The 72089-nt window shown below is 41.3% G+C and overlaps 1 protein-coding gene across 3 annotated transcripts; it reads right to left on the reverse strand.

Annotated features, from left to right (window-relative positions):
- Positions 1 to 8065: 8065 nt before the first annotated feature.
- Positions 8066 to 36058, reverse strand: CEP97 (centrosomal protein 97). 3 transcript variants are annotated; one of them, XM_079766398.1, is made up of 11 exons: positions 35960 to 36058; positions 33773 to 33915; positions 32743 to 32901; positions 31388 to 31489; positions 29764 to 29877; positions 29059 to 29225; positions 23628 to 23792; positions 22344 to 22468; positions 20957 to 21548; positions 15307 to 15382; positions 8066 to 13897 (listed from the first exon to the last, which is right to left on the reverse strand). In XM_079766398.1, the coding sequence occupies exons 1-11, from the start codon at positions 36000 to 36002 to the stop codon at positions 13193 to 13195; spliced, it is 2391 nt and encodes a 796-aa protein (XP_079622524.1). In that variant the 5' UTR covers positions 36003 to 36058; the 3' UTR covers positions 8066 to 13192. The 3 variants fall into 3 exon arrangements, with proteins under 3 accessions (XP_079622524.1, XP_079622522.1, XP_079622523.1); XM_079766396.1 differs by having other exon boundaries at positions 20957 to 21725; XM_079766397.1 differs by lacking the exon at positions 32743 to 32901 and having other exon boundaries at positions 20957 to 21725.
- Between the last annotated feature and the right edge of the window lie 36031 nt (positions 36059 to 72089).

The raw sequence follows: 72089 nt of genomic DNA on the forward strand, positions 1-72089 counted from the left end.
AAGACTATGGCAGCCACATCTCCTTATTGAGTAGAACAGCCCAAGTGGCAAACCTCTTGAGATAGGGAACCAAGCCACCTGTTGAGGTGGCATGAAAGGAATCTGGACCTCAAAATCATTTCGGTTAAATCCACTAGGCCCAATAAGTGAAAAATAAACTTTTACTATATAAAGTCATGGTACTGGCTTTACTGAGGTAGCCTGGAACTGAACCCATACTATCTTTGCGGTATGTCTGTCTACATACTGCAGAGAGGTGATTTTAAAAACTGATCAACTTGTACACTTAAGATTGCTGTTTTCACTACATTTTAATTTATATTGATGCAAAAACATACAGGCAGAAATGGAGAATCATTCAGTAGTCATGGAGATAAGAATGTTTTATTTAAAAATATTTCCCCCCTCTCAACCATGTCACTGATGACCAATCAGGATTGTGATGGCTGGCTCGTTCCAGGTGGAAGGTGTGTCATGGGGTCTGTTATGGCCAAGGGCTCCATCCCTGTTGGATGGTCCATGGAGGCACTGCGGTCCTCTGTAGAGCCGGGCTTTGGGCCCATCCTTGGGAAGCTGGGTGAGGAGGCGGTGCAGCTGCTGCCCCATGGCTCGAGTCCACGCTTCCTGGTCCATGTCCTCCAGTGGGAGATATTGGCCTTTTCACCTGTCTTCGCTTCTTGGTGGATCTCGTATTTATAGTTAGGCTTGTTCTGTCTGTTCGGAGTCGACTTTATGTAAGACGTGAAGCGCAGCCGGCAGAAGCCCTGGCCGCACAGGTTGAGGGGAAATGCCAGCTCATTGACCAGTTGAGCGCAGCTGAAGAGGAGTGCACGGAGATCCAGTCATCCTTAGAGGATGGCAGGAGTGAGAAACAGGCATTAAGTATACCCAGCCTTGCCGACGCTTGCAGAGAGGTCATCATGACCTACAGGAAGCGGAAGCAGGGGGTTACATCCCTGGCTCACGAACTGAAGGGTGAGAGATCCAAATGCTCCAGGCAAGAGGCGGAGATGGCGGAAATGCTAAAGATGCTGAGGTCCCTGGAAGAGGTCGTGAAAATCTCCACTTCACAAGCTGCTTTTCCAAACCTGCCCAGGATGCCAGGAGCCACGCCCTGATGGTCCCCTCCTCAGGAGTGCACCCGAGTCTTAAAGGAGCGCTGTTCCTCATCTCCACGTGGCCTCTCCAGCTGCCAGCTGTGCCGCCCACCTGGGCTTCCACCTGAGACCAGTGGATACCTCCCTAGGCTGGACTCTTCCTCCTCCACATGCTGTACACAGCGGTCAGCTCCTGCATGGATGATCCCTCCCAGTGTAAAGAACATAAGATTTGCTGCAACACACCAAGAAATGGGAGCTTCTCCATAGTCACAGAATGTTTGGATTCTCTCTTAGCAGCAATGATAGAAATGTACTTAAGAGATGCATCTTTGACTCAAACCAAATCTTCACCAAACTACATTTTTCAGATTTTTGTGATTGTTATATATATATATACTAGAGGCCCAGTACATGAAAATTCATGCACTGGAAGGGGGGTCCTTCAGCCCGGCCTGCCCCCTCTCACAGTCTGGGAGGGGAAGGCGACGCCCCCATCACACCTCTGCTGCTGCCATGCTGGCAGTGCAAGCCTCGGCCAGCCCTGGTTACCTGAGTCTCGGGTGGTCCTGGGCAGCTGGGCAGCCTCCATCTGAGGCTTGCCTGTGCCTTGGGCCGGCCCTGGGTGGCTGAGGGACTGTGGGGACTGGGGGACTCCAGAGCCAGGTGCGCAGCAGGGGCAGGTCCAGCCTTGCCATGTGCCTGCTGCCCCGGCAGGGCTGAGGGGACTGGGCGCCGCCATCTTGTGGCTGTGGGCACCGTCATCTTTGAGGGCGTGGCAGTTAATTAGCATATTCCCTTCTTATTAGCTGTGGGCACCGCCACCTTTGAGGGTGGAGCAGTCAATTAGCATATTCCCTCCTTATTGGCTGTGGGCACCACCATCTTTGTGACAGTGTGAGGGTCAATTTGCATATTCCCTCTTTATTAGGTAGGATATAGTAATCTTCTAAGTCTTAAATTAATTAACTGCACACCTGGCAAGTGCATTTGGCACTTAGCATAAAACATTATATTTTATTCTCAAATTAAATATTCTATTTTAATTTAAATATTGTAATTTAAAATATATATGCAGCTTTGCAGTAAAGATTTTTAATTGTCCAAAAAGTCACTTAAATTTGGAGGTTTGTACATCATTTAGTATTAATTATCCTATCTATAATAATAAAAGCACAATATGCTAATTAGACCAGACAGCCTAACAACCTTCTGGACAACCTTCCTGATGAAACCGTGGTGGCAGGGGCCAAGGCAGAGGCAGTTAGGGGTGATCAGGCAGGCAGGCGAGTGGCTAGGGGCAATCAGGCAGGCAGGCAAGTGGTTAGGGGCGATCAGGCAGGTGAGTGGTTAGGAGCCAGTGGTCCCAGATTGCGAGGGGTTGCAGGCCAGGCTGAGGGGGACCCCCCCCTGCCCTGTGCACGAATTTTGTGCTATGGGCCTCTAGTATAGTATTTATAAAATGGCATATATAGTATAGTTTTTTACCCCAAACTGAAGGAAATAAATTTTTAGGAAAAGACTACCTGCCCTAAAAAGGAAAGTTTATTTTGATTAAACTAGAGTCCTTTTGTTTATAAGTGTTAATAAATTATAAAACAAATGCATTAAACTCTTATAAAATAAAAATAGAAGAAAAAAAAGAAAGAAGAAAAAAGTGGAAGGCATCTGATTTCAAACTATATTACAAAACTATAGTAATCAAAACAGTATGGTGTTGCCATAACAACAGACACATAGAACATTGACCAATGGAACATAATAAACAGATACTAAATTCATACATATATGGTCAATTAATATTTGACAAGAGGGCCAAGAATACTCAATAGGGAAAGGATAGTCTCTGCATATATGGTATTGGGAAAATTAGATATTCTCATGCCAAAGAATGAAAATGGACCCCTAAATTACACTACTCACAAAAATTAACTCAAAATGGATTAGAGACTTAAACATAAAACCTGAAACTATAAAATCCTTTGAAAGTTGTAAGTCTTAAAAGTTTTTATCTCATACACACAAAATTATTACTATGTGAGGTGATGAATACATGTTAACTAATGTTATCATGGTAGACACTTTATAATAAACTCAATATATCAAGCCATCATGTTGTACACTTTAAACTTACACAATGATATATGTCAATCATTTCTCAATAAAGCTGGACAAAATGTTTTAATAAAATAGGAAAAAACAAAACGCAAATTGTAGCAAACACATACAATGAAATACTACTCAGCAATAAAGAATGAACTATTAGATGAATCTCTAATTATGCTTAGCAAAAGCAACTAGATAAAATAGAAGGGTTATGAAAGAGATGAGGAGCCTTTTGGGGATGGATGAATAAGTTCATTATCTCAACTACTGTGATGATTTTATAAACATGTACAATCATGCACTGCTTAATGAAGGGGATATATTCTGGGAAGTGCATTAAGCAATTTTGTCACTGTGCCAACATCATAGAGTGCACTTACACAATCCCAGATGATATACCTAGGCCAGTGGTCGGCAAACTGTGGCTCACGAGCCACATGCGGCTCTTTGGCCCCTTGAATGTGGCTCTTCCACAAAATACCACAGCCTGGGCGAGTCTATTTTGAAGAAGTGGCGTTAGAAGAAGTTTAAGTTCAAAATATTTGACTCTCAAAAGAAATTTCAATCATTGTACTGTTGATATTTGGCTCTGTTGACTAATGAGTTTGCCGACCACTGACCTAGGCTATATGGAATAGCATATAGCCTATTGCCCTTAGGCTACAAGCCTATACATCATGTTACTGTGCTTAATAATGTAGGCAATTATAACACAACTAGAGGCCCGGTGCATGAAATTCGTGCACGGCGGGGTGTGTCCCTCAGCCCAGCCTCCACCTCTCCAATCTGGGACCCCTCGAGGGATGTCCGACTTCCCGTTTAGGCCCGATCCTGGTAGGATCGGGCCTAAACGGGAAGTCGGACATCCCTCTCACAATCCAGGACTGCTGGCTCCCAACTGCTCGCCTGCCTGCCTGCCTGATTGCCCCTAACCGCTTCTGCCTGCCAGCCTGATTAATGCCTAACTGCTCCCCTGCCAGCCTGTTTGCCCCTAACTGTCCTCCTTTGCAGGCCTGGTCACCCCTAACTGCCCTCCCCTGCAGGCCTGGTCCCCCCCAACGGCCCTTTCCTGCAGGCCCGGTCACCCCCAATTTCCCTCCCCTGCTGGCCATCTTGTGGTGGCCATCTTGTGTCCACATGGGGGCAGCCATCTTGTGTGTTGGTGTGGAGGTCAATTTGCATATTATTCTTTTATTAGATAGGATTAGATAGGATAGAGGCCTGGTGCACAGTGGGGGCCGGCTGGTTTGCTGTGAAGGGTGTCCCGGTTCAGGGTGGGGGTTCCCTTGGGGTGTGGGGCGACCTGGGCGAGGGGCCTGTGGTGGTTTGCAGGCTGGCCACGCCCCCTGGTGACCCAAGCGGAGGCCCTGGTATCTGGGATTTATTTATCTTCTATAATTGAAACTTTGTAGCCTTAAGCGGAGGCCAAGGCAGGCCAGGGCTGCGAAAACTTGGCTTCCTCCATCGCCGGGGGCAACTCAAGCCTCCTGCTCTCTCCAGCTATGTGGCTGCCGCCATTTTTGTTGGGATTTATTTATCTTCTATAATTGAATCTTTGTAGCCTTAAGCGGATGCCAAGGCAGGCCAGGGCAGGCGGAAAGCTTGGCTTCCTCAAATTGTCAGTGAAACCCAAGCCTCCTGCTCTCTCTGTGGCCGCAGCCATCTTGGTTGGGTTAATTTGCATGCTCACTCCTGATTGGCTGGTGGGGGTGGCTTGTGGGTGTAATGGAGGTATGGTCAATTTGCATATTACTTTTTTTTATTAGATAGGATGGTATTTGTGTATCTAAATGTATCAAAACAGAAAAGGTACAGTAAAAAGGTATAAATCAGTGGTTGGCAAACTGCGGCTTGTGAGCCACATGTGGCTCTTTGGCCCCTTGAGTGTGGCTCTTCCACAAAATACCACGGCCTGGGCGAGTCTATGTGGCGTTAGGAGAAGTTTATGTTTAAAAAATTTGGCTCTCAAAAGAAATTTCAATCATTGTACTGTTGATATTTGGCTCTGTTGACTAATGAGTTTGCCGATCACTGGTAAATGATTAAAAATATGGTACAGCTGTAGAGGGCACTTAGCATAAAAGAGCTTTCAGGATCAGAAATTGCTCTGGGTAAAGTAGTGAGTGGTGAGTGAATGTGAATGCCTAGGACATATTGTACACTACTTCAGATTTTATAAAAACTGTAAACTTTGCCTTGCCAGGGTGGCTCAGTGGTTGAGCATTGACCTATGAACCAGGAGGTGGTTCCATTCCCAGTCAGGGCATAGGGGGCCTGCAGGAAGCAACTGATCAATGAGTCTCTCTCATCATTGATGTTTCTATCTCTCTCTCCCTCTCCCTTCCTCTCTGAAATCAATAAAAAAATATTTTAAAAACCTGTACACTTATGCTGCACTAAATTTAAAAAAACACAAAATTAAATCAAGCACAAGAGAATATGATTTGATCAAGTCACATGGTAAACATGAGATATATGAGATGCTGCTAGCATAACACAGCATATTGTTTCACAGCAAAAATTTTATAAGTATTTTTACACTCTAAAATATAATGAAAAGTACAGTAACACATATACCACTACAATTGTTTATCATCAAGTATTATGAACTGTACATAATTGTATGTGCTATTCACTTTTATAGGACTGACAATGCAGTAAGTTTACATGAACATCACCACAAACACATAATGCCTTTACAACAGTTATGTCACTATGCAATAGGAATTTTTCATCTCTATTATAATCTTACTAGAGGCCCAGTGCACGGGACCCCTCGGGGGATGTCTGACTGATGGCTTAGGCCTGCTCCCTGGGGGATTGGGCCTACGCTGGCAGCCAGACATCCCTCTGGTAGCCCAGGAGCCCTCAGGGGGAAGCAGGCCTAAGCCGTAGGTCAGACATCTTTAGCGCTGCACCACTGCTGCTGTGCTGGCCAGCCATGAGCCAGCTTCTGGCTGAGCAGAGCTCCCCCTGTGGAAGCACACTGACCACCAGGGGGCAACTCCTGTGTTGAGCGTCTGCCCCCTGGTGGTCAGTGCGCATCATAGAACTGGTCGTTCCTAGTCGTTCTGCCCAATTTTCATATTACCCTTTTATTATATAGGATGGGACCCCTGTTGTATATGCATGGGGTCCATTGTTGATCAAAATGTCATTATGCAGCAGATGATTGTATGTGTCAGACTTTATCAAACTGTCCACTTCATTTTTAAAAAATATTTTTATTGATTTCAGAGAGGAAGGGAGAGGGAGACACATCAATGGTGAGAATTATTAATTGGCTGCCTCCTGCATGCCCTACACTGGGGATTGAGCTCATAACCCAGGCATGTGACCTGGCCAGGGATAGAACCGTGACCTCCTGGTTCATAGGTGGACACTCAACCACTGAGCCATGCTGGCCAGGCTAAATTGTCACTTTAAGTAAGTGCAGTTCACAATATATCAATTATATTTCATTAAAAATTTTGTTAAAGTTCAAGTTTAGATATGTCATTTTTTTGTGATTTTCTACTCTAACCAATTATTTGATCAACCAACTATATTAGTCTGCTCAGGCTGCCATAACAAAATACCACTGATTGAGTGCTGGAAGCCAAGATCAACAATAATTAATACAAATGTGAGAAGTCCAGGCAGAAGGCTGAATAGGGCTTTGATATTCAGAAGGCTGAATGTCTGCATTGTTATTACCTGCTGCTGACTCAATGGCCGAAGGCAACCCCCCTAACCTGATAATCCTTTTACTGTTTACTAAACATTACCTTTGATATGCCTGTTTGCATTCCTAAAAGGCAATTGTATATTCTAGTAAATAAAAAGAAGATGGGTGAAGAGATTCAGTGGAGCTTAGTTCCTTGAACTAAGTTCATAGCGGGCTTCCCCCATAATTTCCAAGTTTATATTTCTTGTCTTGTGTATTAATTTGCGCGTCAGCCCTTTCTCCAGGCCTTTGAACCCAGGCCACGCGGGCTGTGGCCTCACAATTGAGTGGCTAAAACAGAAATGTATTTTCTCATATTTCTGGAAGCTGGAAGTCCAAGATCAAGGTACCAGCAAGGTTGGTTTCTGGTGAGAACTCTCTTCATGGGCCTGCAGATGAGTGTTTTGTTTTTTTTCCCCCCACTGTATCCTCCAATGGCCTTTCTTTCCTCTGGGTGTGCATGGAGAAAAAAAAATCTCTTGTATCTCTTCCTTTTCTTATAGGAACACCAGAAATATTGGGTTATCGTCCCACCCTTATGACCTCTTTTAACCTTAATTACCTCCTCAAGCCCTTCTCTCCAAATAGTTACATTGGGGTTAGACCTTCAACATATGAATTTGGCAGGGAATACAATCAGTCCATAACAGGAACAAACTACAGGTTCTAACTGTGTAAAATAAGAGGGCTTTTACCCAACTTATTCACTTACCTCTAGTACTTTTAGCATCTACTGTTTCAACAGCATTCTACAGTGTCACCTGTGCTCTTGGAGGGACCGCATCTGCTCTTCTCTACCCAGAGCATTTCAGTAACTATCCTGAAAGTAATTAAATCTATACCAAATGAAAGTAAATGAGCATTCTTTCCATTTCATATCCATTATCCATTTTCTTAAGGGTAGGACTATTTTATAGTAAATTCACTTACACGACAACATTACTCAGAACTTTCTTTGGTAGACTTCTGTCTGGAGTTTGTTCTGATTTTTAATTGCCCATTAATTATAAGCAAAACGAATAACAACCATTACTACTAATTATAATAAACAGATAATCACTCAAACAAATGTACAAACTTTTTATTTAGAATTAGAGACTCAAATACAAATTAAATAAGTACAATATATAAAGCCTTCATAAAAACAGACCAAACCCTTCAAATCATCTACTATTTCTACAACAAAATTAAAACCTAGAGTCCAAAATCAAAGTATTTTTAAATTATTTTCAACATTAAAATTATTACAAAACACTCAAAGAAATTTAATTAGAAAATGAAGATAGCTACTGCAGATACTCCTGCTATTCACTAAAATGAATTAAGAAATTAAAATTTAGTTTGATTTCTATTTACAAATAAAAGCACCTCATTAAAAAAAAAGACAATTATTTGTTTCTCTCCACACTGTGAGGTCTACTTTTCTTGACTTAAAAATATATCTATCTATCATCTATCTATCTATCTATCTATCTATCTATCTATCTATCTATCTATCTACCTACCTACCTATCTATCATCTATCATCTTTTTATTGACTTCAGAGAGGAAGAGAGAGTGAGAGAAACATCAATGATGAGAATCATTGATTGGCTACCTCCTGCATGCCCTATACTGGGGATCAAGCCTGCAACCTGGGCATGTGCCCTGACCAGAACTGTGATCTCCTGGTTCAGAGGTCAATGCTCAACCATTGAGCCATCCCGGCTGGGCTGTTTATTTGTCTTTTAATTTTAATATGGCACAACAGATTTGATCAGCAAAAGCAGTATCACTAAAAATGTTTACAATGTTCCTTAGACTCTTTCTGCTTTACTTCATGAATGAGAGGGGTCATATATTTAAAAGTTAAAACATTACAATATAATAGGTACCTTTTAATAAGGTGCCTGGCAAAATAAAAATATACATTAAACAATAAAATCTTTTATTTCATTTGTGAACAGAAAATTAATCAGACACATTTTATGTCTTCCCTTTTTACTAGGTCTTAATTCTCCAGAAAAAAAGATTGCATATTATTTTTATAAATCCAATTCTAAGAATTTGCATCAAAAACGGCAGCAAGGGAGATAGTATAATTTTTACATCCATATTGATTTTGAATATATTTATAAAAGTGGAACTAAACTTGTCTTAAGGAGAAAACCGAAAAATACACTATTATGGTGTTTGTATATTTAAAATAATCCAAAACAAAAGAAAAATCTACACTCAAAGAAGGAATCCTCATCATTCAAAACTATAATTATTTGCAACTATACAAATAATTATAAGGTTTTCCTAAAACATGAACATCTGAGCTTAAACGTATAAAACCAAATTATATTATACTAGAGGCCCAATGCATGAAATTCATGCAAGAGTAGGCCTTCCTTCCCCTGGCTGCTGGCACGGGCTTCCCTCCGGGACCCAGGCTTCCCTCCCAGCCTTGGCTTCATCCAGAAGGTCGTCCAGAAGGATGTTTGGTCTAATTAGCATATTACACTTTTATTATTACAGATATGGACCAACTATTATAATTGGAGCTTTCTGCACACCAGGAGAGTTAAAACTTTTAGCATCTGTTGTTCTGTAAAACTGAAGATGAAATACAAATTCAACATTTCACTAGAAAATTTCATTATACTTGTCATCAAATAAATGAACTCCAAGATTCAGCTGTTCTTTAAAATGCTTTGTTTCTACTATTGCTCTTTAAAAACCATTTTAATCAAATTAAATTTCTTAGAGAAAAATTCACTCAGCGTTCTGAATGAATTTTTTTTTTTTTTAAATTTTGTCTTGAGGGATAGAGTTCTAGCTCCCAGAAATGTTTGTTCTCTTTCAAAGAGAATGGAAAATATGTGAGATTTTCTGACTCACTAAATATGAAGATTAATAGTGTATAATAAACTTTGGAACACAATAACTTTTAAGTTTATTTACTACTAACTAGCTACAACATTAGGATGAATAATCTCTAAGGTTCCTTCTAATTCTCACATGGTATGAGTTTGTGCTTCTGCAGAAGTATCTACTTAATACATTGACTTTTCCATAAATCAAGAGAATATGAACTAAAATTACACAGCTGAATTAAATTTCTCCTATAAGAAAAAACACAAAGACCGTGTTAAAGGTCAACTTCCCAAACTCTATTAGACCCATTCACTCTCTAGTCAGACCAATGAACAAGACATAGAATTAAAAACCAAATATTTTAGTTAAATAAATAATTTTAAATTACATTGTAAGCCTATTAAATATTTAAAATATATTAACTCTATGCCAGTTTTCCTGCATTCTAATTTACATTATTTTCATTCTATCTACATTCAAGATAATCTGTAAAGTTAATGTAGGGGGCTACTTAATATTCTTGCACTTCAAAACACTAGTAAAGTTAAATCAGTGGTTCCCAACCTTTGTTTGGCCATGCCCCACCTAAGCATCTCTAAAATCCTGATGCCCTCCGTGACACATAATTCTTATTTTTCAAAAAGTGAACTCCTATTCACATGGAGGAAGCCTAAAAGGCTGTTAACTTGGGCTAAACAAGCTTCTAAAGAACATGGTTTCCATGAAAGAGAAAAATAATAGAACAAAAGGACAGTTGAAGTACTGAGGAAGAAATCACTAAGAAATTGTTTAAAAAATAATATGAAGTGATATGAAAAAATAGCAAAGTTTCAAAACATAATAGAGAATTGAAATGCATAAATATGTCATAATATATATTTATATACTGTATATGAGGCACCTAGAACCATGAGAAATGCAAAAAATTTTCACTTTTAATAACTCATTCTTGAATTGCCCCCCTGTGGTTAAATAGAATGAAGAATTAAATAGAATGAAGAGCAGGATATTAATCACATATTCTGTCAATTTTAAATATATTTTTATTGATTTCAGAGAAGAAGGGAGAGGAAGAGAGATAGAAACATCGATGAGAATCATTTGATTCGCTGCCTCCTGAGTACCCCCTTCTAGGGATCGAGCCTGAAACCCAGGCATGTGTCCTGACAGGGAATGGAACAGTGACCTCTTGGTTCATAGGTCCACGCTCAACCACTGAGAACACTGGCTGGGCTATTCTGTCAATTTTAAAATAAAAGTATGCTGAATACTATTTATACGCTAGAAAAACAAAGGAAAGGTACAAAGGAAATCTTACTGACAAATGCTCATGTTCAAATGAATGTAGCTGTGTTTTGCCATTTCTTAAAAAAAGAGAAGAGCAAAGGAAATCTTACTGACAAATGCTCATGTTCAAATGAATGTAGCTGTGTTTTGCCATTTCTTAAAAAAAGAGAAGAGCGACAAGATGTCGGCAGTAACCTACTTAAGCAATACGGAACCAGGACATTTCATGAGCTTTAATGAGAAATTAATGAACCATGAAGCAGCATTTTTGGAATTAGTGCAGTGCAAGTTGATTTTTCTTTGTCTAACAATGGGCAGCAATGAGGCACTTAACTGTAAAATAGAAAAATAGGGACTATTTAAGAAGAAATTAAAAATCATTCATAAAAGATAATTAGCATTATTCAAAAAGCAAAAAATTCTATTTTTATTTAACATGCTTTCAACATTACACAAGCTTCATTAGGAAAAATACTTTTGAACATAAGACTGTTGTTCAGTTTATAAGAGACAGAAAATAATTCCTTTTCAAGAGATTTTGGATTTCTGAGAATGAAATTCAAGTCTTCTTAACCTGAGTGCTACATATTTATAAATCAAGAAAATACATCTTACCTATACTGGAGAAATGTTTCTAACTATTAGAAAAGAATAACATGTGATCCCTGATCTTATTCTTGAAGAATCAGAAGTTTTTATTGTATATAACTTTAAAGAAGGGTACCTACTGACTGTCATAGAATAAATAGGTATTTAGCACCTAAATTTGGAGAATAAGTATTGCCTTCATTTCAAATAGGTGTATGTCCACAGATTGGGGGAAATCAGATATGAATTGTTTAATTGTATTAGAACATTCTCAAAGATTAAAATACCAAGCTTCCAAAAAATTATCCTTGATTTGCGTATACATGTACCTGTAATATTCAAACACAATATTATCATTTCTTCCCAGAGTTACAGATATATATTCTTTTTAACAAGTAAAAATAAGTGAGGTTTATTTCTTCTTATTCACTGTTAAACTGTCTTGCAAATGTGGCACCTTTTTCAGAGATTTAGATAGAAAATTGTTCTTAAAAAAAAAAGTCACCATATTCTACCACTAGTATCATTTTAAATGTTCTTCATTAAGACACAGAGATCAAAAGTGAACTAAATGACACAGATCTTCTGCTGAAATACTTTTCCATAAATCAAGAGAACTAATATGAACTAAAATAACACAGCTGAATTAAATTTCTCCTATAAGAAAAAACATATGCAAATATAAAGCAGTATACAAGATGAACATACATGAATTTCTGGCAATATATTGGCACACGCATACTTATCTGTGAGGTAAAAAAAGGACTAAATGAAAAGATAACAAATGTTTGTCATGACATTATTCCAAATGAATAGAGCCTAGTGTATTTGCTTTCTTCATATCTGAGAGAAATATTCTTATATTGCCTCTTAAAATAAGCTTGATTTTAATTATGGATGGAACATTTGGCTTCATATGTTAAAACTAATACATGATATAAACTAAAGTTTTCCAAGAGATAATTTAATCATCCCTACTGAAAAATTCTATAATCTTACCTTCTTCCCCTATTTGCTTATAAGAAAGTTTTCCTTGTCTCATAAGGGAGGAAAAAAGGCTTAAAACACAAGGTCTTCCCTGAAGGAGGCTGGCAAATTTCAATACTTCACAATCCTCATATATGTTGTTTACCTTTATTTTAACTAATTGCATTCTTAACCACACAATTAATTTCCTTACACAGAGGAGTCATTTCTCTTACTTATATCTTTAAGGTAAATTTTTCTATCTTACTTAAGATATTCTAATTTATTTTTGAAAGCAAATGAATACATACAAAAGCAGAAACACTACTGATGCAATCCAGTTAAGAAATAAAGTGCCTATAGCTTCCAATATAAATATTGCTTGATAAATTACAGCTAAGTAAAAAAGGCTAACCCAATCAATATGAAGATTGACTTCAGTATCTAGAATATGGAAAATATGAGATAAGAATATACATTCTATATAAATAATAACGAAATTGGGGGTATATTCAAATTCCCCTTAAAAAAAAAAAAAGGGCAACTGAAAATATTCCTAAGAAAAATTAAGTGGATTCTGCTTCCGAAGCACCCAGACATGCTACACAGTAATACCAACATGCAATACCTGAAATGTGGAATCACACTCTGACTGCTGCCCTTCAACTTCTGCATTTAATTTACAATCCTCTGGTGTCTGGCTGATTTCATCTTGCAAAGCAGGAGATATGACAGGAGTACCATCTACAGAAGCATTGTCAGACAAGGCATCTAACTTTTCAGGGGAATGAGCTATGTGAAGCGTACTATCTCCTGCCCCTTCAGCAAAATTTGTCCTCTCCTCTGAATCTTCCAGCTGTTGAACTGAAGTTAAATACTGTTCAAGCAGATTATTATCCTGCTCACTGCTTGAGCTTTCCTTACTCCACTCACCATGTTCTTCGCTAACGTCCGCTACACCTGACTTTTCGCAATGCCTGACTGTGTCAGTGGAATTCCCCATTATCAAACTATCAGTGCTTTCTCCGGAACTTTTTTCAAAATCCAAAGAATCCTGCAAACAGTGAACTTCTTCTGTTAGGGAGGAATGAAAACCAGAGTCTGGAAATTCCGGTAAGGATTTCTTTTGAGGAGCTTCATCAGGAGCAACGAACCAATCCAAATTTTGATCAGAAGAGGGCTCCTGGCTTTGGGGGAATAATGGAGGTTCAGATGGCACCAGAGTACTTGACATAGGAGGAGCATCGGTATGCCAGGAACTCAGACGCTGGTCCACAGTCTGTTGCCAAGCTTGCAGAGACCTTACCTATGAACCAAAGGATGTAGTTTTATTATAAAATAAAAGTCATGCCTGTTTTATAATTGTCCTTTGAGCTTTATTCAAAACACACATTAAGTTGGTAAATGGAGGCAGCAAAACTGGAGTTAGAAGCATCCTGACTTCCCTTACCCTTTCCAAAGCACCTCTCGTCTAAACCAGGCTGGCACAATGGTACACGTCCTTGGCCCAAAGCAATTCTCTTGCTTCTACTGGAAAAACAATCAGAAGTACAGCAGCACTTGTCTAGCTGACTAAGGGGTCAATAATGTACTCAATATACACTGAGGTCCATATAATTAGACAGATTAGAGTCTACTAATATAAGTAGGTTCTCTAATATAAGTAGAGTTTCATTTTAGATATCCATTTGGGATAAGAGTTTAAACATTATCTAACAATATCGTATATACAACTAAAAAATACCCCCAAACACCCTGAGTTATTGGTAATATGACCTTTACATTTTTCAAGTACAATGAAGATGTCAGAATTTTACTATAACATCTACAACAAAAAAGCAATATACAGAATTTTTTAGTTTCCCTTTGACTATCCTCCAAGGTAATCATTGACAGTGGTTTGATATTTATCCTTCCAGACCTTTTACTATATATTTTCAAATACAAAGTGAGTTTTTAAAATCAAGTGGAGCATCAAGTTCTGCAATTTGCTGTTTTTCACTGAACAGAGTTATCTTGGAGATCTTTCCATGTCAGTCCAGTTCTTCTTAACTATTCCATAGCATCCCACAGTATTGTTATTTATAAAATTTATTTAGGCACACCCCTAGTAACAGTAATTATAAGACCTTAAAAAGGTCTTTTGAATTTTACAGTATTATGACCCTATTACAAGAAATTCTTATATAAAAATATTTCCAAGGAATTATCTTAAAAATATTTGATGGAATATAATTATAGTAAAATCAACTGTCTGAACCATCCCTAAAGTGTGCTATTATCAGTTTCAAACTCTCTCTCCCAAGAAGTCATGTATACTTTTAGGACATGCATATTGTAACTATCAAAAATCATGTTAGTCACTTTTCATTCAAATATTACCAAAGGATAAGACAAGATAATTACATAAAACTTCAAATTGGGTTTTTATACCTATGTATTGACAAGTTATAACAACATCCCTCAATTTAGTCACTTGCCTTCATCTCTATTCTTCTTTATCTTCCTGTTCAAAATTATAATAATTTTTTTCAGATTAAGTAAAATGTAACAAAGATCTCTTCCTAGTTCCAAGTTAGTGACAAAGAGTACAAATTACATCTTTGACCTAGGGGAAGGGTGATTAGTATGCCTAACTACTCTATGATTATCTAAATAAATCTAGAATTTTTCTTTGTTCACACATTAGGTGAAAATCAGCAGGAAGGAGTTTACCTGGCTCCAAAGGAATTTGACAGCCTCTTCTTGTACAAAATTTTTAATACGTTCTTCATCTCTTTCTTTTCTTAATCTATAATAATTCAAAATCCATTATTGACACAAGGAAGGGTGCTTTGATTTGCACTTCTTATAACAACTAATAAGCACATGCATTGTAGACATTAAAAACCAAATAACAGACCTTTCCACCTTTAAAATACCTAAGCTGGAACAAGTTTCAAACTATGACTCAACAAAGAAGTCAAATGAGATGGGACTGAAATTCAGATTATATTGGTCCCACAAAGTATTGCCAGTGATGAAAAATACAATACTAAATGGCTCTTTATTTGGCCTCAATTTCCACTCAAACACACGAGAGGCATCAGCTGCAGAAAGAAGTTAAGGAATAGGATAATACTGAGAAACTCCCTCTAGACTAGCAGGACTAATCCCATCAAACTTCAGTTTGCCCCAGTTCCTCATGAGCTTCTTGCTCTCACCAATAAACCACCTCCACCTCATCCCATCACTTCCCCTTACTCATTCAAGTCTGACCCTGGGCTCACTGCCACCCTCTCCATACTTATGCCTATCACACATCTAAGGCTCCCCTAGTTGTCCATTATCTCCCAGACTGTCACCACCCTCTTGTTCTGAATCTCTGACCCAATTCCTCACATTCTCTAGCCCCCCAAGCTCTTCTTCTATGCCTACTGAGACTCCTGAATTGTAATTAGCCAGCTCCCTTATACAGGGTAATAGGCTTACAGTTGTTCATGTGGAAAATAATACATTAATTAATCAATAATAATCCTATATAATAAAAGAGAAACATGTAAATTGACCATACCTCCGCTACGCTCACCAGCCAATTAGGAATGAGTATGCAAATCAACCTGCCAAAGATGGTGGGTTAATTTGCATACACAGGCGCTGGGCAGAGAGCAGAACGAGAGAGCTGGCGGAGAGTGGAGTGGCTTGGGGAACTTGGCTCCCCAAGCTGCCAGATGGAGAGCAGAGAAGGAGAGCTGGCAGTTTGAAGGACTTGGCAGAACCGCAGGCCGGAGGCCCTGGGAAGGAGACAGAGCAGGAAGGGAAAACCCAGAGCATGGGGTGCACCAGGAATTTTGGGAGTAGTACCTCTGGTGGCAGCCCCAGGACAGGAAGCAGAAGCCCAGAGCGCGGGGAGCACCAGGAATGCTGGGAATCATAGTTCTGGTGGCAGACGGATCTAGACACTAGAGCAAAGTGAGCCTGGAGCAAGTTACTGTTGTGGTGGGGGATGGAGGGAAAGCAAAGGTGAGAGAAATAAGTAAAATCAGAGTGTCTAGGAAAAATTAAAGGGAAGATACCCTAAAACTTCCAGGAAATCTCCACCAATGAAGCAAAGAAAAAAAAAAAGCCTCTATTATTCTGTGAGCAACAAACCAACCTGGGTTGGGGTCTCAGACAATTTGCTCATATGATTGCAAAGACAGACAGAAACTCCGGATTGGAGAGGGCTCCCCTAAGGGCTCCCAGATTGGAGAGGGTGCAGGCCGGGCTGAGGGACTCACCGCCTGTGCATGAATCTTCGTGCACTGAGCCCCTAGTCTATATAATAAAGAGCCAGGGTCGTAACGACCATTACGTCAGAAGGCTTGACCACACCGGAAGTCAGTGCTGAGTTACCGTGGTGACCTAGCACTGACTGGGGCTGCTGCATGTGCCCTGACCCAGCACTGACTGCCTAGGGGGCTGCAGATCAGGCCCAGAGAGAGGCCAGCAGAGAGAGAGGCAGGGTCTGATCCGTAGCCTCTGTGGCAGCCGTTGATTAGAACTTGCCTTTCTTTCTCTCCCGGCCTGGCCAACAGCCCCGCTTCCATTTCTCTCTAGGCTTCCACGGGGGCTGCTGATCAGCCCCGTCTTTCTGATCAGACCCCGTTGATAGGCCCAAAGACGCTGACTGGCATAGAAACTGACCAATCAGAACCAAATCTGGGTGAATGTAAGGAGCCAATGGTTGCTTAGGAGGCGGAGCTTTTGATGCTGACTGGCATAGAAACTGACCAATCAGAACCAAATCTAGGTCAACTGTGAGGAGTCAATGGCTGCCTAGGAATCGGAGCTTTTGACGCTGACTGGCATAGAAACTGACCAATCAGAACCAAATCTGGGTCAACTGTGAGGAGCCAATGGCTGCCTAGGAGGTGGAGCTTTTGACGCTGACTGGCATAGAAACTGACCAATCAGAACAAAATCTGGGTCAATGTGAGGAGCCAATGGCTGCCTAGGAGGTGAAGCTTTTGACGCTGACTGGCATAGAAACTGACCAATCAGAACCAAGTTGGCCAGCAGAGGAGGGCAGTTGGGGGTGAGATCAGGCTGGCAGGGGAGGGCAGTTAGGGGTGATCAGGCAGGCATAGGCAGTTAGGGCAGTTAGGGGTGATCAGGCAGGCATAGGCAGTTAGGCCAGCAGGGGAGAGCAGTTAGGGGCAAGATCAGGCAGGCAGGGGAAGGCAGTTGGGGGCAAGATCAGACTGGCAGGGGAGGGCAGTTGGGGGCGAGATCAGGCCAGCAAGGGAGCGAGGGAGGGCAGTTAGGGGCAATCAGGCAGGCAGAGGCAGTGGGGGTGAGATCAGGCCAGCAGGGGAGAGAAATTGGGGGCTCGATCAGGCTGGCAGGGGAGGGCAGTTAGGGGCGATCAAGCAGGTAGACAGAGAGGTTAGGGTCGATCAGGCAGGCAGGTGAGTGGTTAGGAGCCAGAGGTCCCAGATTGTGAAAGGGGTGTCTGACTGCAGTGGTTAGACATCCCCCGAGGGGTCCCCGATTGGATGGGTGCAGGCTGGGCTGAGGGAACGCTCCCTCCGTGCATGAATTTCGTGCACCGGGCCTCTAGTACAATAATAAATTCTGTATTTTTGCATATTCACAATTGTAAGCCTACTTTTGCCCCACCCTGTTTAGACAACCTCTTAGGTGAACTTTTCCTTGACCAAATTAGACACACTTCTGAGGGCATTGTAGCCCTCTCAAGTGGAAGATATCTTTTTCACTTGTCCATTAGGGTCAGGAGACTACTTCTCACTGATGTGTACAAATTATTCTTTACCTTCCTCCTTGAGGAACTAAATCTCGCCAAACTCTTTTCTGCCCCCATTCACTTAAGTCTCAAGCACAGTCTTTATCACTGCCCCATTCCCATCATTTCTGGAGACCTCAACATTCCCATGGATGCTCTATCTAAGAATAATCCACCCACGTCACTCCTTCTCATTGTCTCACTGGTGTCCCAGTCATTTATTTTGACTACACCATTAAAAAAAAAAAAGGTCTAAAGTACCCACACAGACCACTACCTCCCATCTTCCCAGTTCACCTGTTCTTCCACCCCACTGCAACAATCCAGACCTGGTTCATAGGTTGAAGCTCAACCACTGAACCATGCCAGCCAGGCTTTTAACCTTGTTTAAATTCCAAGATCCATCATTATAATCATCACCCTCAAATACCTTTGACTCCTTGCCCTTCCCTTTTTCCCCTTCCATACACATCTGGGAAAAATCATTCCTGTATGAATCCAAATTAACCACCCCCATCAGAACAGAACAGCTGAGAACTAATGAAAATCATACAACCTGACCTATTGTTTTAAGTTTTCCTCACACTGTCCAGCAATCCTCCTCCATTCCCCTTGTAAGTTCACTTTTAAAATGAATACCTCACAACTCACACCTTTCTCCATAAACCTCCCACACCCTCACTCCTCTCTTCACTTTCAAATGCTGACCACATCTTATACATTATGGAAAGAGGAGAGGCATCCATCACACAGGACTTGCCCACCCCTCAGCATCAAACCTATCACCTTATATCTGCTCCTGCCTCAGCCCACTCCCTCTACTTGCACACTGGATCCCTTCCTCTCTAACCTTTTCAAGAACTTCAAGCCTGCATGTCTTTCTTTCCTCTGCACCATCAGTTCTTCCCTCTTTATTGAATCATTTCCATCAATTCATAAACATGCTCTTTATTGCCTATCTTTAATTTTTTTCCCTTAACTCCAGATTCTCCTCCAGCTCTTCTCTTCCTCACAGCAACACGTCCCAAAAAAGTTAGCTACACTCACTTTCTACCTCTCATTCACTCTCAACCTATTCCAAACTGCCGTCATCCCACGATGCCACTGAAGCTGTTCTTCAGAACCTCACTGGGCAGGAAAGGTTAATTCAGCAGGCCTGGGGTGTTCGAACTCTATGTATTCTAAAGACAGAAGTGCCCTTGATTGGCTCCCAGGAGGTAACCTGTAAGCCCTGGGAACCTAAGCCCTTGGAATGTCCCATCTGGTAAGAGTATCTGTATACATAGATGGGACTTTTGAACTAAACCAGATAGTTTATGCTAATGCTGTGCTTTCTAGTGAATAGTGGTTTGTTTTTTAATTTTTACTTATTGATTTTAAAGAGAGAGAGAGAGGAGAGAAACATCAGTTTGTTGTTCCACTTATTTATGCATTCATTGGTTGATTCTTGTATGTGCCCTGATTGGAGATCGAACTCACAACCTTGGTGTATTGGGACAACACTCTAACCAACTGAACTACCTGGCCAGGGCTGGTGAATAAGTGTTTTTGTTCACCTGGGGCCCTGTATCAGTCTGAGTAATGAAGGTTAGTCACTGTCTATGTGACTGACCCCTAATAAAAACCCTGGGTGTCAGACTTGAGTGACTTCCCTGGTTGGCAATGCTTCCCGGGTATTGTCACACATCGTTGCTGGGACAATCAAGCTCTGCCTGCACAACTCCACCAGGAGAGGACACCGAGAAGCTTGTGCCAGGTCTCTCCTGGACTCTGCCCCATCCATCTTTCTCCTATGCTGACTTTAATGTGTATCCTATCCTTTCATTACAATAAACCATAATCATGAACAGAATAGCTTTCCTGAGTCCTTTCAGCAAATCATCAAACCTGAAGATTGCCTTGGAGCCCCAACACAGCCACCAATAACCCCAGCTTCTCAATCTAATATACACTTCTCTATCCTCCCTACAGCACTTCCTTCTCTCCCGAAACATTTCCCTGTTGGAGCCGGGACACACTCCAGTGGTTTTCTTACCACTCTGGCTATTCCTTCTCAGTCTCTTTTACTGCCTCCTCCTCCTCCCACATGATACTATTAATAGATATTGCTGGCTGGAATACTAATACTCAAAATAAATTTTAAAATCCTAATTATTCTGAGTCAGCAGTCAGTAAAATAAGTGAGCCATGGAATGAAGACATAATTCCTACCATTGCCCCAGTATTTTAACCCTTTTAAAATTCCTGCTCTTTTCTTTAATTCTCAGGTCACCTAGTTCTATGTAAACTTTCTCATCTAATTTTTATACTTATCCAGTTTTTCTACATTTTCTGTACCTTTGTGTGTTTAGGTTTATAGATGCCTTATAAGGTATGTATTCACTCAACATTATTGCTATACTGCATCTCTGTACCGACATGGAGATGCATGTGACAGTGTCTGCCCTCGAGATGCTTTCAGCGTATTGCAGGAGACAAGTTAGCCAAGTGTGGCAAGGTGGTATGAACGTGTCCTGAGCACAGCACTGATTGAGTGTTCCGAATCAACTCTAAGAATGACGCAAACCAACAAAACAGCACCTGACGGGACTTTTGACTCACCTCCTTACTTCATCGGTGAGGCAGACAATGTGCTCCTGCATTCTGCGCAGCCGGATTTCATAGCGCACGCCTTTAGCTTGAGGGCTATAGTTCCTGGCATAAAAGCCCCGCCAACAAGCCTGCAGTGTGGTGGCTGCCTCATTCAGTTTCTGAAGGGCAACTTCATCTTGCCCCAAAGCAACAGAGCTCTGGGGGAAAGCCTCACAAGGAAGTTCTTCTGAAGCAGTTTCAGACATGGTTTCTTTTCTGTCTGGTTTTGTATGTAAGACACTGTGTCCAACTGGCTCAGGGTAAGATGGAAGGCTGTGTGTGTCACCTTTCGAGAGAGCACTGGCTACTGCTAGCTCAGGGCAAGGTACCAGCCCATCTTTCTCACTGACCTCTGCACTGACTGCCCTTTTCATCATTTGAACAGAATTCTCATTTGTAGCCCAGAAAGCTTTTTCCTCTTCTTTATCCAATTCCTGGTCTTCCTGCCCTTTCACAGAGTCATTTGTACCATCTTCTAGGCGCAAGTCAATGCCTTGTAGCCGCAACTCCACTGTAGGGGATACTGGGGAGAGTCCTGATGCAACTGGCATAAAAGTAGACTCTGAAGAGAGAAGACTACAGTTCAACTTGTCCTCATCTGTCTGTATGTCTTCCAGGTGCAGGTCATTTCGAGAATACTTTGTAGTGTGTATAGAGGCTGGAAAGTTACTCCTAACGGCATATAATTGATCATCATTACTGCTTATCCCAACCCAAGAATTTACTTGGATGACAGGGTCTAAAAGAATCAACAGAGTATAATTTAAACCACTACATATGTAAAGTTTTTTTTAAATCTCAGTTCCATTAAGGTGTAACTGACATACAAAATTGTAAGGTATTGTAAGTGTATATTGTGGTGATTTAATATATGTATATATTGTGAAAGATTCCTGACATCTTGTTAATTAAAAGATCAATCACCTCACATATTTATTTACTTGTTTGTGTGAGTTAAGACATATTTTTAAGTTACATCTTTTTAAGAAAATCTAATCCTTGAAATAGAGTAAAATGCAATAAAATGCTTTCATTGATTCCTCCAATAAGCCTAAAACATCAAACCAAATATTTTAAAGAAAATAAATTCTTTCAATAATCATAAGAATAATCAAAGTATCATATCAATACAAAAAGTAGCAGTGCTCTAAATTTTTAAAAATGAGAAATAAAATATTTATAATATATACCTACATATATGTGTATGAGTGTGTATACACGTATATATAAAATATAAGATCCAAATGACCGCTTAAGTTAAAAAACTAATAAAAATTATGAAAATATGCACCTTTTCTGTTTTATGATGCTTAACAGATCAAACAATTTGAAGAAAACAGATTAATTACTTTCTTACCGCACTCCTGGACTGTCTGGCAATCTTGAAGGGGGCTCGAATGCTCTGGTGCCTTTGTTTCAGGAGTAGGAAGACAAGACAACTCTTCATTTTGGCTCTGGTTCATTAACTGCCTCTGATGAAACCTACAAGTCAACAACATCGGATGTGATTTAACAAATACCCAGAAAAGCAAGCTTTCTGCTTCCTATCAGAAAGGTAGAAGTTTACAATCTTCAAAGTAGATACCTCTAGTCACCACCAAATTACAAAGTCTCATTTGAAAGCACTGGATAGAAAGGGTTAAGGAACTTATTTTTAAATCACATAGATAGACAACTCATATACATACACTTCTACAAACATTTAAGGCAGGATCTCTGATTTAAAAAATAAAAGTGACCACTAATTGCTTCTAGCTATATTTCTTTTCTTCTTTTTTGCTCAACTCCCCCCACATCCCCTCCCTACCCTCCTACTCCCCACTCCAGAGCTGTCTGCCTGCTTTCTTTGCTTGGTAGTTCAGTTATTCATTAAATTCTATATATGAGTGAAATCATACGATACTTGTCTTTCTCTGACTGGCTTATTTCACTTAGCATAATGTTCTCTAGGACCATCCATGTTGTTGCAAAGGATAAAATGTTCTTCCTTTTTACTGCAGAGTAGTATTACATTGTGCAAATGTACCACAGTTTTTTCATCTACTCGTCTACTGATGGACACTTGGGCTGCTTTAAATCTTGGCTACTGTAAATAACGCTGCAATGAGCATAGGGGTACATATATTCTTTCGAATTGGTGTTTTGGGTTTCTTTGGATAAATTCCCAGAAGTGGGATTACTGGGTCATAAGGCCGTTCCATTTTTAATTTTTTGAGGAACTCCATACTGCTTCCACAGTGGCTGCACCAGTCTGCATTCCCACCAACAGTGCACAAGGGTTCCCTTTTCTTCATATCCTCACTAACACTTGTTGTTAACTATACTTCTTAATGTTAGTATTTTAAACCCAAAAGTAACACCTACATTAAAAGAACAGATCCATTTTTTAAAAAAGTCCATTCTCCCATACTGCTTTGGCTCTCCCCAGGCATGCGTAGCAATACGGCTGCTATGGAGCAAACTGGATGCACTGTGTGGTTCAGTTCCCTGCCCGACGAGGATGTTTGGCCCCAGTGACGAGGGGCCAAAGCGCTCAGAAATGTGGGCCGTGGCACTTGCCTCAGTCCTACTGACCCCGCAGCAAAGACTCAGGGGTATTTTCACTGTGAATTCATCAGCTGCTATAAATAAGTGGGCTCACCTCTGCTTGCTCAGAATCTTCTCTAGCTTGGCATCCTCTGCTGTTTGAAGACCCAGTGTAGAAGTGAGAGGACAGACCAGAGCTAGATACTGGACAAGCTGGACATGCTGGCCAGGCCGATATGCTCTCCCCTTGCCTTGACTATAGAGCCACTCAGCTTTCAAACTGGAATTGGGGGACATAAAGAGAAGGTGACACCAGGTAGACAGTACTAGTATACAATTTTAAGCAATATGATTTCCCATTTTAATTACCTTTATAGCACTGTTGGAAGTTTTTCATAAATAAAACTCACTCAACTTTTAATTGATCCTTCTGATTCACTCCCCTTACTCTTAACATGACTTAAACCTTTTTTCTTGCTTAGGGGCATTTCCATAGATTTGTACTAATGGTTCGAAATATTTCAAAATTATTTTCAAAGAAGCAATACCTATTCCCTCCATTCACTGTTAAACTGAAGTACCCAAATTTATTACAGATGAGATGTGATAACAGTATTATAGTTATTTCTTGAAAAGCCATCTTTTAGAGATATATATTGAAATATTCACAAATGAAATTATATGTAACCTGAGATCTGCTTAAAAATAACACAGGAGAAGAGGAAATAGGTGAAGGTCTAAGTGAACAAGGTTGGCCAGGAGTTGAAAACCACTGAAGTTAGATATTAGATTCATGGGAGGTCATTCTATTACTGTTTATTTTTCCATTAGAGGCCTGGTGTATGAATTCATACACGGGTGGGGTCCCTTGGCCTGGCCAGTGGTCGGGGCCAATTGGGGCCGGCTGGCCAGGGGGAGGGACCGCGGGAGGTTGGCCGGCCAGGGGGAGGGACCGCAGGAGGTTGGCAGGCTTGGGGGAGGGACTGTGGGAGGTTGGCCGGCCAGGGGGAGGGACCACAGGAGGTTGGCCAGCTGCAGGAGGTTGGCCAGCCACGGGAGGTTGGCTGTGGGAGCACACTGACCACCAGGGGGCAGCTCCTGCATTGAGCATCTGCCCCCTGTTGGTCAGTGCATCGTCATAGCAACCGGTTGACCAGTTGTTCAGTCAACAAGTTGTAAGGGTTGCTTGGGCTTTTATATATATAGATACATGTTTGAATTGGTTTATTTATTTATTTTTGTTTAACATGCCATTGCCTCAATTTTGCCATTCTTGGCCCTCAACTTGAAGTTGAGGTTAGATCATTTTGATATATTTTGTTTCTCTATTTTTATATAATTAACTAAGCACTGCAGATAGTTTGAAAATCACTTCCAATTCACAACTATTTTCTTGGACCTTCATACCATGGTATCCACATCATACACACTATACTGTCCAAAACAGTCAAGCCACCCCAGGTCTATTATAGACTGAAGAGAAAGTGTCCTCTTGATAACTGGTTAAATCATGCAAAAGGGTCATGGTGCAATACAATATAAGTTTAGTTAGTGATCTTCCAGAGTCATAAGAAAGGAAAGACTGCTTTCATTCAGTGAGATATGTGGTATGCCAAGTAGATTAACTCAAATCAGGTAACCCATTCTTAGTCTAATGAAAAGTTTATTCTATTTCATAAAAACAGTTAAAATAAAGATCATTCAGAATCTTCATGAAATCTGCTCTAAGTTTCCATAAGTTCTGCCAAGCAAATCACTTGTTGAAAAGCTCTTCCCGCAAAAAGGTCCACAGCAAATGGCAACTGCCAACTTGAACATAACCAGCAAGCAACATTTCCAGGTTACAGATGGCGTGTAGTTTGGGACGAAGGAGCAACAAAAGTAAAAAGATGAAGAAGGCTCAGTCCAGTGCTCCACAGTATAAGTGTAAGAAAAACCATAAACTGTGGAGCATCAGCGAATGTAAATGTTCTTCTTGCCTTTGCTTTTCATTCATCAAAAACATACACTATACAAATGTATTAATCTATAAAATTTTCTCCTGGGTAAAAAAAAAACCCTGCCAATTAAGATACCATTGCCAACAAAAAGAAAAACAAAACTAAATTCATTCAGATATAACATGACTTTCAAATCACTGGAATATGATATTTCTCTTGAGATGAAAGGAACAGTGTACATAATATAACAGAAGTAACAACTATTAAGAGAGAAAATTGAAAACAACCTGCTCTATTTCCAAAAAAAATAAAAAAGAGTATTGAATAAAATGATACTAGTATTTGCTTTTAAAATACTCCAACAAAAAAAGTGGGGGGATAGATGAAACAGGATCAGCAAAATGCTGGTCACTCTGGAGGCTGCATGGTGGGTACTGAGGTGTTCCTATGTTAGTTACTCTCTCTACTTCTCTGTATTTTGAATATCCTTTCGAAAAAAAAGAAACATCTCCAAAGTTCAGCTTCCTAAGTTCTGATCTCTAAGCAATAGAGGTGTAGTATGTCCTGTAAATAGTAAAACAGATGGAAACAAACTCAGAAAGAAATCCAAATTCTCATGTGCTATACAAAGGTGCCGGTCTTCCCACAGGTGCCCTTCTCCCACAGAAAGCACCACAGGGGTGGGTGACTGCTCAAGTGACTCTTTCTATGACACACACACTTAAGATCTGGCTACCTGAAGTCATCCAAGAATCTAGGATACTTTTTATGAGGGAGAAAATTTTAACCTGGATGTTTTTAGGAAATAACAGGCTGAGTACATATGAAAACTGGAAAGTCCTTCCTATCCTCAGGACAATCCCCAAGGTTGACCAGGAGGATGTTTTGAACACTGCGCAGGCTACTGAATGATTTTTAAGACAATAGCTCTCCCTTAGCATAATTCCTCCCCCCTGAATAGCATATTTCCAGAGATACTCTAAAACCTAGGAGTAGTGTAGACTCCAGGGATGTCTCAGACATCACCTGCAACAGCATTTTTCTCAGTATTGTGGCATCAATAACAATCTAGGTTCTTTACTCTGAATATTTCTATTTACCCATTCTTCTATGGACTGACATTTGGGTCATTTCCCAAATGTTCCAAATAGCTCCCAATGTTTGAAGCTATTATGAATAGGCTGCTATGAACACTCTTGTACGTGTCTTTTGGTAGACAGAGCACCCATTTTTGTAGAGTATAGACCAGAAGTCAAATTATTGGGCTACAGGGAATGTATTGTATGTTTAGCTTCAGTAAATACTGCCAGTTTTTCAAAGTGATTGAACCACTTACATTCCTAGAACAGTGTATGAGAGTTCCAATTGCTCCACATACTCACCAACACTTATTTGTGAGTATTGTCCATCCTTTTAATTTCAGCTACTCTGGTGGGAGCTGGTTGATTTAAGGACTCCATAATAACCAGGAAAAATAATAATCTTTCTGGATTATCAGAAAGTCAAAATAGCCCTAGCCGGTTAGGCTCAGTGGTTAAGAGTGTTGGCCTGCAGACTAAAGGGTCACAGGTTTGATTCTGGTCAAGTGCACATATCTCGGTTGCAGGCTCGATCTCAGGCCCCAGTCAGAGTGTGTGCAGGAGGCAACCAATCGATATTTCTCTGTCTCTCCCCCTCCCTTCCATTCTCTCTAAAAAAATCAATAGAAAAATATCTTTGGGTGAGGATGAACAACAACAAAAGCCAATACAATGGTTATCTCTAGCAGGGAGGGAGTTTTATGATGGGAGTGGGGCCAAGGAGATCTCTGCAGTGCTGGCTATGTCCCGTTCTTATTCTCAGTGGGGATTATGTGGGTATTTGTAGATATCATTTTTAAGACTATACCTGAATTATGAAACTTTGCTTTTTTTTTTAAATCTGGGGGGAAGAAGAATTCATCTGAGAAAGGGTTGTTATTGTGCTGCCCTCCCCCTCTGCCTCCCTCCAGACTCTGGTGCAGGACACTCACACAAAGGGAGGCTACCCAAGTGAATGCACTGTTCCCTACCTCCTGGAGTCTCTGAAGTTAAACATTTGTAAAACATTACATAGGAAGTTCAAAGAAGTACAAACTACCTGAAAGTCACTTGTTAAAACCACTTTCACAGTGTAGAAACATAGCCTTTGTATTATTATTCATCGACTCAACAAATAGTATTTTGTTTAACACTTGCTTTAGTTTCTTCAAACCACTTCAATCCCTATTCCCTATCCAAAAGTAATGACAGTTATCATTTATTAAGCCCCTAGTGTATGACCAGTATTATGCTATTTATATCCTTTATCCTCATTACCTTGAAAGTGAGGTAGCATTCCCCACATTTGACAGAGGAGAGACTAAGGCTTGGAGAAGCCGGGGCCCTGCCCAGGCCACACAGCGAATGGGCATCAGGGAAAGATAGGAATGAAGCCTTCTCTTGTCTCTCTTCGCCTCCCCTCCCAGGTTTCTTTATGCCAGACTCTCATTTCTAACCATCTCTCCATGCTGCCTCCCACATGTGAAAATGTTGCCTAATCCCACAGAAAAATCCAACAACTTCTCTCGCTTAAAGTAAGATCTGAAGAAGATAATCCAAGGAAATCCATATTCCAGCTTTAGAACTACCCACAGTTTGAAACAAAATAACGTTCATGAATACATGGCAACACTTACTGCAGGATAAAGGAAAAAGCCACACTTTTTGGTAGGCAAACTAGACTTGACATATGTCCCCCACCCCGCACCAGCACCACCACTGTGTAGCTCCTGGTTGCTATTCCTCACTGCCCCACGACCGATTCAGCAACTAGACGAAACTGCAGGGAGAAGAAAAGGAAAACCCTGTGATCTACCACTCATCCCCTCATTAGGAAACCCCTTAAGGGACTGCTGCCAGTCTCCAGGACAGAAGAGCAAAAAAAAAGGTGAGGAAGAATGTATGTGCTGAGTCCATGAATGCACGTACATATGCATTGAGAGGAGGAAGTGAAATGAGGCGCAGCGAGGAGAATAAACTCATTTCAGTTCTCACAATCCCCTCTAACTCCAACCCCTTTGCCCACATCCAAGTTCCTTACCTCCCTTAAGGCTCTAATTCCCCGGATCATGTGCCAGTGTCCAAAGACCCCACCAGGCAGGGTCCCAACTCCAAGGTGCAAAAACCATCCATGATCTAGAGATGAGGGAGTCCTCATTCCTACTGCTTCACAGGTAGGAAAGGGGAGGACCAATCAGCATGTCTGCTACCAGCTCCAAACTGTAACTCTGCATGCATTTTCCCACAGAGTCTCAGTTGTAAAGGGTAGCTGGGTCCTAAGTTATTCTTAATACTGCCTTACATATCTGGTGAATTACAAGCTTTTGTGGGACTGATCTGAGACCCAACCTCTGGAACTGAAATTCTTTTGTAGAAAGGATAGAAAATCCTAAGCGAGCAGCACAGAGTCTGCTATATGACTGCACTAAGGAGCTTCATTTTAAATGCACATTTAAAGAAATATTCAGCTTATTCATTTGTCGAAAGCTAGAAATGGTCTTTTTTGTAACTTGCACAGTAAATGTGATGTTAAAAATGTCATGTTCACCTTTCTTTCTGAGAAATCACATATCCATCCAGGACTCTGAGGTTTAAGCACCAGCTGACGATGTATGGCCGATAGTCGAACCCTGGAATGGAAGGTGTTGCCATCACACAAGGATTGCTCATGATCGACAACTGTTCCAATTCAGTTAAGGATGCCAAGAAAGAGATCTGGAACAAAGGATATGTCTGTTGAACACTATGCAGTGTCAAGCACAATGCTTTCGTGATTACACATCTTTGGCAATTTGAGAATGTAACAATTCCCCTCTTGTTCTGAAAAGCGACAAGTAGCACTCATATTATCCACCGACTTCCAAAATTCCAACGATGTGGCCATCTGTCCTTGCTGCAAAAGGATGCTTAGAGGCATCAGCACTGCTTCCCAGCAGACAATTGAAACCCTAATAGCAGCCAGAGGAAGGTGCACAGTGTGCCTTAACCTCTTTGGTGTAGATGTCCCTCTACCTCCAATCACTTACAAATGGAACAACTGCATATCACATATGAAATTATGCCTTAATGATCCACTGACATTAAGAAAAAATTGGAAAAATAATGATCAGCTAGAGCCAGTGTTTCATCTCGATGCAGTTTCTTCCAAGAGGCTCACAGTCCAACAGTGAGCTCACAACTTCCTCCTGTGTTTCTCCTCCTTTCCCACAACTTTGCAGCTTCCTGGTTCCCAGAGAACACTCTCAAATTTTACCTCATTTAAGTCCCGAATTCCATTTTCCGCCAAAGAAAGGATAGCAAGACTTCTCGGTAGATAAGCTGGTACCATTCTAAGAGAGGTGATGATGTTTCCATGTAAAAGCAGGGTCTTAAAAGTAAAAACAAACGGGACTTACAAATGAAAAGATTATAAATGAATGGATCTATTTTGACAAAAGCCAAAATGGTATGTATGAAAACAGGGGACCTATTTTATTATACATCTCATAGCACACAAATCAAAGACTTAATGCTAGAAGAGTCGTGGGTCGTCTTCTGGTCCACTCTCTTTTCTTGTCCACATTCTAAACCTAAGAAAGTTTTAAGACTTGTCCAAGAACACATGCTAGGTGTAGCAACTAGCATTTTGTCAGATTTAGTTTATTAAAACTTGAGCAATTTCCAACAAACGGTTCATTACTTTTTAAAGTATCAATATAGAGGGTGAGGAAACAGAAAGAAAACACTCATTAAAACAACCATGTATAAAGCAAATTTTCCAAAAGAGGAGGAGGAAGGGAGAAAGGGAGGGAGGGAGGAAGGGAGGTAGGGAACCCACAATCCATAATTTGCTCTAATTCCCCTGATCATGTGCCAGCGTCCAAAAGACCCCATCAGGCAGGGATCCCAACTCCAAGGTGCAAAAACCACCCATGATCTAGAGATGAGGGAGTCCTCATTCCTACTGCTTCACAGGTAGGAAAGGGGAGGACCAATCAGCATGTCTGCTACCAGCTCCAAACTGGAACTCTGCATGCATTTTCCCAGAGTCTCTGTATTCTCTTGGAAATGAAAAGCTTGGTCAAGCTAGCATGTGCTACTTGCAGATGAAGCTGACTCAAGGTCAGCAACGATGAGGAACCAAAAACTCTGAACACCCAGATTCTAATAAGATAATCATGCCTCCATTTCAGAAAAAAAAGTTTAATCATCTTCAGTTCATTTGAATTCTCTTAGTATCTGACTAAATCAAATTGTTTAGAATAACTACTGCATGTTCTGCTAAAGATGTGGGGAAAGTTAAGCTAATAGCACTTCTTCTAAAGCTTAATGAGTTCATCTGATATTAATATCCAATGAAGCAAAAATATGGAAAATGCCTACATGTCTTTTGAAGCTGTGAGTTCAACTGTTACTTATTTGATTGCATGATACATTTTCCTCCATAAAATGTGCTATATGGTACAGGTTTATTTTTTAAAATTAAAGTGAAGTTAATTTTGATAACTTAATAATACCTGTTACTAAAAAAAAACAACCCCACACACAGCAATCCCGAGTGTCAAGAACACAGGTTCATGTTCAGGAATATTTATGCTCAACCTCGCCAACATGCTATATACTTACTGCAAAGCTGCTAGCAGGCTGGTTGGACATGAAGGGAATTTCATGTTTGAAGAATGGTAAATAAGAATTAACCTTAATTACACTTACCAGTTTTAATTACATCAGTTATATACACTAAAAACAAAAAGTTTCACACTGTAATAGAATTTTTATTGTAATGAACACAATCTGTTCTTCATATATAGCAGGCTGCTTTAAAGTCGATCAGATAACTTTCTATTGGTATTTTAGTATAAAATTTCAGAAATGACATAGTCAGAACACACACTTACCTTCAGTGATACCAATTTAGATATATCACCTATCTGGGGTAAGTTATTGTCTGATAAATCGAGGTGCTGTAAAGCTGTGCAGCTATTGATTTGTTCCATGGCCTAGCACAAGAAAATTATTATGTCAGTTCATGCAAACAAAATAAAAATAAAGAAATTCTTCCCTGGTTTCTCGTAGCTGAGTCTCCTGCTTCCTCTGCTTATTTATTTATTTTTTTAAAATACATTTTTATTGATTTCAGAGAGGAAGGGAGAAGGAGAGATAGAAACATCAATGATGAGAGAGAATCATCAATCTGCTGCCTCCTACATGCCCCCTCTTGGGGATTGAGCCCACAACCCAGGCATGTGCCCTTGACCGGAATCAAACCTGGGACCCTCCAGTCTGCAGGCCAATGCTCTATCCACTGAGCCAAACCAGCTAGGGCTCCTCTGCTTATTATTGGAAGCAGAGGAGTGGTGCTTAACAAGAAAAAGAGAAAGCAATGCTAACGGAATGTGGCAAAATGTTATGGAGCAAGCTTCCACCTTCATTATTGCTCTCAGAGTAGAGGATCATATCATCCCAGATATTCAGAACTTGAAGAAACCATAGTGATGTCACATGACAGCTGGGAGGGCAAGGACTTCACAAGTTAAGAGGGGAGCCAAATTGCCTGGATTCAAATCCTGACTCTGTAATCCTAGCTGTGTGACCTCAGGCAAGTTACTTAACTTCTCTACTCTTTGGTTTCCTCATCTATATAATGGGCATAATGACAATACCTACCTCATAGGCTGTCATGAGACTGAGTTAATATAATTAAGCTGCTTAGAATAGTACCTAGGCTAAATTAATTGTTCAATAAAAGTCAGCTATTAATAATATCATTTAATCCAGTCCCCTCATTAGCATATCAAAAAGTAAGACACAGAGATATTTATTAATTTGCCCAAAATTATAGAGCTCCTAAGTGGTGGAAGAAGGACTAGAATCCAGAACCCCCACTTTTAAAACAGTATATTCTCCACTCTACCATTAAACATTTACTTAAAGCTTAATGAAGCATGAGATAGTCTTTCTCCTAACATTTCATTGTTTGATCCATTTTTCTAAGTATAAAATAGATTCTTTGTTCACATTTAAAATAATAATATACTGTGTTATGTGTTTCAAAATGAGATTTTTTTCGTTTATGTTAACTGAAATTATCCCTGCACAGGTGAGTGGGTACTTTCATTTTTTTTTTTTTTTACTCTATTAATTTCTAAACTGCTTGAATTTATTTTTTACAGTGAATACTTTTGTAAATTGAAAAAACCCCAAACATAACTACTAAAAAAACCCCCCCACAAAACAAAAAACCCCAGTTCACCTTGAGATTATTTCCTGCCAAATTCAGCCACTCCAAATGTACTAGTTCCTTTAGCCCTTCTACATAGCCAATGCTATTATGAGGCAAATTTAACACCCGGAGTTGGGTCAGTTTGGCCACACCCATCATCCGTACCAGCCGATTATTAGCCACTGACAACTGTGGAAAGGAAACATATCATTACTCTTCGGAATAAAATATATAGATTATTTTCACGTTAGGGTGCTTAAAAAGATTTGTTTATATGGCCAAACATGTCCAAATATATAAACCCAATCTGTACTTTTCACATATGTTGTTTAGATATATATTCTAGAGCAGTGGTCGGCAAACCGCGGCTCGCGAGCCACATGCAGCTCTTTGGCCCCTTGAGTGTGGCTCTTCCACAAAATACCACGGCCTGGGCGAGTCTATTTTGAAGAAGTGGCGTTAGAAGAAGTTTAAGTTTAAAAAATTTGGCTCTCAAAAGAAATTTCAATTTTACTGTTGATATTTGGCTCTGTTGACTAATGAGTTTGCCGACCACTGTTCTAGAGTAACTAGTAGTTTGTTGGTGCTGCTGCTGCTACTCCTAAGCAATGAAAAATACACATAACCCTCAGCAATAAGATCTCCTCCAATTACTAAAGGAAAACATTGTTAACACAGCAATTACTTGAGAATATAAGCTCCACAGAATGTAGTCCTTAAACTGTCTCAGTCAAAATCTAGAACAGTGCCAGACATATATGGGGCACCCAATTACACTTGTTGAATGAATGAACTCTTTACCCCTATCATGAGGTAAAAGGCTATCGTAACACAATATTTTGCTAATATAAAATGTTGTCTTTTTAAAAACGAATGCCTCTTTTTCTAGTCCACTCTAAATGCAGCACATATGTGTTCATCTTCAGGAGAAACTGTCATGTAAAGATTTAAGGCAACATTTACTACTTTCCAGGCCTGCACGGTTACTTTTTGCTTGGTTATTTTATTAGATATAATGAACTGGTTCTAATATAACTATTTCCCCAGATACAATACTTACCTGTATTAATCGTCTGCATTTCTCAAGATTTTCCAATTTGATAATCTGATTTTTATCCAAAATCAAAGTATGAATGTCAGCTTCACAGGGTAAGTTTGCACTTAATTTCTGTAGCCCCTTCCCTGACCAATTGACCACTAACCCTAGAAAAGAGAAAGGAAATTATTAGAAAACACAAATACTACACAGGGATGAAATTCATATATATAAAAGCCTAAGCGACTGAACAACCAGTCAACAGGTTGCTATGACGCTCAACACAGGAGCTGCCCCCTGGTGGTCAGTGCACTCACACAGCCAACCTCTTGCGGTCCCTCTCCTTCCTCACAGGGCCAGCTGTTCCACTCCCTATTGGCCCCCATCGCCAGCCAGGCCGAAGGACCCCACCTGTGCATGAATTTGTGCACCGGGTCTCTAGTTACCCTAATAAAATCCCATTCAGAGTTACAAAACACTGCAGCACAATAATTATCAAGATTTTAAAATGAAAGCAATCAAGTTTTAAAGGACCGCAGATTGAAATTATTCATTTGCCTCAGAAATATCAAATTATATCAAGATGTGTGATATTCTACTCAAGTTCTATGATGAAATACTTTTGAATTCTTCACATTTAAATATAAACTAGTATTTCCACATTCTGTGGCTAAGTGATGATAGTGTTTTTTAAGTGGGACTCATCTTTTGCTGGAGATTAACCTGCATACAGTCTAACTACCAGTATATCCTATAGAGCCCCAAATCAAAGTACATACTTCAATTAATTTATCCACAAAATGGGAATAATGCACCTAATTCATTAAATTGATGGGGGGGGGGGGGAGGAGGGATGAAAAGAGAGCACTGAGCCCCATCCCTAGCACACAGCACCCACTAAAGTAATTCAGTACAAAAGAAGTTCAGACTGCGGCTCCACTAGTTCACCATTGTGGTGTCTTGGGCAAGTTACTGATCTCTTTGGGGCTCACTTTTCTAATCTGTAAGATAGATTTGATAATAATACCTGCCTTGGTGAATAGAGAGAAAATGATGTAAAATTTAAAATAAAAGCACTCGAAACGTGTTCTAGCTCATATAAAACGTGCTCTATAAATGTTAATTGCTCCTACTCTAAGTTGCCCTTGGAGGGCTGGAGAGGTGGAATTTATGAGAAGCAGATATCAGAGGGAGGCGGGGACCTGAGAAGCTGCCAATTTCACAATTATACCCAAATTAAGCCTACTGAGGGGAATTATTATTCAAGAATGCTCTCCTGAAGAGATTCAATGTTTTCCCATTATTTAATGGCTTCTAGCATTTGGGGTTGGGGGCTGAAGGGAGTCATGGGATTTTGAGAATTTGGTGCAAGCTGTGGACTGTGTCCCAGGAAAACGCACAGCTTTTGCACACAATTCCAAGGAGTCGACAGGCTTCTTCTTAGAACCATAGATTGCCCCCTGCCCCCAAAATATAATGAGCCCCTGTTCTGAGCCGTGGAGAAGGCTCCACTCCACAGCCAGGCCCTCAAACTGACGGCACAGCCGAGCCTCAGAACTGGAAGAGCTGTAACCAAAACAAAGGAGCTCGGTTCCCGCGGCTCCAGGTCACAGACGCACCCGCACCCCGAGCCCCGCGCCCCGCAGGGCAGCGACCAAACCCGGCCCGCGGATCTCGTCTGCAGAAGCAGGGGTGCAGAACTGTAGGCTCTGGATCACCCCCAGATTTTATGAGCCACCAGACACTTCCAAGAAAGGGTTCAACGTCAGTCTAGGGAGCTGCGCTTGATAGAGGGTGTCCCGAACGTTCTAGGAACCGAGGGAAAGGGGGACAGTAAAGTGAGAGCGGGAGATCCTGCAGTTTTCACTTGGGCACCCAGAACTCAAAGTAAACAGCCTAGAAAGGTCACCGCAGTCCGAAACCCACCACCCAAGTAGACTAAGGAGCGCGGGATCCGGGATGCCGGCGCGCAAAGAGCCTTGGGGGCTGTAGTCCCCCGCCCGGGCCTCGCCACCACGCTGCAGAGCTGGGCAGAGCACGGGGACTACAACTCCCAGAGGGCAGCGCGCCTCCGCGATGTCCACAGGCTCCCATCAAAAGAACCGGTCCAGAGCTGCACCCCTAAACCCAGGCTTCTTTTCTCTACCAGGTAATTATTTACTTCAGTTCCATAGAGGAAGGCTTAGGACTCAGGGGTGAGGATCGCCTTACCTTCTCCAGGAGGCAAAGCCGCGTCCTCACGCGCTACCGCCATACTTCCCGCTTGCTAATAACCCCAAGCAACCGTCCTCCAGCGGCTCCACTTGTAGTAGGGCGGAGGGGCGGGAAACTACAGCTCCCAGGATGCACGGCGCTCAGACGATTCAATTGGCTGCCTACACCTGATGCTGAAAACCCCGGATTAGAATCCGAGCTGCAGAGAGTTTAGGAACCCTGGTCAATTCCCTTATTCAGGTGAGCAAAGTTTATCGTTAGGTGATCATTTTACTCCCTTTTGTAGGTATTTGCGAAATTTGACACTTTTACTGTCGGGCTGATTAGAAGATGATCGCTACTTAATGCAGACCAAATTTGAGAGCTCATCTGCCAGGAGTCTTTTATTGGCTCTCCCTTCTTTGGACAATTCTGTATAAATTGAAAGTTTCCAGCTCTGCTCTGGGTATGAGTTAGATGATCTTGTTGAGACCATCAAATTGGATACATTTCATCTGAAAATTTGGTGAAAGCATGCTGGGATAGAAACTTTTCCCCAAGGTAGCAGGGCAATGAATGACCTGGGAGAGGGATCCTGGAAGCCCGGAGGGTACTGGAGGAGCACAGCTTCCTACAAGTTTACAGCAATAGCAGAACCGGAATATTTTGTCTGGTTCATCTGACCTGGGATCCTGAGGAAAGGGACAAAGGATTTATTTTGTGAGGTTAGCTAAGTATAGTCATGGTTCTTAAAAAGAGAATCGCTGGATGTTCCTGGGCACAGTCCTACATTCCCAAGTGAAATCAGATACTACGGCTTTTGTATCTAAAATCAAATCGCTAATCTTTAACCGTATTGCCTCATCTTGTATATATGTTACACAAGCTCACATTAGTTTGGAAGCTACTTCGAAACCGATATTATTAACTCAACAAGGTAGCATTTTTGGCAGGCCCAAGCCCACAAGACAGTCTGTCCTTCCCATCAGCACAGTATACCTGATCTATGTGGCAGTTGATCACCCAGACTCATCTCCCCCATCTCTCATCTGTCCACTACTACTGGCAGCGTCTAAGTAAAACAACACCTTTTATCGTGTTAATCCCCTTCTCAAAAACTTCTCTCTCGAAATCGAGCTTTCAAGGGCCACCAGAATCTGGCCTCCATTCATTCCACTAGTTTCTCCTTAGTGTTTCTGAGTTAGGGATTGAAAAATGAAACATGCTTTAGAAAGGTTAAGCTGCTCGTATAACAAGGATGAATTGAAAAGTAGAATAGTGGCAGGAAGGAGACTATTGTATAGTGGATGGTAACCTTTAACAGAGCAGTTTCAGGAGAGTATTATATACAAGATTAGATAACACAAAGTTAAGAGACTAGGTCGAAAGGAAACAGTATTTGTGGATAGCTAAACTTTTCTCCACAAAACAAAGGAAGTTCTCTAATCAGGATGAGAACTTATATTTGAAAGAAGTAAGTACAATGAAGTGTGGTTTATTTTGCTATCAAATCCAATGGCAAAGCATTATGGGTTTTTTTAGGCAATGGACCTATATCTGTGCTACAAGAATACAATATATGTCAACATTACCAGACCAAGAAGTTTTCACAGTATCCCCAAATCAAAGAAAACGGTCAGAAAATTTATAAAAATTAACTGGAATATCTCATCATAGTGAAATTTCTTCATAAAAAAGAAGAAAAGGAAAGGAAGGATGGTAGGAAGGAAGGAAATAAATAAATGAGGCTGCAGCCACAGTAAGTTTCCAAGTGGCTTGTTAGCCATGCAATATTGGTATTTACATATGAAACATGGATTAAATGGTAATTCATTGTAGCAGCTGAAGAAATGTACAGTAAATCAGAAAAAATAAACCTTATTAAGACCATTAGCCTTTGGGTGAGAACAGCTGCTTACAGTGTTGAGGCCACTGGGAACAACATCCATAGTCAATTTAAATTATTTAGTGAAGGCAAGTTATTTTGAGTGGTTTTCTGGGCTCTTAAAAAGTTGACAGGTGTTACTGATAATGCTCATTTGTGCTTGTTTATTCAAAGAGTCAATATTTGGAGTGACTGGATAATTAGCCTCTGTGAATCGGCTGCCTGCAACCAGTGAAAATATTTTTAAAAGAAGTTGAGAAAACTAATTAATACACCTAAGGTGAAGTCAGCTATGATGTGTTACAATTTATGTAAGCAGAAACAGGCTTATTTTGACAGATTTCCACTTGTGAAAATGTAAGGAGTTTAAATCCTATGGTTATAACATCATTGTTCTATATTATCAATCAACATGTATTTTGTGGAAAAGATTTTAATTTTCCATGAATCACTGAACCAGTAGTTTCAACAATAAACTTCATTTGCTCTCATGGACTTAACTGTTGTCACTCCACATATTTTGTCACAATCAGCAGCTAAATATCCTGACTTGCCCTACCACACAGCATTTGATGACTTACCAGTGGTAACATTTTCTTGTGAATTTTGTTTTTTAGCTCAGGGCCAGGATTGAATTTTTTTTCTAAGTGAGAAGAACCTCCTTTTACCAGAATTATAGAACACTGACTGGATGGCTTTAGAATTCATTTTTTGCTCATTGTGATCATTCAATGATATTTCTTAATGAATTCAATTAAAGTTGTAAGACAACAAAGCCCTTACATGCAAAACTTACTCTGTGGTAAAGGCATTTTGACAATAAAAGCAAGATCTCCATTCCCACACAGATTTGAAGTTTTATTTTTCACGCTCAAACTACAGTTTTAGCAGTATATTATAGAGACCTCAATGAAAGGAAATTTTTATATTTCAAGACCCATTTACTTGTGCCATTGAGCAGCTTTCACTTAACTTTAAATGAGAAATGATTGCATCTCACACACTAAAAGAAAAATGTCCAGATAATAATCTAATATAACTCTATAATTGCCTTCCAAGAGATTAATATGCTCAATTTAAGTCACATGCCCTTGGATTGATCTCAGTATTGGACAGTGTTTATCTGGGTGAAAAGACTAAATTTGGGTAAAAGATTAAATGTTTAAAATCTCATTACAGATCAGGATTATCAGATGAACATTTGCAATTGATTTTGATGATAGGGAATAACTTTGAACCCTAATTAAGAGAAATGTTATCCACCTTTCCAAAAAAGAATTTCATTCTCTTTAGTAGACCTGTTCTACAAAAACTTGTACTCAATATTATTATGTTTTAAATTTCATCACTGAAAATTTGGAAATTAATTTTCTCTCTTGCCTTATAAATACCTATATAATCAATTTTTGCTTCTTAGCCCACAAAGCTTAAAATATGTACTATTTGCAGACCTCTGTTCTGGAGGAAGTAAAATCAGAGTGGGAAGTGAGTCAGTGGAAGGGAAGAAATATTTCCAACGAAAGAAGATGGCTTGGGCATCTGAGTGACAACCAATAGAATATGTGAAAAATAGTTAAGTTATCAAAACCAAATCATATAAACATGCTTCCTTCTGCTTACCTTTTTGAACCATCAGTAATACCAGTTTCTTCCAGAAGATGGCTCCCTTTACTTTCCCAAAATTTTGTTATGAACTTTCTAACATACAGAAAATTTGAAATATTAGAGTAAACACCACAAACTCTTGGATTCTCTTATCAACATTTTGTTATGCTTGTTTTATCCCTTGTCTATCAATTTATCCTTCCACCCATCTTGCTTTCTGATATATCAGTACCCCTCCCCCCATATACTTAGCAAGTATTTCATTAACTAGTATTCAATATTTACTCACAATTTCCATTTATTTATTTATTGGGGTGACACTGGTTAACAACATTATACAGGTTTCAGGTGCACAATTCTACAACACATCATCTGTACTCTGTATTGTGTGTTCACCATCTCACGTCAAGTCTCTGTCCATCACCACACTTTCTTTTAAAGTAAAATATACATACAGTGAAATGCTCAAATCTTATATGAACATTTTATGAATTTTGACACATTGTGAAGTTAATCCTAAGCCCATAAAAATACAGAACATTACCATTTAACACAGAAAGTTCCCTTATACCCGTCCCCATTCAATTCTTCCCCCCCTTCCCAGAAGCAACCACTGTTCTGATTTTCCTTTCTCACTACAGATTAGTGTTGCATGGTATAGAACTTCATATATACAAAGTGATACAATACATACTTTTAAAAAAGTCTTCTTTCACTTAGCATAATGGTTTTGGAACTCATGTTGATATGTAAAATCAATACTTTATTCCATTTTATTTCTGAGTAGTAGTCCATTGTATAAGTATAAATATTACAGTTTGCTCTTCTACTCACCTATTGATGGGGTACCTAGACTGTTTCCTGTGGGTATTATGAATAAAGATACTATACACATTCCTGTATGAAGTTTTCTTTTATTTTGCTTTAATCTTTTAAATTACAAAATACTACAGGTGGTGCTTACTTTTCCTACATTTCAGGAATAAATTGTGGACTTAAATCTTTCACCCAAAGCAGATTATCATTGTTGGAAACTTTTTTTAAAAAAATATTTTTTATTGATTTTTTACAGAGAGGAAGAGAGAGGAATAGAGAGTCAGAAACATCGATGAGAGAGAAGCATCGATCAGCTGCCTCCTGCACACCCCCTACTGGGGATGTGCCCGCAACCAAGGTACATGCCCTTGACCGGAATCGAACCTGGGACCTTACAGTCCGCAGGCCAACGCTCTATCCACTGATCCAAACCGGTTTCGGCTGTTGGAAACTTTTGACCATGGAAAAGTAATTAAAAGAGTATATATCACAATATAGAGACTATTCCCCTACCCAACATCCAGCTTCAACCGTTATCTGCTGCTGGTCAATCGCTTTTCATCCAGGACCTTACCTACTGAACCCTCCCTCATATTATTTTAAGGGAAATCCCAGCCACCCTGCTGTTTCATCTGTAAATATTTAGTATGTATCTGCTAAGGTATACTATTATTAAACATAATGACAGTTCAGTGATAACACCTAGAGGATTAACAATACATGTTAATATTGTCAAATATCCAATCTGTATTCAAATTTCTTCATTGCCTGTCCAGCTGGTTTGTTCAAATCGGGCCTCAAATAAGATCCATACATTGTAATTGGTTGAGGAGGCGCTTGGATTTCTTTTCATCGATAGGCAGAGTCAGTTGTGCAACCAGTGTCTTCACACAGGGCCCCGCTCAGGAGCACCCCATGCTTGGGGTTTAATGCTCTGCAGTTGCTGTCTTGAAAGTCTTAATAATTGTACCTTTGGATTTTGTTTTGTAGGTGAAGTACAGTGGGATGATAGAGCACATACTTGGGACTTGGAGCCTCAGCTCCCATGTGGGCCCACTTCTAGGGACAGGTCCTAGAGAGTCAGGGGTTCCACAGCCCACTGATGCCAGCCTCTGCCTCTCCCTGCCCTCTCTCCAAAGCTGCCAGCACCACCCTGCCTTCCACCCGCAGCTTGATCTCCCCCGTCCTGGATCCAGGTACATAACGCATCCCAGGGCATTGCTGGCTTGCTGCCGGCTGGGGCAGGAGGACAGTGAAGGGAGATGGCTGGCTCTACTTCTTTGCCCCTACTTGCAAATGAAAGGTCGAGAGACTGATTGCAGAAGAAAGGAAATAGCTTAACCCTTTGCACTCGCTTGCTTTTTTCTTGATTTCTTTATTTTAATGCTAACCATGTCGAGTCACACTCGACATCCCAGGGCAAAAGGTTAATATTTTAGTACCTTTTCCTGCTCTTTGCTAACAAGACCCCACACTGGGGTTTCTAAAAATTACACTGGGCCCTAAAAATTAGATATGCAGCTAGTCCTGTCCATAGGTACTTTCTCTCAATCTCTCTCTCTCTTCCTCCCCCCCCCCCCGCTCCATTTACATGCTATTGAAGAAATTAAGTTACCCTGTAGATGCCGATTGCATGCCTGTGGAGTAATTTCACATGCATGTCCCTCTGTCCTCTATATTTCATATAATTGGTAGTTAGATATGAAGACTTAATTAGATGTATAGTTTTTATTATTATTTTTTAATAAATCTTTATTGTTCAGATTCTTACAGTTGTTCCTCTCCCCCCCCCCATAGCTCCCCTCCACCCGGTTCCCACCCCACCCTCTGCCCTTACCCCTCCCCACTGTCCTCATCCATAGGTGTACGATTTTTTGTCCAGTCTCTTCCCGCATCCCCCACACCCCCTTCCCCCCCGAGAATTGTCAGTCCACTCCCTTTCTATGCCCCTGATTCTATTATATTCACCAGTTTATTCTGTTCATCAGATTTTTTATTCACTTGCTTTTAGATTCACTTGTTGATAGATATGTATTTGTTGTTCATAATTTTTATCTTTACCTTTTTCTTCTTCTTCCTCTTAAAGAATACCCTTCAGCATTTCATATAATACTGGTTTGGCGGTAATGAACTCCTTTAGCTTTTTCTTATCTGTGAAGCTCTTTATCTGACCTTCAATTCTAAATGATAGCTTTTCTGGGTAGAGTGATCTTGGTTGTAGGTTCTTGCTATTCATCACTTTGAATATTTCTTGCCACTCCCTTTTGGCCTGCATAGTTTCTGTTGAGAAATCAGCTGACAATTGTATGGGTACTCCTTTGTAGGTAACTAACTGTTTTTCTCTTGCTGCTTTTAATATTTTCTCTTTGTCTTTTGCTCTTGGCATCTTAATTATGATGTGTCTTGGTGTGGTCCTCTTTGGATTCCTTTTGTTTGGGGTTCTGTGCGCTTCCTGGACTTGTAAGTCTATTTCTTTCACCAGGTGGGGGAAGTTTTCTGTCATTATTTCTTCAAATAGGTTTTCAATATCTTGCTCTCTCTCTTCTTCTGACACCCCCATAATTCGGATGTTGGTACACTTGAAGTTGGCCTCCTCCAGAGGCTCCTTACACTATCTTCATATTTTTTCTTTTTGCTTTTCCGGTTGGGTGTTTTTTGCTTCTTCGTATTTAAAATCTTTGACTTGATTCTTGGGATCCTCTAGTCTGCTGTTGGATCTCTGTATATTATTCTTTATTTCAGTCAGTGTATGCTTAATTTCTAGTTGGTCCTTTTTCATATCCTTGAGGATCTCACTAAATTTCTCAGAGGTTTCTAGAAGATTCTTGAGTAATCTTATAACTGTGGTTTTGAACTCTATAGCAGTAGTTTGCTTTCCTCCATTTCTGTCATTTGTGACCTGTTTCTTTGTCTCCGCATTTTGGCTGCTTCCCTGTGTTGATAAGAGTGGCTTTGTGTGCTAGGTGTCCTATAGGACCCAGTGGCTCAGCCTCCCCAGTTACCTGAGGTGGGCACTCTTGGTGCACCCCTTTGTGGATGTGTGCACAGTCTTGTTGTAGTTAAGCCTTGATTGTTGTTGGTATCACTGGGAAGAATTGACCTCCAGGCCAATTGGCTGTGAGCATCAGTTGTGTCTACGATGGGAAAACTTCTGTGCTGGAGACACCCTTATGGGGCAAGACTTGCTTCAGTGGGGCTTTGGTGCTCACTGAGTCTGCCCCCTGAGTGTGTCCCTTATGGATCTGAAGAGTTGTAATCTGGATGGTCCCACTCTGACCACTGGGTACACTGGCTCTTGGATCTCCAAGGAGGTGCAAATTTAGCCTCTGTCTGAGGCCATCCAGCAGGAGCTATGGAGAGATCTTCAGATTCCTCTTCTTTGTTTGGGTTTTGGAGGTGCCCAGATGAGGCCCAGCTGTGAAGCAATGCAAGCTGCTGTGGAGCCTTGGGCTTCTTTTGGAGGCTCTGGGGCTCTCTGACCCAGCTGCAGTTTGTTAGGTAATTTTAGATTGCAAAAGGCCAGGCCATTCATATGCAAAAATCTCTGGGCACAGCTTGGGTGGGGTTGTAAATTGGTTGGGGTGGGGTCTCAGGGAAACAACAGGGCAGAGCAAACAGCAATGCTGACCTTCATCCCTATTCTAAGAGGCCCCCGGGTCTCAGTGTCCCGCTGTAATCACTGCAAGCACCTCTGAGAGAAAGCCGCCCTCGTGTTCCGGCCCAATGCCAGACAGTCCAGTTTCTCCCCGTATGAGTCTGGGTCCCCAGAGTCTCCTCCGGAACTGGAGTTCATAGCAGTCAGGAGCTTGTGTCTCCTTCCTGATTGAAAAAGACAACAGCGTACTCAGTTGCCAGCCCCTTTCCACATGTGCATGCCTCCGTACCTCCGCACTTCACTTCCGCACCTCCTCTGAGTCTCAGTGTGCTTTTCTCTTTCCTTCTAGTTGTAGAATTTCCACTCAGCCAGCCTTCCTGTGGTTCTGGATGATGTCTGTTTTGTCTTTTAGTTGTAGTTTTGAAGTGGTTGTGCGAGGCAGCAAGTTCAGGTGTTTACCTATGCCACCATCTTGGTTTCTCTCTAGATGTATAGTTTTTAAAAGAATGCTTTATAATTTTTAATTTTAAGGGTACTTCATGATTTTTAATTTTAATAATGCTTTTTAATTTTAAAGAAAGCTTCATAATTTCTAAAGCTGTGTAATTATTAAACCTGTCATTTTCTAACCTAGTTACTGGGCTTTGCTCTCAAAGGCCTCCTTGAAGTCAACGCCTGAGTCTTGGGGTTGACCAGCCTGCTGGGACCTCAGCTGGTAGAGTGTAAAAAGGCAAGACCCCGCCTACACCTGAGGAGAGAGTTAATGGGAGAAAACACTCAGAATGCACTTCCTGGTTTCTAGGGGTGGTAAACAGAGATGCGCTGCCCAGAGCCCTCTTCAAGCGAGGGCTTGCTGCCCATCAGGCATCGTGGCCAGAAGCAGCCTCCAACGGTCATGGGGTCTGGCTCAGCTGCTGAGAACCACTCCCTTAGGTCATGACTCAGGCCACGCACCTGTTATTGACAAGCAGCAACTGTTCCAGAGCTCCTGGCAGGCTGACTAGGGTTTTGTTGGGCCAGCAAAGTATTTACCTTCTGCCTAATACTGTTTTCTTCCCCTTTCACAGGACTGATCCCTAATAAATATCTTGCACCCTAAATTCAGTCTCAGTAAATGCTTCCAGAGTAGCCAGCCTGTGACATAAGGTGATGTTATCCCACATGTTCTACTATCTACTACTATAGCTACATGACTCCAAAAATATAACCTATTCCAAACACCCTTCTGATCTTGTTTAACTTCCCACTACATGGTGCCACCTTAATGCCGTGTGGCATCTTAAACTGAGTCTTGCCACAGCTGACCATTTCCCCCACACACACGCCTCTTCCTCATCTCTGCCTTAAGACAACTGATACTGCTATTCACTAAGTCCCCATTTTCACCACTGCCTCACCTCCTGTATTATCCATTGCTATGTTAACAAATTATTCCCAAAACATAGTGGTTTAAAAATAATAAACATGTATGGTCTCATAGGTTCTATGGGTGCGGAATTAGAGAGTGTTTGTCTGGGTGGGAACTGGCGCAGCAAGGAACACGTTCTGCCCCAGAGCCTCTGGAGGGAGCAGAGACCTAGATTTCAATCCAATGATACCGATGTAGACCTCTGGCCTCCAGAATTAAAAGAGAATACATTCCCAATGCTCCCCCAGGTACTGTGACTAGTCTAGGATCCCTCAGGTGATCTAATTGGTCCACTGTATTCTTAGCATAAAAATAAGGGAAGAAATCACAAAGGAAAAGATAGATTTGATTTCAAAAAGTAAAGCTTCTTTAAAAAAATGAAACTAGACCACCAACTTACACCATACACAAAAATAAACTCAAAATGGATAAAGGACTTAAACATAAGATGGGAAACTATAAAAATACTAGAGGAATCAACTGGCAGCAAAATCTCAGACATATGCCAAAGCAATTTCTTCACTGATACTGCTCCTAGGGCATAGGAAACTAAAGAGAAAAGAAACAAATGGGACTACATCAAAATAAAAAGCCTTTTCACAGCAAAAGTAAACATCAACAAAACAACAAGAAAGCTCACTGCATGGGAGAACATATTTGCCAATGTTATCACCAATAAGGGTTTAATCTCCAACATTTACAGGGAACTCATACAACTTAACAAAAGGAAGATAAACAACCGAATCAAAAAATGGGCAACGGACCTAAACAGATACTTTTTGAAAGAAGATAGAAGCAAGGCCAACAGGCATATGAAAACATGCTCAAAGTCACTAATCATCCAAGAGATGCAAATCAAAATGACAATGAGGTACCATCTCACACCTGTCAGAATGGTTATCATCAACAAATCAACAAATGACAAGTGCTGGCGAGGATGTGGAGAAAAAGGTACCCTCATGCACTGCTGATGGGAATGCAGACTGGTGCAGCCACTGTGGAGAACAGTATGGAGTTTCCTCAAAAAACTAAAAATGGAACTCCCATTTGACCCAATGATCCCACTGCTAGGAATATATCCCAAGAAACTAGAAACACCAATTAGAAAGGATATATGCACCCCTATGTTCATAGCAGCACAATTCACCATAGCTAAGCCTTGTAAACAGCCTAAGTGCCCATCAGCAGATGAGTGGATTAAAAAACTGTGGTACATCTACACAATGGAATACTACACTGTGGTAAAAAAGAAGGAGTTCTTACCATTTGCAACAGCATGGATGGAACTGGAGAGCATTATGCTAAGTGAAATAAGCCAGTCAGAGAAAGATAAATATCACATGATCTCACTCATCTATGGGAAATAATGAACAACATAAACTGATGAACAAAAATAGATCCAGAGACAGAGAAACATTGATCAGCCTATCAAACCTCAGAGGGAAGGTAGGGGAGGGTGGGGGTAAGGGGGAGAGATCAACCAAAGGACTTGTATGCATGCATATAAGCCTAACTAATGGACACAGACAACAGGGGCGTGAGGGCATGAGTCGGGAGGATGGGGGGATAATGGGGGAATAAGGACACATATGTAACACCTTAATCAATAAAGAAATTTAAAAAAGTAAAGCTTCTTTCTATATGCCAAAAGGTATTTTACATAAAGTTGAAATGCAAATTACAAACTCATGCCAAATAACTAGCACCATTACTGACCCTGTTAATTGCCCTAATATACAAAGAACTCATAAAAATTAAGAAAAAGCTTTTTCAAATTAAAAAAGATAGCCAAGAATATACATTGATAATTCACAGAAGAGAAAAACAAATATCCAGTAAACATAAAAATTCCACTGATAATAACAATTTCAAAATAAAACAATGGGATACCAAAATTTATCTGGCTGGCAAAACAAAACGAAACAAACAAAACACACACATATAAAACCCCAACACACACAAAAAAATTTCTTTTAAATGTCACTGCTGGTGACAGTTTATTTTGATTTTTTTTACATCTGTTGGGTTCCTGGTCTACATTCCCATTTTTGACTGTATTAACTATTTTGTCCTCTCATTGTAAGTTTTCCAGGAATGTCATTTTAATGGCTAGTCATACCCAGAATGTGAAAAGTATATTGACACAGTGATTCCCTATTGTTGACATTTATATTGCTATCATTTTCACTGACTTCAGTGGCCTTACCACCTTTGCCTGCAAGATTGCAATCTGAGGTCCGGGAGCTGATCAACCAGCGATAGAGCTGCTGGCCAATCAGCCCTCTCTTTCAAAGATCAAGGCCAAGGTCACAGAGCCCAAGGAGTTCAACCTGATTGCCCCAGGCCCTGCACCATTCCAGTGCTCCAGCCAGTCCCTGTCATGGCCAAGCCAAGACCAGTAAGTACCAGTGTTTGCCATGGGTACAGGCTGTCCAGGCCTAAAGAATGGACCATGTGGGTCAGTGGAGTCTAGGCATTCCAAGGACCCAAAAAGAGGATATGATGACACCACCCCGCAGAGAGGGAAGCCCAGCTGACCCAGAGCCTGCCCAGTGGGTTCATGCACTCCATATGCTGAGGTTTGGTCAATAGCACGGAGCGAAGACGCTGGGCCACAGGACTCAGACCTGTCTGGACTTGGTTCTCGCTTCCCATTGAATAGTGCCTGTGAGGAGCACAGTGTACTTTTAGGGATGAGGGGGAAATGCTCCTTTCCTTCTCGGTGGAAATTGTCAGTGTGGTGAGGCCACGGTGTCTGAAAAGTGTTGCTGGGGGATGTGCAGGTGGTGCTTAGTGTCAGCTCTCTGTAGGTTCACCACCACTTTCTGACAGCCCACCTCACAGCACTGTTCTGAGGGTTAAATTAGACCGTGGCCCTGTGGAGACCCAACCAGCTGGAGAGTGCAATGACTCGTACAGCACACCCACGCAGGCACACTTCTTTGGCATTCTAACATTATTATTTGTAAATATTTCTCTCTTCTCCACGTCCAACGCGGCTAGAAAGTTCCTGAGTAGGGGCAGCTGGGGATTGAGAAAATGAAAGAAAGAGACAGACACAGAGATGGAAGGAAAAAGCTGGGGCCGGGTAGGACCACTGTCCTCTGATGGAGAAACAGGGACCCAGAGCCAATACAGCATGTTTATTTTATACAGCAAAAAACAGGAAGTTTTACTAAAAGTCAAGACAAAGGAGATTATGTGCATTCTTGGGTGGGCCCGAGTTGTATTCATGCCTGGTGCTTGGCTGGATTTAAATAACAAAACCCATCCCCTGGCACCTGGGCTGAAGATCAAGCTGACAACACTCCTGCCTCTGGCAAAGCGTGTTTCCAGGATGTGGCTTTGCCAATGCCACTGGATTCAGCTGACAATAATTAAAGAATGCCCATGTGCCTTCCCAGGCACTCTCTGCAATTATTTATTTAAAAGTCCTATACATCATTAAGCTCATTTCACCTCCATTCCAGGGGGTGACTCATATTCCACCCAACTCCCTTCTAGTCTGTCCTGGGTTGGGTGTGCATGGGGACATCACCCCTGCCCACTTTGGCATATTGCCTGGAAGGCAAAAGCTCCCAAGAGCCCCTGCATCTCATCATAGAAGCTCTCCAGAGCAGGGACCTCGGCCTGCCACCACACCACTGCTGGGCCTGTTATAATGCCCCCACCTCCCACTCCAGGGCCTGGAGGTCAGCCAGGGATGCCGCTGTGCTCAGGGCCTGGGCCTCCTCCAGATCTTGCTCCCAGTCCCCCACCTCAATTAGAGGCATGTCCAGGGAGGCTTGGTCCTTATCAAAGGCCCCACTAAACCTCAGATCTCCCCAGATGAAAAGGGACCCCCTAGATGATATACCTGCAAGACATCAGGTAGAAGTTGGTCCCAGACCAAAGGTCTTCAGATTAGGGTACCACCTGGGAGCCAAGAACAGGGCAGACCAAGGGTGCTAGGAGGTGATGGGGCATTTGTGAGGCTACTCTTTTCACTCCCTGCACCTTCTGAGGTTGTATTTTTGGTGGACACTTTGGTGATGGGACGAATGAAGGTGATGTTGTATTGTACCCCGCGAATCGCATAAAGGATGCCTCAATCAAGAAGTCGAATTATGGAGTCATTTATTCAAAAGCCGGTGCCTACGAGGGGGCAATAGCACTCCAAATCTCATAGCACCAAATGGCAGTAACATCAGGCTTATAAAGGGAAAAATCACAAAGGTATCGATTACATCTCTAGGTTTGGAATAAGGAACCAGTTTGCGAAAGCAGTTTGTTACAGAAACTAAATTGAGCAAGTTAGTTATCTACAAAGATTAATTATAGTTTTAGTTCTTGGAGCCACTGAGTCAACGGAAAACATTCCCAGAGCCACTGAGTCAACGGTAAACATCCCCGGAACCACTGAGTCAAGGAAAGCAATTTTGTGGTTCTGGTCCTCAGGCACAGAAGAATAACCTTTGTGATGTGGGCTGGCAACATATTGGGGTGATTTATGTGAACTTCCAGGTCTCAATCTGGAAACTGAGGTAACTACCCTATTGTTTAAGCAAGCAGGCGTATACAGAAGCCAGAATAGCAGGGTTAAAATTCAAACAGCAGTTTTTACCTGAGATGAATGTTACTATGCTTCATTGCTTCAGTGAGTATTAAATATTTTTCCTCGACCAGGTATTACACTCTTCCACCCATTTCAACTGACAGCCACAGGCAGACAACAACTGGGGGAACACCCAAAAACACCTTGGAGCTAAGGCCCAAGTGGGCATGTGAGTGGCATCCTGGAGGTCGGGGAGCGGGAGTTGTCAACAGCCCTCAGTGGAGTGGGATTTCCAAGGGGAGATCTTGTTCTTAGTAAAATCATGTGTATTTAGAATAATCTCTCTCTCTCTGTCTCACCCTAAAGATGTAAAATGTGTCAAACACATAAAACATGGTGAGTAAAAATTTAGTGCTTTTAGAATGTGATCAAACTTAAGTGACCATCAACTTAAAATAGACTGCTAGAAACATAGATTGTTATATATGAAGCTGATGATAACCACAAATCAAAAACATATAATAATAGATACGTAAAAAATAAAAATAATCCAGACATAACAGTAAAGAGAGTCAACAATACAAAAGAAAAGAAAGCAAGAGAAAAAAAGAAATAGAAAAGAACTACAACACTGCCCAATGTGGGTCAGTTGGTTGAGCTTTGTCCCTCCCATGCACTGAAAGGTCACCAGTTGGATTCCTAGTCAGGGCACATGCCCAAGTTGAGGGTACAGTTCCCTGTCAGGGTGTGTGCAGGAGGCAGCCAATTGATGTTTCTTTCTCTCACATCAATATTTCTCTCTCTATTTCCCTTCCTCTCTCTGAAAAAAATTAATGAAAACATTTAAAAAAGAAAAGAACTACAAAAACAACCAGAAAACAATAAATACAACAGCAATAAATACATACCTATCAATAATTACTTTAAATGTTAATGGAGTAAATTCACCAATTAAAAGATAGGATGGCTGAAAGGATAAAAAACAAGACCCATACATATGCTTTCTACAAGAGAATCTCTTCATATCTTAAGATACACAGACTGAAATTAAAGGGATGGAAAAACATATTACTTGCAAATGGAAACAAAAAAGCTGGGTAGCAATACTTATTTTAGACAAAATAGACTTTAAAATAAAGAATGTAATAAGAGTCAAAAAGGGTATTACACAATTATAAAAACATCAACAAGAGGATAAAGCACTTGTAGAAATCTACAATGAGTGGCCAGATTATTATGATCTCTGAATGCATAATAATCTGGCCACTCAGTGTGTGTGTGTGTGTGTGTGTGTGTGTGTGTGTGTGTGTATCCTACCTAATAAAATAGTAATATGCAAATTGACCACACATTCGCTACGCCCAAGCCACGCCCACCAGCCAAAGTCACACCCAGCAGCCAATCAGGGTGAGTATGCAAATTACCCAACAAAGATGGTGGTTAATTTGCATACGCTGAGGGAGGGAGGAGTGAAGACTGAAGACAACTTAGAAGGAAGAGGGAGGAAAAGCGGAAAGCAAGGTGGCTGCCAGAGGGAAAGCCCGGGTGGGGCGGAGCGGCGCAGAGCGGGGCAGAGCCGGGCGGGCGGCAGCAGCCCGTGGGTGCAGGCACGGCGGCTGCAACGGCGGTGGCAGTGGCAGCGCACACGGCCGCAGCGGCCGCTTGCAGGATTCTTCCTGCAAATGGGCTACTAGTGTATATATATATAGTAGCCCATTATATATATATATATATTAGAGGCCCGGTGCATGAATTCGTGCATGAGTGGGGTCCAGCCAAACTGGCCAGGGGGAGGGGACATGGGAATTGGCCAGCCTGCCTGCTGGTCGAACTCCTGGTCAAGGGGACAATTTGCATATTAGCCTTTTATTATATAGGAGGATATACACTGAGTGGCCAGATTATTATGCATTCAGAGATCATAATAATCTGGCCACTCAGTGTATATATCCAAATAGAAGCACCTAAATACGTAAAGCAAATAAGACATAAAGGGTAAGATTGAAGTAATACAATAATTGTAGGGAATTTTAACACCTCACTTACACCAATGGATAGATTCCACACAGAAAATCAACAAGGAAACATTGGTCTAACCATCAGGAAAATGCAAATCAAAACCACAATAAAATATCACCTCACATTTGTCAGAATGACTATGGTTAAAAGTGAGCAACTAACAAGTGTCGGCAAGGAGGTGTAGAAAAGAACAATGTTGTGCAATGCTGATGGGATTCCTAAAAAAAGAACTACTCTAGGAGCCAGCAATTCCCTTCTGGGTACTTATCTGAAGAAAGCAAAACAATAATTCAAAATGTTAAATGCACCTCTATGTTCATTGCAGCATTATTTACAATAGTTAAGATATTGAAGCAACCTAGGTGTCTATCAATAGAAGACAGGATAAAGAAGATGTGAATACTAGTGGAATATTACTCATCCGTAAAAAAGAATGAAATCTTGCCATTTATAACACATGGATGAATTAAAAGAATATTATGCTAAGTAAAAAAGGTCAGACAGAGAAAGACAAATATGTGTGGTCTCACTATATATGGAATCTTAAAAAAAAAGGAACTTTATAGATACAGAGAACAGATTGGTGATTGCCAAAGATGAGGTTTGGGATGGGTGAAATGAGTGATTTCATTTATATGTGGAATAAAAAACAAAACAAAACAAATGAGCAAACACAACAGAAATAGAGATACAGAGAACAAACTGATGATAGCCAGAGGGGACGGGTGGGGGGATAAGATAAAAAGATGAAGGAGAATAAAAGGTATAAATTTCCAGTATAAGATAAGTTGCAGGCATTTAATGTACAGCATAGGGAAATAGTAAATAATACCATAAATTTTTATGGTGACAAAAAATAAATTGTAAAAAACTTAATAGTTTTAATGTGCTGTCTCAAGTTAATTATCCTCCCTGAATTTTCCAAGGTATATAGTGGATTTATTAATGTATAATTTCAGATATTTTTTATTTCTGGAAAGCTTTCTCAGATTATAATTTTAATAATTCTAACTCATTAATTTATTTTTCTTCTTCAGGGGCTCATTGTTGGATTTTATTTGCCTATCAGCTATAACAATATTTTTTTCTCTGATCATTTTTAACATCTTTTTACTTCTGTTTTTCTCATTTGGCTATTTCATGACTTTTCTCAATGTTTCTATTTTTCATTTATGCACATTAAATGACCCACATTTAGTGAGTACCGACAATCTAATAGTTTACTGGATTTGTTTGGTTTACCCTGTCCTTCCTCTGTTGGTCTATAGTGAAATGAAAGTTTCAAATTTCTAGGACCTTCCTTGGAAGAGAGTTTGAATTATCTTCTAATTTTGTGATTCTCTTTTGTTTATTTAGGACCCTTAATTTCCTTTCTCTTTATTACCAAGCCTGCTAGCGGTCCCTCCTCCTTCCATGTTCCTGCTTCCACAGGTTTGATGCAGCCTGCTTATTGTATTCCACATTTATAGGTCCCTCCCTTTTGATACCTCATAGCCTTTGTTCTTACCTGTCAAGTCTCTGGCTGGTTCTTGGTATTTGCTCCACACAGGATGGACCTTTTTATTTCTGGGATTGATTTTATCTGTGTCCTGCTACTCTGAGGACTTAGTTCTTTTTCTTCCTTCTTTTTTCTTCCTTCTTCTCTCTTTTTCTGTAGTCTCTATCTTGTCTTTAGTCTGGTCCAGTCTCCAGAGTGTGTGTTTAGTATAATGTATTTATTTATTTTTCTTCCATTTTTTTATTAAGGTATTATATATGTACATATCTTACCATTGACCCCCACACCCCACTCCCATACATGCCCTCACCCCCCAGTGTTTTGCGTCCATTGGTTATGCTTATATGCATGCAAACAAGTCCTTTGATTGATTTCTTACCTCCCCCACCTCTCCCTAACCTTACCGCTGTAATTTGACAGTCTGTTTGATGCTTTACTGCCTTTGTATCTATCTTTTTGTTCATCAGTTTATAATGTTCTTTATTATCCACAAATGAGTGAGATCATGTGGTATTTTTCTTTCATTGACTGGCTTATTTCACTTAGCATAATGTTCTCCAGTTCCATCCAGGTTGCTGCAAATGGTAAGAATTCCTTCTTTTTTATGGCAGCATAGTATTCCATTGTGTAGATGTACCATAGTTTTCTGATCCAGTCATCTGCTGATGGGCACCTAGGCTGTTTCCAAAGCTTAGCTATTGTAAATTGTGCTGCTATGAACATAGGGGTGCATATATCCTTTCTGATTGGTGTGTCTAGTTTCTTAGGATATATTCCTAGGTATGGGATTACTGGGTCAAATGGGAGTTCCATTTTCAGTTCTTTGAGGAAACTCCATACTGTTCTCCACAGTGGCTGCACCAGTCTGCATTCCCACCAGCAGTGCACGAGGGTTCCTTTTTCTCCACATCCTCGCCAATACTTGTCGTTTGTTGATTTGTTGATAATAGCCATTCTGACAGGTGTGAGATGGTTCTGCATTGTCATTTTGATTTGCATCTCTCGGATAATTAGTGACTTCGAGCATGTTTTCATGTGTCTTTTGGCCTTCCTTGGTCTTCTTTCGAAAAGATTCTATTTTGGTCCGTTGCCCATTTTTTTTTATTGGATCATTTATCTTCCTTTTATTAAGTTGTATAAGTTGCCTGTAGATGTTGGAGATTAAAACTTTATCAGTGATAACATTTGCAAATATGTTCTCCCATACAGTGGGCTTTCTTGTTGTTTTGTTGATGGTTTCTTTTGCTGTAAAAAAGCTTTTTATTTTGATGTAGTCCCATTTGTTTATTTTCTCTTTAGCTTCCATTGCCCTAGGAGCAGTTATCAGTGAAGAAGTTCTTTTGGCATATGTCTCAGATTTTGCTGCCTGTGGATTCCTCTAGTATTTTTATGGTTTCCCGTCTTATGTTTAACCTTTTGCACTCGATGTTGAGTGTGACTTGACACGGTTAGCATTAAATCCCAAGTAGAATAAAGGAATCGAGAAAAAAGCAAGCGAGTGCAAAGGGTTAAGTCTTTTATCCATTTTGAGTTTATTTTTGTGTATGGTGTAAGTTGGTGATCTAGCTTCATTTTTTTGCATGTATCTGTCCAAATTTCCCAACACCATTTATTGAAGAGACTGTCTTGATTCCATTGTATGTTCATGCCTCCTTTGTCAAATATTAATTGAGCATAGTGGTTTGGGTCGATATCTGGATTCTCTATTCTATTCTATTGGTCTATATGTCTGTTCTTATGCCAGTAGCAGGCTGTTTTGAGAACAGTGGCTTTTTAATACAGCTTGCAATCTGGTATTGAGATCCCTCCTACTTTATTCTTCTTTCTCAGGATTGCTGTGGCTATTCAGGGTCTTTTTTATTCCAGATGAATTTTTGGAGAGTTCTTTCTAGGTCTGTGAAATATGCCATTGGTATTTTAATGGGGAGTGCATTGAATCTATAGATTGCTTTGGGTAGTATGGACATTTTAATGATGTTGATTCTACCAATCCATGAACATGGTATGTTCTTCCATCTGTTTACATCTTCCTCTATCTCTTTTTTCAGTGTCCTGTAGTTTTTTGAGTATAGGTCTTTTACCTCCTTAGTTAAGTTTATTTCTAGGTATCTTAATTTTTTTGGTGTGATGGTAAACGGGATTGCTTTTTTAGTCTCTCTTTATGTAATTTCACTATTGGTGTATAGAAATGCCATAGATTTCTTGGCGTTAATTTTGTATCCTGCTACATTGCCAAATTCATTTATTAAGTCTATTAGTTTTTTGATGGAGTCTTTCAGGTTTTTTATGTACAATATCATGTTATCTGCAAATAAGGACAGCTTTACTTCTTCTTTTTCAATTTGGATGCCTTTTATTTCTTCTTCTTGTCTAATTGCAATGGCTAATCTGCCAGTACTATGTCAAACAGGTGTGGTGAGAGTGGGCATCCCTGTCTTGTTCCTGTTCTTAGGGGAAATGGTTTTAGTTTTTGCCCATTGAGTATGATGTTAGCTGTGGGTTTATCATATATAGCTTTTCTTATGTTGAGGTATGATCCTTCTATTCCCACCTTGTTGAGAGTTTTTATCAAGAAAGGGTGTTGGATTTTCTCAAATGTTTTTTCTGCACCAATGATATGACTATGTGATTTTTTAAAAAAATATATATTTTATTGATCTTTTACAGAGAGGCAGGGAGAGGGACAGAGAGTTAGAAACATCAATGAGAGAGAAGCATTGATCAGCGGCCTCCTGCACACCCCCTATTTGGGATGTGCCTGCAACCAAGGTACATGCCCTTGACTGAAATCGAACCTGGGACCCTTCAGTCCCCAGGCCAACGCTCTATCCAGTGAGCCAAATCAGCTAGGGTGACTATGTGACTTTTATCTCTCAATTTGTTTATGTGGTGTATCACGTTTATTGATTTGCGGATATTGTACCATCCTTGCATCCCTGGGATAAATCCTAGTTGGTCATGGTGTATGATCTTTCTGATGTACTGCTGGATCCGGTTTGCTAGAATTTTGTTGAGAATTTTGGCATCTATGTTCATGAGGAATATTGGCCTGTAATTCTCTTTCATTGTGTTGTCTTTATCTGGTTTTGGTATTAGGGTGATGCTGGCTTCATAAAAGGAGCTTGGAAGTGTTCCTTCCTCTTGAATTTTTTGGAATAGTCTGAGGAGGATAGGTTTTAGTTCTTCCTTGAATGTTTGGTAAAACTCCCCTGTGAAGTCGTCTGGCCCTGGGCTTTTGTTTGACGGAAGCTTTTTGATGACTGCTTCAATTTCTTCCATAGTTATTGGCCTATTGAGCTGTTTAGATTCTTCCTGATTGAGTTTTGGAAGGTTATATTTTTCTAGGAATATGTCCATTTCCTCCAGGTTGTCCAGTTTGTTGGAATAGAGTTGTTCATAGTATTTTGTAACAATCCTTTGTATTTCTGTGGGCTCTGTTGTTATTTCTCCTCTTTCATTTCTGATTTTGTTTATTTGGGTCCTCTCTCTTTGCTTCTTGGTGAGCCTGGCTAGAGGTTCATCAATCTTGTTTATCCTTTCAAAGAACCAGCTCTTGGTTTTGTTGATCTTTTGTATTGTTTCTTTGGTCTCTATGTTGTTTATCTCTGCTCTGATCTTTATTATTTCTTTCCTTCTTCTTACACTGGGCTTTTCTTGTTGCTCTCTTTCTAACTCTTTGAGTTGTAGGGTTAGGCAATTTATTACCATTGTTTCTTGTTTTTTGCAGTAGGCTTGTAGAGCTATGAACTTCCCTCTCAAGACTGCTTTCTATGTGTCCCATAGATTTTGGATTGTTGTGTTTTCATTGTCATTTGTTGCCATGATGTTTTTTATTTATTCCTTGATCTCTCTGCTAACCCAGTCATTGTTTAATAGCATGCTGTTTAGTCTCCATTTGTTTAATTTTTTTGGATTGTGTTTATTGTAGTTTATTTCCAGTTTATGCCACTGTGATCTGAGAAGATGCTTGATATGATTTCTATCTTCTTGAATTTGAAGAGACTTTTCCTATGTCCCAATATGTGGTCTATCTTTGAAAATGACCCATGTGCACTTGAGAAGAATGTATATTCTGTGGCTTTGGGGTGAAATGTTCTGAAGATGTCAATTAATTCCATCTGTTCTAGTGAGTCGTTTAGGATTGATGTTTCTTTGCTGATGTTTTGTTTAGAGGATTTTTTCAATGGTGATATTGGGGTATTAAAGTCTCCTAGTATGATTGTATTGCTGTCAATCTCTCCCTTGATATCCTCCAGGAGTTTTTTTTTTAAATGTATTTGGGTGCTCCTGTATTGGGTGCATATATGTTTACCAGAGTTATTTCTTCTTGTTGGATTGCTCCCTTTAGTATTATGAAGTGGCCTTCATTATCTCTTGTTATGTCCTTCACTTTGAGATCTAATTTGTCAGATATAAGTATTGCTACCCCAGCTTTTTTTTCATTTCCATTCGCCTAGAAAACCTTTTTCCATCCCTTCACCCTCTGTCTGTGTGCATCTTTTTTTCTGATGTGGGTTTCCTGTAGACAGCAGATATATGGGTCTTGTTTTCTTATCCAATCCATTACCCTATGTCTTTTGATTGGGGCATTTAATCCATTTACATTTAAAGTTATTATTAATAGGTACTTATTTGTCGCCATTTTTATTCTTTACCCCTGTGTTCCTTCTTCGGTTTCCCCCCCCCCTTTTTTTTTTTTTTTACAGCAGACCCTTTAGCATTTCTTGCATTGCTGGTTTGATGGTAATAAATTCCCTTAGTCCTTTTTTATCTGTGAAGCTCCTGATTTCGCCTTCAATTTTGATTGATAGCCTTGCTATGTACAGTATACTTGGATTCAGACCCTTCCTTTGCATGACTTTTTATATTTCATTCCATTACCTTCTGGCCTGATGAGTTTCTGTTGAGAAATCAGTTGCAAGTCTGATGGGGGTTCCTTTGTATGTAACTTTCTGTCTCTCTCTGGCTGCTTTTAAGATTCTTACTTTGTTGTTGGTGTTTGCCAATTTAATTATAATGTGCCTTGGCGTTGGTCTTTTGGGGTTCATTTTGCTTGGGACTCTGTGAGCTTCTTGGATTTGAGTGGGTTTTTTTCTTCCCTATATCAGGGAAGTTTTCTGTCATTATTTCTTCAAACAGATTTTCTATTCCTTGCTCAGTTTCCTCTCCTTCTGGAACTCCTATTATGCGAATGTTGTTTTGTTTCATGTTGTCCCAAAGTTCCCTTAGGCTCTCCTCCTGCTTTTTAATTTTTTTTTTCTAGAAGCTGTTCTACTTGGGTATTTTTTCCCACCTTGTCTTCTAGCTCACTGATGCAGTCCTCTGCTTCTTCTAGTCTACTCTTGATGCTTTCTATTGAGTTCTTTACAGCAGTGATGTCATTTTTCATTTCTTCTTGATTCTTCTTCATTTCCTCTTGGTTCTTACTCATATTGTCGAATTTGTCTTCCATTATTTTCAGCCACCTTATGACCATTTCTCTGAATTCTTTCTCTGACAGGTTGCTTGCCTCTATTTCATTTACTTCCTTTTCTGGTGATGCCTGCTTTTCTTTCATATGCAGGCTGTTTCTTTGTCTCCCCATGGTCTCTCTTATCTGGATGTCTGGTTATGTAGTTCTCTCTCTTCTTATCCCAGGCGAAATCTGACCTTTCCGTAGTGGAGTGTAGAGCTCCTCTCAATCCGTGTGTTTGCGCCAATTGGGGACTGGTGTTCTGAGACTTGCAGCTGTTCGGTGGTTGCCGCAGTTGTAGATTTTCAGGCTTCCGATAAGATCCACTTTCCCCTTCAAGATGGCGTGGCCTCCACGTCCGAGCGGTTCGTTCCAGGAGGGAACCCAGCAGCAGCAGGGACTGCCTGGTCAGGGGAACCTCATCCAGCAGTCCCCCACCTTCTCCTGAAATATAGCTGTCCCTTAACTCGCCAACAAATATTCCCTGTCGACCCTCAGCTGTTCTTTCTTTCTGCTCCAGGACAAGGCTCAGGACCAGTCTCTCTATTCCGCTGCCATTTTTCTTCTCCTAGTATAATGTATTTCTTACCTGAAAATTAAAGTTCATAGCATGTATGCTCTATTCCCAATATTGAAGGTGTGCTTTATGGATATTTTTGTTCTCTTTGCTCATCAGTATGTGTTCTTTTTTTAAATTTGTTTGTTTTGTTTTTTTAGAATGTGTGGAGTTGTGGATAGTTTCAGTTTTCATTATGTCTTGGAAACCATATAGATAAAAAGGATTACATTAATTTTTAGAAGCCATATTAGTTACTTTTTGGTAACATATGATACAAATAAATAAAAATTAAGTGAATCTATTGTATATCTTTTCCAAAATTTCTCTGGATGAGGTAGCATAGTATAGTTGTAAGTTAGATGGATTTTAAGGCTAGAGAATAAAACCTAATATATTCTTCTGAAAAGGTAATGGTTGGCACATTGTGACCTTCATATATTTTAATAAATATTTTATAGCAATATAAGGACCTCCTTGCATGCTTGATTATCAGAACAAAAATTGTGTCAAGTATTGGGTTTATAATTTCTCACATCTGTGTCAACTATGATGATGGTTAGGCTATAGTATCTGAACATTTACTTTAATCTTTATAGAACTTTCTCCTCATTAGTGGATACTGGATTAAGAAGTTGTTGAAATTCTGCTGTTGTCTTGAGAGAATTCTGTACATTTCTCAACTATTTGTGACTCTAGCTTTAAATTCCAAAAAAATTATATTATAAATATTATAATACCTCAGGCACTGTTAGCAGAACAGCAAAGAACTAAATCAATATAATGATCAACCTCTTACTGGAGGTAGATAAACAGAATCTGGTGTGAATATTAAAATTCACGCTAGGGCCAAAGGAGTCAAACTTAATAATTTTCTCTATGACTATAACAGTTGAATCTTCAAACAATATAATACTTGGATTCTGCAGCAGCAATGATCTATGCTAACCATATACATTCTATAAATATGTATTTACTAGAGGCCCAATGCATGAATTCGTGCACCAGTGGGGTCCCTCAGCCTGGCCTGTGGGATCCGGCTGAAACCAGCTCTTCCTCATACCCCAAGGGGTCCTAGATTGTGAGAGGTTGCAGGCCAGGCCGAGGGACCCCACCCGTGCACGATCGGGGCAAGGGAGGAACATGGGAGGTTGGCCAGCCAGGGAAGGACTGTGGGAGGGCTCTAGGGCATGTCTGGCCCATCTTGCTTAGTCCCGATTGGCCGGACCCCAGCAGCTAACCTACCGGAAGCTAACCTACCGGTCAGAGGGTCTGCCCCCTGGTGGTCAGTGCATGTCATAGCGACTGGTTGACTGGTCGACTGTCTGCCCCCTGGTGATCAGTGCATGTCATAGCGAGTGGTTGAGTGGCCTTAGCATATCATTAGCATATTATGCTTTGATTGGTTGACCGGTCAACTGGACACTTAGCATATTAAGCTTTTATTACTAGTATATAGGAAAGTCGGAGAGACAAAATGGCAGTGGAATAGATGGACGTGTCCTGAGCCTTGTCCCGGAGCAGATAGAATGAACAGCTGAAACGAATAACATCCAACCCAAATTGGCAAAGGAGACAGCTGATGAGACAGTTTGCAGCCAGGAAGGGCAGAGGATCCCTGGAGAAAGGTAAAATCAAGGATCTGGGCAGGAGAGTCTGCCAGACCTATGAGCCCAGAGGGTCAGAGGGAATCCGCACAGCACCAAGCCACGTCCCTGGGGACAGGCACAGTGTCTGACTGTGGAAAGAAGTTCCACAGGACTGCTGGATGGCAGGGGATTCTAGATCTGGGTCCGCAGCCATTTAGTCCTGAAGAGATAGCCCCTCCCTCCAGTCTCCAGGCAACCAATACAGCCACACCCAGAATACACCCTGAATGGTAAAAAAGATTAAAAAAAATCTAAATAGTCCCTGAGAGTCCAAAGGGACTGGCCTAAAGAGAGACCTTCAGTCCCAGCAACAGGAATCTGAGAAACAGTACAGTACAGAAGACTGGGATCTTAAGCCAGCCAAAGGAATGACACTTCAATTTTTCAATTTTATTTTTATTTTTTTAATTATTATTTTATCTCTATTTTTCTTCTTTTTTCTTTGTTTTCCTGTTTTTATTTGTTGCTTTATTTTCTATTTCTTTTCACATTATTTTTCTTTCTTTTTTTAAAAAAAATATATTTTATTGATTTTTTACAGAGAGGAAGAGAGAGGGACAGAGAGTTAGAAACATTGATCAGCTGCCTCCTGCACACCCACCACTGGGGATGTGCCCGCAACCAAGGTACATGCCCCTAACCGGAATCGAACCCAGGACCTTTCAGTCCGCAGGCCGACGCTCTATCCACTGAGCCAAACCGGTTTCGGCTTCACATTATTTTTCCATCACTCTATTTTATTTTATTTTTATTTGCTATTTTTTATTTTCTTTTTATTTTTTTTTTATGTCCTTAGCTTTTTCTTTTTCATTTTTTTTCTTTTTTTATTTTTTATTTATTTATTTTTTAAATTTCTTTATTGATTAAGGTGTCACATATTTGTCCTCATCCCCTCATTCCCATCCCACACCCCTCCCCCTAGATGCCCCAACCCCCTGTTGAACTTAACCATTGGTTAGGCTCATATGCATGCACACAAGACCTTTGGTTGATCTCTCCCCCCTCCCCCCACCCTCCCCTATCCTCCCTCTGAGGCCCGATAGTCCGATCGATGCCTCCTTGTTTCTGGTTCTGTTCTTGTTCATCAGTCTATGTTGTTCATCATTTCCCCTAGATGAGCGAAATCATGTGTCACTAGAGATATACTTATAAGAATTGAATGTGCGACGAGCAATAATAGTTATGCTGACAGGCAAATGAATCAGTCTGTAGTGAGTTTCTTTCTGGACCAACAGTTCTTTTGAGACCCAATATCAATGTCCACCAGTTCCTTATGAGTACATGTCGGCACTGACCCCTCAGCTCTGGATGGTGGACAAATGGTGGTAATGCAGGTCCGACTCCCTCTGGTTTGGTCTCGGCCGGACCCAGGGGCACGGCTTCACCCGGATCCAGGGGCCCACGGCCTCACCCGGACCCGGGACCCAGCCTCACCCGGATCCAGGGGCACACGGCCTCGCCCAGACCCAGGATTCAGCTTCACCCGGACCCAGGGGCGCATGGCCTCACCCGGACCCAGGGGCGCGTGGCCTCTCCCGGGCCCGGGACCCAGCCTCACCCGGATCCAGGGGCACACGGCCTCGCCCGGACCCGGGATCTAGCTTCCCCCGGACCCAGGGGCACGTGGCCTCACCCAGACCCAGGGGCGCGTGGCCTCTCCCAGACCCAGGGTCGCGTGGCCTCACCCGGATCCAGGGGCCCATGGCCTCACCCGGACCCGGGACCCAGCCTCACCCGGATCCAGGGGCACACGGCCTCACCCAGACCCGGGATCCAGCTTCACCCGGACCCAGGGGCACGTAGCCTCACCCGGGCCCGGGACCCAGCTTCACCCAGATCCAGGGGCACACGGCCTCACCCAGACCCGGGATCTAGCTTCACCCGGACCCAGGGGTGCATGGCCTCACCTGGACCCAGGGTTGCGTGGCCTCACCCGGATCCAGGGGCCCACAGCCTCGCCCGGACCCGGGACCCAGCCTCACCCGGATCCAGGGGCACACGGCCTCGCCCAGACCCAGGATTCAGCTTCACCTGGACCCAGGGGCGCATGGCCTCACCCGGACCCAGGGGCGCGTGGCCTCTCCCAGGCCTGGGACCCAGCCTCGCCCGGATCCAGGGGCACACGGCCTCGCCCGGACCCGGGATCTAGCTTCCCCCGGACCCAGGGGCACGTGGCCTCACCCGGACCCAGGGGCATGTGGCCTCTCCCAGACCCAGGGTCTCGTGGCCTTACCCGGATCCAGGGGCCCACGGCCTCACCCGGACCCGGGACCCAGGCTCACCCGGATCCAGGGGCCCACGGCCTCACCCAGACTCAGGATTCAGCTTTACCTGGACCCAGGGGCGCGTGGCCTCTCCTGGGCCTGGGACCCAGCCTCACCCGGATCCAGGGGCACACGGCCTCGCCCGGACCCGGGATCTAGCTTCCCCCGGACCCAGGGGCACGTGGTTATTTTTTATTTTCATACCATTTTTGAAATCAATTGTTTTGTAAATTTATTATTATTTTCTTCTTGGTCTCTTTCTTCTTATCCATCCATCCCCTTTTTACTTCCTCTATACTGAACTGAGGTCCTCCCCATATTCATCCAATTCTTAACCTTATTTTCTGTATATAAGATCAGCCTCTGCAGATTCTGCCCCCACCCTCTTTCCTGGGTGTTTGGTGTTTGTATTTTTTTGGTTTATCTATTGGTTTTGTGGTGTTTTCCATACACACACACACACACACACACACAGACACACACACACCCACACACACACACACACACACTGAGTGGCCAGATTATTATGATCTCTGAATGCATAATAATCTGGCCATTCACTGTATATCCTATATAATAAAAGGCAAATTGTCCCCTCGACCAGGAGTTCGACCAGCTGGCAGGCCAGCCAACCGCCCATTCCCCTCCCCCCCCTGGCCAGGCTGGCTGGACCCCACCCATGCACGAATTCATGCACCGGGCCTCTAATACACACACACACACACACACACACACACACACACACACACTGTGTGGCCAGATTATTATGCATTCAGAGATCATAATATCATAATATTCTGGCCACTCAGTATGTGTGTGTGTGTGTGTGTGTGTGTGTGTGTGTGTGTGTGTGTGTGTATATATATATATATATATATATATATATATATATATATATAATTTTCTTTTTCTTCCTTTTCCTTTTCTCTCTTATCTTTTTCTCTCTCTTTGATATCATTTGTGCTCTCTTTTCTCTCTCCTAACACTCTTTTCTCAGGTGGTTACTTATAGTGGGGTTATTGGTGTCGTGAGTACATTGGTGCTTTGTTCCCTTTGTGTTGTGTCTTGTTTAGGTGAATTTTATCCTGTCTGGCCAGGAGCTAGAGAGCGAGCCACATTAACCAGACACCTGGAGAGGAAACTCCATCCACGAACGGGTCAATAACACCCCAGACCCAACTATAGAGGCAGGAAGAAGGCGGCAGTGAGGGAGAGAGCGTGAATGAGTGAGGGAGCAAAAGGGGAGTGTGTGATCATGTGGGATGTGTGTGTGTGTATGTGAGTGAGGCACAGTTAGATCCCACAGGACCTTCGGGGGCAGGCTAACCAGGCTCCCCTAACTAGGCGGCCTCTGCTACCATTGCAAACAGTACCGGGAGACCGGCTTGTCCTCAGAGGCCTAGCCTTTTTGAAGGGGAGAGCTGCTGTAACTGGGAGCCCAGCCTCACCTCCACCCAGGATGCCCTCAGAGAACACCTGGGACTCTACAATCACCCTTGCCAGGGACCTGCTACCTCGGCTGTGGTCCCATGGTCAACGAGTCTCCAGCCACCCTGGGCACAGGCTCCTGTGAGTTCTGAAGCATGCTTCCCATCTGACTGGCCCAATGCTTTAGCCCAGGGCACTGCAACCAAGCGAGTAGCAGACACGTGAGCAGCCTGCTCCTGTTCAAGGAGCAGCAGCTCCGTGAGCAGCCTGCCCCAGGCCTAAGAGCAGCAGCCTCATGGGGCCTGCTCCTGTCCAAGGAGCAGCAGCTGTATAAGCGGCCCACTCTCCCATCTGAGGAGAAGCAACCAGGCGAGCAGCCCGCCCACGATTGAGGAGCGGCAGCCCCGTGCAGCCCGCCCCCATCTGAGGAGCAGCAGCTGTGCGCAGCCCACACCCTGTACCTGTCCAAGGAGCAGCAACTGCGCGAGCAACATGCCCCTGTCTGAGGAGCAGCAGCTGCACGAGAAGCCTGCCCCCCTTTGAGGAGCAGCAGCTGTGTGAGCAGCCCATCCCCGTACGAGGAACAGCAGCACCGTGAGCAGCCCACCCCCATTCGAGGAGCAGCAGCCGCCCGAGCAGCCTGCCCTGGACCGAGGAGCAGCAGCCACATAAGCAGACTGCCCACATCTGAGGAGCGGCAGCCCTGTGCAGCCCACACTGGTCTGAGGAGCAGCAGCAACATGCAGCCTGCACCTGTCCAATGAGCAGCAGCTGGGTGAGCGGCCTGCCCCCGTCTGAGGAGCAGCAGTCACACATGCAGCTCACTCCCGCCTGAGGAGCAGCAGCCGCCTGAGCAGCCCACCCCAGACCGAGGAGCAGCAGCCACATGAGCAGACTGCCCACGTCCGAGGAGCGGCAGTCCTGCGCAGCCTGCACTGGTCAGAGGAGCAGTAGCCACATGCAGCCTGCACCTATCTGACAAGCAGCAGCTGGGTGAGCGGTCCGCCCCCATCTGAGGAGCAGCAGCCACACGTGCAGCTCACTCCCATCCGAGGAGCAGCAGCTGCGCAAGCAGCCCGCACCCGTACAAGGAGCACCAGCCCTGCAAGCAACCTGCCCTGTCCAAGAAGTGGTAGCCTCACGAGCAGCCCGCCCTATCTGAGGAACAGCATCAGCGTGCAGCCAGCCCTGATCCAAGTAGCAGCAGCCATGTGAGCAGCCCACCCCCATCCAATGAGCAGCAGACGTGCGCAGTCCGCCCCCATCTGAGGAGCAGCAGCCTCATGATCAGCCCACCCCTTTCCAAGGAAAAGCAGCTGTGCTAGCAGCCTCCCCCACCAGAGGAGCTGCTACCAACTGAGGAGCAGCTGCTTCCGCGACCACCTGAGGAGCAACCGCAGAGCGAGGAGCCACTGCCATCCAAGGAGCAACCTCTGCATGACTCGACATCTAGATCAGTCAGTGAGACCAAAAATGGGTAGGCAATGAAACTCCCAAGGGAAAGAAAAGGAGAAATGGCCAGAAAAGCAGATAAGTGAAACAGAGGCATGCAATATACCAGGAAAAGAATTCAGAATAAGGGTCATACAGTTCATAAAACGGATGGAGGAAAAAATCAACTTATGTAAGAATCAAGAAGATGAAGAGTGATATAGCTGCAATAAAAAACACCATGGAAAGTTTCAACAGTAGACTAGGAGAAGCAGAGGACTAAATTAGTGAATTAGTATATAGGAAAGTAAACAACACAATGGGATATCACTAGCCTGCAAACATGTTTTTGTTGGTTATCACTTTGCAACTGGAAAACTGGTCATCATAAAAAAAATAAACTAATGTTTCTATACAGGATAATCTGAAGAGGGTGTTAAACAAAGGCAGGGAGGACAAATAAAACATTTGAAAATTTGCAAAAGTAAATATTTCCTTAGGACAAATTACTACAGATTTCATAGTTACCTGTTTAGTGATCCATACTGTATGTACTCTTATTTTGTTTTTGTTTATTTCTCTATCTTCACCCAAGGATATGTTGGTTTTTTAAAAACTGATTTGTAGAGAGAGAGGAAGGTAGAGAGAGAGAGAGAAAGAAACATCAATCAGTTGCTTCCTGTATGCACCCCAATTGGGGATCAAACTCGAAACCTATATTTGTGCCCTGATTGGGACTCAAACCTGCCATCTTTAGGTGCATGGGATGAGGCTCCAACCCACTGAGCCACACCGGCCAGGGTATGGACTCTTATTTTTATTAATGAGTTAGTCAAGCATTGAAGACTGTACAGTAAACTATCATGTACCCAATAATGGGAGTCAGAGTAAGTTGGGGAGATTAACAAAAGTTAAAAGCTTTCTGTGTCCTACTTTGGTGAACCATCATGCTGGATTTTTAAGCATATTTTTAAGTGTCTCAGAAATGTGGGAACAACTCTTTTGGGTTAGTTAGCTCCTACTGCAGAGGCAGCCTTATTATGTCAATAACCAGGTGGGTAATTAAGTAAGTAGAGACTGTCCAGAAAAAAAGTCACTTGGTTCCTGACCTGGGGAGATACTGGCATAGAGGAGCTCTTTTTTCAATCTTAATTCATTTAGGACTTTTAGAAGACCAAGGAGGAAGCCAACTATAATGACTGAAATGCAGACTGTACTCAGCCCTGTTATACCAGCCTTGAGAGTGATCATCTTTGCTCCTATGGAGAAAAAACAAAAACAAACAAACAAAAAAAACAAACCCAAAACTTAACAAGGTGCCATGAGAAAGATAGTCATTTGAGATAATGAGAAGCTACCCAAGGGAAATTTGCAAAAGTTTGGTAACAGAAAAGTAGATAAGTTCACTAAGTAATTTTCCAATTCTCATATGAGTATTATTAGTAGGCACTTCTATCTCTAACTGAGTGCTGGGCTGATAATGAGAAACTTTAAGATGAGATTCAAATTAGATAGGGTATTGATTAATAAAACCCGTCTTAATTGCAATCCTTATTAATTCTGATTTAAATCAGGTCCTTGTCAGCTGGGGATTCTCATTTATTTCCTCCTTCCTGAGGACTATCATTGTCAGGATCTCCTACTCTTTACAATTCAATTATGGTATGAATTTATGGAAGTAGTTGACTGACTCCTAAAATGTATTTGGAAATGATCAGTTCTCAATCTGTACAATGCACATGCTATTGGATTCTTATTATTGACTTCAGAAACTTAATCATTTAGATTGCCAGTGTGACTTCCTCTAAAGTTCCAAAAATAAGCCTCTTCAGAAGGTAACTCTGGGAAGCAAGAAAGCAAAACTAGGCTTAAAATGGATATTGTTATAGTTTGGTCTGTTGAATTAAAAGATAAATTATTATAATGTGTTTATCTTAACTTCTGCAACTTAATGAGAACTAAGAGAAGAAAAATAATGTAATAATAAAATATACCACACATTCTATACTGTTGTACATTAACAACAATCCCTGTAATGTTGTTTTATTTAATTTTCTTACTCTCTATATATTGCTTTCTCTGTTATTTTCAGTTCACACATTTCCCATGTACGCCTACAGAAAAAGCAAAATATTTATTTCCAAACCTTCTCACCTCCTTTTTAGGCAACTAGTTACCTTGTTTCCTTTATAAAGCACCTACAGCCATCCTCCTGCCTCTAGAGATGTTTGTCTAATTTATTCTGCCATAAAATTCTCCTTATTATCTTCTAGTGGCTTCTTACCATTTCATATAAATTTTGCTGTCTTAATCCTTTCATTCTCCAATCTATATTTCTTGCTTTCTGTGGAGAGCTGCTACAGCATTTGGACAGGTTCAAGCCTCGGACCAATGAGAGGGCACAGTCCTCTTGTGGCAAAGCCATGTGCAGGTCCCAGCTTGGAGGGCAAATCCCTCCCAGAACAATTATAGCCAAAGGCTATGGTTGTAAGCTTGACCTTATGGTCCGAACCTGTGGTTCCAGGTGGCTGAGTGATGTAGGCTGCAGGAGGTGCAGCAAGTGCTGCCAAAACAAAGCTTGATAGAGTTCTCAGGTGTATGTAATTAAGTAGATTTGAAACTCGTGAGAACATTGTAAACATCTTGACCATGCCCTTGCTTTGCCTTGTGGGATCTGACTATAAAATAAAGACTTGGCTTGCAGGCTGTGGCACTGTCTCTCCATCTGAGAACGGTGTCCCATCTAGCACCAGATATATTCTCTTGTCTGTTTTCTTTAATTCTTCACCGCTCCTCCTCAGGTTCACCACTGGCCGTGATGGACGCCATTCACTTTCCATAATATTCCTTTTTTTCTTTTTGTAAAATTTTAGTCTCCAGCATTTTTTAACTTTTTCCATTCAAGATGGATATCATTCTATACAAGTTACTTATCCTATTTCAAGTTTCAAATATTTATTAATCAGTGTAAACACCACACAATACACCAACATGATTTCACGCATTTGGAGGGGAAATATTCCCAGTTAAGTGGACAATTGAGCAGATGGCTTCTAGAAGACCTTCATTCTAAGCATCTGTATAGTGAAACCTTTCATTTAGAAATCAGGACCTTTTTTTTTTCAGTTTCTTCTTCTTGAGTAGAACCATTGGGACCCACTTTGTTCCAGGGTTCAGAGTTATTTTTTTGGTCCCAATAGACATCTATATTGAACAATGCCAGGCATAAGACATACAGCACTGCCCAGTACCTCTGGCTCCAAGAAATACAAAGAGGAGGATCCAGCTTGGATATTTCTTGGCCTGACCGAGGATTTGGTGAAGCATGGTTGTGGCAGAGGGCCCAGAAGCAGAGAAAAACAAAACTGCATGACCCTGGGGGCAGGTAGTCAGTGCATTGAGGATGAGCGGACATCCCCAAGTTACTTTTCTTTGTACTTCACATTAATGATATATTTCTTCAAGTAGCATTATATGATGGCAGTGGCTTTTTCTACCATTTATTAGTTTAGAAATCTTCAGTAATTTTTTTAAGGTCCTTCTAACACCCAGCATTGTAAGCTCTCTCCCCCAGAAAGTATAAATCCCAGGACACTAAAAAGAAATAGACTTAAAGATTTATTCTAAATTATTTATGGCATGAGTGTACATACTTTCAATCACCAAGGTACTTTGTTGCTTTAATTATAATTGTTAGTATTGCTTAGATTATTAGTAGAGTGAAAAAATGGCATAAATAAAATGACTATTTAATGAAGTCTGGGAAATTATTTATGCATTCTTTTTGTATCCCTTTTCCTCCTTTCATAAACTGAATAAAATGTTTGATTGGAATAAGTATAGTGCTAAAATTATTTATAAGATTACTTTATAAGTATTACTTTATGGAATTACTTTATAAGAATTTACTGGACTATTTTTTTTTAATTTAGAAAAATTTCCAATTACAGTTTCTATTCAATATTATTTTGTATTTGTTTCAGGTGCACAGCATATTGATTAGACAACCACATACTTTACAAAAAATATGGAATGTGCCCTGGCCAGTGTGGCTCAGTTCGTTGGAGCATTATTCCATACACTGAAAGGTCACAGGTTCAATTCCCCATCAGGGCACATACCTAGTTTGTGGGTTCAGTCCACTATTGGTATGTGAATGGGAGGCAGCTGAAAAATGTTTCTTTCTCACATAGATGTTTCTCTATCCCCTCCTCTCTACAATCAATGGGCATGTCATCAGGTGAGAAAATATGGATAAGAAAAGGCATATAGACCAATGGAACAGAACAGAGAGCCCAGAAATCAACCCATGCCTTTGTGGCCAATTAATATTTGACAAAGGAGGCAAGAACATACAATGGAGTCAAGATAGTCTCTTCAATAAATGGTGTTGGGAAAATTGGACAGAAACATGCAAAAAAAATGAAACTAGACCACCAACCTACATCTTGAACCTACAAGAACAAACTCAAAATGGATAAAAGACTTAAATGTAAGTTGTGAAACCATAAAAAGCCCAGAAGAAAACATAGGCAGTATAATTTCAGACATCATGCATTGCAGGATTTTCACCAATACATCTCCTAGAGCAGGAGAAACAAAGGAAAAAATAAACAAATGGGACTACATCAAACGAAAAAGCTTCTGCACAGAAAAAGAAACCACCAACAAAATGAAAAGGGAACCCACTGTATAGGAGAACATATTCTTGTCAATGATACATCTAATAAGGGGTTAATTTCAAAAATATACAAAGAACTCATACAACTCAACACCAGGAAACAAACAATCCAATTAAAAAATAGGAAATGGACTTGAATAAACACTTCTCCAAAGAGGACATTCAGATGGCCAATGAACATATGAAAAAAATTCCCAAGATCACTAATCATCAGAGAGATGCAAATTAAAACTACAAGGAGGTATCACCTCATACCTGTCAGAATGGCTATCATTGATAAATCAACAAACCAGTGCTGGTGAGGATGTAGAGAAAAGGAAACCCTAGTACACTACTGGTGGGAATGCAGATTGGTGCAACCACTATGGAAAACAGTATGAAGTTTCTTCAAAAAATAAAAAATGGAACTGCAATTTGACCCAGTGATCCCACTTCTAGGAAAATATCCTAAGAATTCTGAAACACCAATCAGAGAGAATACATGCACCCCCTTTTTATAGCAGCACTATTTACAATAGCTAAGATCTGGAAACAGCCAAAGTGACCATCAGTAGATGAGTGGATAAAAAAGTTCTGGTACAAGCCCAGCTGGTGTGTCTCAGAGGTTGAGTGTCAACCCAGGAACCAAGAGGTCACTGGTTCAATTCTTGGTCAGGGTACATGCCTGGGTTGCAGGCTTCATCCCAGTGTGGGGAAGCCAATCAATGATTCTCTTTCATCATTGATGTTCCTATTTCTCTCTCCTTCTCCCTCCCTTTCTGAAATCAATAAAAATATGTGTTTTTTTTTAAAGTTCTGGTACATTTACACAATGGAATACTATGCAGCTTTAAAAAAGGGTCTCTTACTTTTTGTGACAGCATGAAGGGACCTGGAAATTATGATGCTAAGCAAAATAAGTCACTTAGAGAAAGACAAATATCACATGACTTTACTTATATATGGAATCTAACGAACAAATAAACTGACAAACAAAACAAGGTCCAGAGACTTGGATGCATGAAACAGAATGATAGATCTCAGAGGGAAGGGATGCAGAGGGGACTGGAAGAGATTAACCAAAGAACATATATGCATGTAGGCATAGCCCATGGACACAGACAATAGTGTGGGAAAGATCTGGGGCGGGGCAAGAGCTGGATTAAGGGAGGCAAATGAGGGGAAAATGAGGAACACCCCTAATACTGTCAACAATAAATTAAAAAAAAAATCCCATCTGTCTCATTATTTGCATAATATTTGATGCAGAATATCTTTAAGTTCAGTAAGTATAGCTAACTATACAAACAAGTTTTCTCATTATGAAGAAAAATAAGGCTTAACCAAA

This window comes from Cnephaeus nilssonii, assembly GCF_951640355.1.
Source record: "Cnephaeus nilssonii genome assembly, chromosome: 3".
Lineage (NCBI taxonomy): Eukaryota > Metazoa > Chordata > Mammalia > Chiroptera > Vespertilionidae > Cnephaeus > Cnephaeus nilssonii.

Coding starts and splice junctions, on each gene's coding strand:
- CEP97 (XM_079766396.1), bottom strand. CDS start 36,002: ATGGCGGTAGCGCGTGAGGACGCGGCTTTGCCTCCTGGAGAAG. Junction 32,902..33,772: donor AATGCAGACGATTAATACAG/GTAAGTATTGTA, acceptor TCCTTTCCACAG/TTGTCAGTGGCTAATAATCG. Junction 29,226..29,763: donor GAATTCGGGACTTAAATGAG/GTAAAATTTGAG, acceptor CCTTTGTTCCAG/ATCTCTTTCTTGGCATCCTT.